At 34.4% G+C, this 72,089-nt stretch overlaps 1 protein-coding gene across 1 annotated transcript; it reads left to right on the forward strand.

Annotated features, from left to right (window-relative positions):
• Positions 1 to 3,745: 3,745 nt before the first annotated feature.
• On the forward strand, positions 3,746 to 26,390 carry crb2b (crumbs cell polarity complex component 2b). The gene is made up of 13 exons (XM_042763009.1): positions 3,746 to 3,788; positions 4,909 to 5,601; positions 6,740 to 6,935; positions 9,109 to 9,248; positions 10,419 to 10,601; positions 10,680 to 10,793; positions 16,279 to 17,208; positions 18,171 to 18,730; positions 19,769 to 19,934; positions 21,434 to 22,304; positions 23,996 to 24,112; positions 24,183 to 24,309; positions 25,837 to 26,390. The coding sequence occupies exons 1-13, from the start codon at positions 3,746 to 3,748 to the stop codon at positions 26,056 to 26,058; spliced, it is 4,362 nt and encodes a 1,453-aa protein (XP_042618943.1). The 3' UTR covers positions 26,059 to 26,390.
• Positions 26,391 to 72,089: the final 45,699 nt, after the last annotated feature.

A 72,089-nucleotide genomic window follows, 5' to 3' on the forward strand; every position in this document is an offset into this window, starting at 1 on the left:
AGATGCGCTCCCTTGGTGAATATAAAGACAAGCCGCCCTTTAGAGTTGGTCTGTATGGACTATCTTTCACTGGAGCCTGATGAAAAGGAACAAAGGACAATCCTAGTCATTACGGACCATTTCACTAAATATGCAGTAGCGGTACCAACAGTGGATCAAAAGTCAAAACAGTGGCGAAAGCTCTATGGAACAACTTTTTCATTCATTACGGATTCCCCGAGCGGTTGCACAGTGACCAAGGTCGCGACTTGAATCAGCCCTGATCAAAGACCTGTGTATGCTACTTGGTATTAAGAAGGACGAGGACCACACCTTACCCACCCACGTGGAAATCCCGTGGAGAGTTTTAACAGGACACTTCTTGAGATGCTGGGTACATTAGAAGAGGGAGACAAAGTGAGGTGGAGGGAATTTGTGCAGCCCCTTGTCCATGCGTATAATTGCACTAAAAAATGATACTACTGGCTATTCCCCATATCAGCTGATGTTTTGGTCGCCACCCAAGACTCCCAGTCGACATTGCTTTTGGGCTGAGCCCCCTGAGGGAAGCAGTAAACTATCCCACTCTGAATATGTCAAGAAGTTGACGGAGAGTCTAACTGAAAGCTATCGCTGGCCACTGAACACAGTTTGAAGAATGCTTTACAGAACAAGCAGAGATTTGACCGCGCAAAGTGAGAGAGGTCCACATTGTAGCGTCAGGGAGACAGAGTCCTTGTGTCGGAATGTCGGCATCAGAGGGAAACATAAGATCGCTGATCGATGTGAAACATTATACACTGTGGTTAGACAGATCCAAGACTCCCCTGTATGTCGTCTCGTCCCAGAACTACACAAGTGGAACCTGAAAGTAGTTTTACATAGAGACCTGCTTTTGCCATGCGGATTTCTTCCATCCACTGTCAAGGAAAGTATGTCCCAGAAACACGAGAGTCTAAGTCACGACACAGACGGGTGGGAGGTCAAACACGATCACTCACCATTTCTGTTGATGATGGAGCTGAAGAAGATGGGGGGAACTGTCTGAAGAGGAGGATGAGGCGCAGTAGTATTACTCCCTTTATGACCAACCCTTCGACTTCAACTATTGCTGGACAGGATAGAGGGATTCTACAAGAAGATAGATTGAGCAAAAGAAACCAGACTAAAGCAAAGGTCTCATGCTGTTGTTGTAGAATCACTGAAGAGGATACCCAGATGGAAAATGAGCCTGTCTCTGGAGCCAGGAAGCTAATGTGAGTTGTGATGTCTCCCACACTGAACCCTGCAGCCCCAGCATTGAACCGAGAGGATGTAAAGAGGTGATAAGAAATAGTGAGGCTAGTCAAGTGTCGATACTCACATGCACACTGAGATGGACAGCGAGCCGAAGTGCAATCCTCCTACGGTTCCTGAATTGGACCTGAGTGAGCATTGTAAGTCCTAGAGATGGTACTAGGAATTGGATATTGGTGTTGACCGAGGAAAGTAGGAAATGTAAAGGAACACAACGAGGTTTGCTCTTGAAGAAGAGGTGGTTGTTGAGAAGATCCTCTAGGGATGATTAAAAACAGCCCTCCCAAAAAGCTACCTACCCAACTTTAGGGAACCCATTAGTCACAGTTATGCCCTCCATTTTAACCTGGGTTAGATCAAGCTTTTCTCCCAAAACCCTTTCCATTGACACTGTAACCTTACATATGTCACTAACACCTTTAAACATCTGAATAGTGTAGCATGCAACATGCAAGGATGCATGTAGATTAAGGAGGGGGGGATGTAACCCACTCGAACAATAGCCTATTAAAGGATTAGTTATTCTAGTTTAATATCTGATCTACCTGATTGCTTTTAGTATGTTTTTTCCCTACACACCGTAATTGTTCCAATAGGTTGGGCAGCAGTGGCGCTGCAAGAAAAAACTGCTACACGATTACTAGAAGAAGAAGACAGAGGAAAATCGCGAACAGCAGAACGATAGTGATCTGAAGCCTTTTTAGACTTTCCACATTGAGTAAAAAAAAAAGTAAAATATACAATTAAGAGCTAGTTAAACGGGTTTTCTCACCAAACCTACTTTAAGGCTAGGACTAACAAGAGCAAAGGGTCGAAATGTACGACAATGAGGTTTACCTGCTACTTGTGAGATTGTTTCTCCTCCGTGATGTTTTTACACCACGGTTTTGTCATTTGTGTACTATGCAGACACAGTGTGATAGATTGTAATTGAGTTGAGCACGGTAAAAGTTATCTTTATTTTTTTCTATTTTGCTGTGTAAGTCTCAGTTGTTTAATGCATTGAGTGAAAAAGACTAATTGATTGGATTATGTACTGCATAAGCTAAAAAACCAATCGGAGTTTGAACATGAGTCTAAAACAGTTTAATGATTTGAAATGTATTTCAGGCTGTGGTTTAAAGCACGTTACTACGTGATATGCCTAGTGCTGACTTAGGTTCATGTATGCCTTGAAGGTGGTCGATTGAAATATAAGAAATTTAAGCTACTATAGTAGAATAAACTCCACTCGAATATGAGGTTATAGATTTCCATATCTGGTATAAATTTTACGAAGAGAGTAATTGAATGGTTGTCCTAGCGATGCAGGTTGGTTTTTTTTTTGGATGCAGGATTAGAAGAGAGAGTTCCCATGGACAAATGGAAATCATCGGACACTGACGCAGAAGAAGCAGAGGGTGTGAAGATCACTCATTGGCTTGCACCACGAACGGCTTCCTACTTACAAATTCTTCATTGCATCGTACAGATAATAGCGCGACGAGATCCACCACACTAAAAAACCTAGCTACCCGGGGGTAGATGACTTTGGTTTATTATTTTGAAGTTATTTCATCAAACTCTGAGGTCATTTTAATTTTATATTTTCCAATTGTGTGAACAAAATTGAAGAAAAAGAGGAAGATTGATTTCATACAAAGAAAAACGTCAACAAGGTCAGACTGGTTGATAGCCTGATGTTCAATAAATGCCGGCTATATGTCTTCTGAGGTAACTATACCTTGACTTTCTTTGTCTACTCCCTCTGTGAAAGTCCTTAGAAAGTCGCACTTCAATCTACATATAATAGTGCCCCATCCAAAACGATTTGACAAAAATCATGAAAAAATTTAGCAAAAAGATAATGTTTAAATGCTTAGTTTGACAGTCAAAGCTTAATGCAATGCAATGCAATACAATGATGATTGAGAGATGAACAAATAAACGCTCCTCAAAAGCTTGATCATGTTTCATACTCATGATTTTTCTTAAAAATTATGTCTGGAGTTGTTTTTAAATCCGGTAAGTGTTCATCTTGAAATATTGCTAACAATGTCCAAGTTATTCTTAGATCAAGATTTAAAATATTAAGTCTTGTTTTTCAGAGTTAAGTCCATTTTTTCCAAGTTTTTTGTCTTGTTTTAACCATCAGGTGACCAGTGTTTGGTGAAACCGGTTGCTGGTTAATCTATGTAAGTAGCTTGTCTGCATTAGCAGGGTAGATTAATCAGATTATCTCAATAAAAGTGTAACAGTTGTAGTTGATTTCTCAAATGTGCCGGAGTATTTAATTAACCTGAATCACCAGAAATCAGCACTAAATCACATCAAACAGGTCCTGATCGCACCGCAGGCTTTGTGAATGGCACATCTATATGGACAGGTATATTTCTGTGTCATGTGCGTGAGGATGGATTAGTCTCAGTGAGTGGTGGTCGTTCAAGCTGATAACCCATTGAAGGAGCATCTGGTGGAGGTTTAGTCAGAGATGGTAAGACGGTCGGACGGTCTGCCGGTTGTGGTGGTTGTGGGTACTAGTGAAGATTTATGCTGCTTTATTCTGGGTGTAAATCTGCAGTCAGCAGCCCTCAGATGTGTGTGTTTAGTAGTGCTGTCATATACTGGGCCTGTCCTGAATGCCACTGAAGGCCCTCGTGTCGCACATCTGAGATTTTGGTGACGTAAAGCAGCATAGACTTTCAGGTTAGAGCCTGCTGTGTGGACAGGATCCATCAAGTCTCGTGCTATTCACCGGCAGGGCAGAGTCTCACTCTTGGGAAGTTTCTTTAAGAGGCTTTAACTCTGTTAGGGTGAATCTTCCATACTGTCCTCACTTACTCTTACTTTGAGTAGACGGTGTGGTGCAGAGGTTAAATCTCCAGCAGGTGAGCGGAAACTTGTTGGTCTGATCAGACGAACAGGTTTTCCGAGCCGGATTCGCACAGTGTTTTGATTTCATGAGCGTGAATTTGAACTGATTTGGCCACAACACACAGGAAGTTGCACTGGGATTAGAATTAGAATGACAGGAAGAGGAATTCATTGAATCACGATTCAAAGACATTTAACACTAGTGATGCATCATGAATCTATCTATCTATCTATCTATCTATCTATCTATCTATCTATCTATCTATCTATCTATCTATCTATCTATCTATCTATCTATCTATCTATCTGCTGCTATCTATCTATCTATCTATCTATCTATCTATCTATTAGCTCATCTGTCTATCTATTCATGCTATATTATATATCTATCTAGTCTCATCATATACAGTATCTATCACTATATCTATTTTTCTATCGATCTATCTATCTATCTATCTATCGATCTGAATCCTATCTATCTATCTATCTATCTTTTGTTTTTTTTTTTTTTGTTTTGTTTTTTTTTTTAATTGGTTTTTTCTATGTTTTTTTCTATTTTTCTATCTATCTTTTTTTTTTTTTATATTTGTTTTTTTTTTGTTCTATTGGTTTATTCAATGCTCTAATCCCACATATAACCCTTCCCAAACTTCAGTCCTCTTTAAAAAAAAGCATTCACAATGATCACCAGAAGCATCCGGTTTTAGATGAAACTTTCTTTGTTCACACCTTCAAACTTCAGTCCTTTTTAAAAAAAAAACAATTTCACAACTCTCACAGAAGCATCCTGTGTTGAGTCTGACGTGTGTCTGTCCTCTCCCTGCCAAAACAACAGCACCTGCACACTGACTTTGAATGGCTACCTCTGCACCTGCTCTTTTACCCCGCCTATATACACAGGCGAACACTGTGAGAGTTTATACGACCCGTGTGAAAACGCAGGCTGTCCGTCCAGGTGCTTAAGCACTCCAGGAACTGAGAACTACACCTGTCTGTGTCCCAACGGCTTCGATGGTCCCAACTGCACCCGAAACATCAATGAATGTGAGAGCAACCCCTGTACGGGACTCAAGAGCTACTGTGTGGATGGAATCAACGGATATTCGTGCCACTGTCCCAGTGGATACAGCGGGGATGACTGCAGGACGAGTGTGCGAGACTGTGCTTATGACCCGTGCTATAATAACGCCACCTGTGTGTGGGCGCCGAGCGGCTACGAGTGCCAGTGCGCCGCGGGTTTCCGGGGTCAACACTGTGAAGAAGACATAGATGAGTGTCTGTCACAGCCCTGCAGGAACGGCGCCATCTGTCAGGATGGGATTGACCTGTATCAGTGCTACTGTGTGCCTGGTTTCCAAGGTTACCACTGTGACATCGACATAAATGAGTGTGCATCCCAACCCTGCGAGAACAACGGGACATGCATCAACGGGAAGGACCGTTACATCTGTGAATGTCTCATTGGGTTCACAGGTAAGGACTGTCTAATACGTACTGTGGATGTACTGTGGATGTACTGTGGTAAAGTCATGGTATTTTAATATATACACTACCAGTTCATTTTTATTAATTTTTTTTTGCAACAAAAAAGTCATTTACAAGCATAAATAAGATATTCTAAGATTGTTAGAATGCATGCCATTCTGAAATGAACTAAAGCATATTGTATTATCTAAGTATTACATCACAGAAAAGTCTGCTCATTCTTTGGTCACTATATAATTCAGAGAGTTATATACAGTTGTGATCAAAAAATAAAAATAAAAACAAAAACATTCTTATATGTGAGTTTCTTTGGACATTTTCTTAGCCAAATTTACTGCATATGTATGCATGCATGTATGTGTATATGTATATTTAAAAAATAGTAAAATAATAATAAAAATATATATATAAGATTAAAAATAAGTAATATCTAAAAAAAAAATGTTTATATCATTCTTTTTGAGTTTCCTTGGACATTTTGTCAGCAAGCTTCACTGCACATAAATGTTATTTATTTATTTAAAAATAATTATTTAATTAATTATTTAAACTTTGATTTATATAATTGTTTGAACCATTTTTAGTACAATTATTTCATTAAAATAATAATAAACTTTTATTAATGTTCGATAAACAAATCTATTCATAGACAAATTATATTTGTCCACAAAAATAATTTCAGACATTTATGCAAAAAGGTTTCTAAAAAGGTGTAAAGAAAAAAACGTATACATTTTTATTTATTTGCTAAATATTTATTTATGATAATTTAAAACACATTTATTAAAATATTTTATTAAAATTTCAGTTTTATAGAAATGTATTTGTCTTCAGAAATTATTTCAGGCATTTAAGCAGAAAAAATTCCATGAATGCCATCCAAAAAGATTTTAAAAAAATCATGAAAAAATTTAGCATAAGTTTAATCAAGTGTGTGCAAACTTTTAATTGTTAGTATATACCAAAGTAATGTTACCATATTCATATACCAATGTACTCTAAATATGGCAATGCCACAAAGATAATACAACAGTGTATTCAGCACAACCATGCAGCATCTGTTTTGAGAGGACTACATTGACTAGTTTCTTCTGTGAGTGAGTCTGTATGTTGATTTGTCCTGCAGGAGTTAACTGTGAAGTTGACGTTGATGAATGTGAGACAGATCCCTGTCAGAACGGCGCCACCTGCCATGATCACGTGGGATTGTACACCTGTGAGTGTGTGCCGGGATACGAGGGCATCAACTGTGAGCTGAACATCAACGAGTGTGACAGTTCACCCTGCCAACATGGAGGAACATGTCTGGATATGGTGAATGGGTGAGTGAGTTGAATTGGCTTCAGTCTGATCGTGAGGCTTACGAAAACGAATCAATAACCAGAGTGCCTGGTGGAAACTGGTGGAGTTTAGTTTCAACCCTCCCCCAACACACCTGGCTTTAAGATGGACCATTATTAGCTGTTTAATTAGGGTTAGAGGTAAACTCTCTAGGAGGGTGGCCTTAACTAATCACAACCAGTGCCTTTAATGATCAACCAGTGCCATAACTAATTATCCAGTGTCTTAACTAATCACTCAGTGCCTTAACTAATCAATCAGTGTTTTTATTGATTATGTGGCTGCTTATTCATTTTCATTTTTATTAATAATATGACTTAATTGTTCAGCAAGTGTCTTAACTAATCAGTCAGTGTCTTAACCAATCAACCAATGTCTAAAGTAATCAATCTCTAGCTAGTCAATCAGATCCTTAACTAATCAGCCAGTGCTTAAATTAATCAACCAGTGTCTTAACTAAACAACAAGTGCCTTAACTAATCAATCTGTGTCTAAACTAACTAATCTGTGTCTAATCAATCAGTGCCTTAACTAAACAACCAGTGACTTTACTAATAAATAAGTTTCAAAACTAATCAATCTGAGGCTACGCAGTCAATGCCTTTACTAAACAATCAGTATCTTAACTAAACATTCAGTGTCTTAACTAATCAACCAGTGCCTTAACTGGTCAGTCAGTGCCTTAACTAATCAATCAGTATTGTAACTAATCAACCAGTGTCTAATCTAATCAGTCTGTGGATAATCAATCAGTGTCTTAACTAATTAACCAGTGCCTTAACTGATCAATCAGTGCCTTAACTCAACCATTGGCTTTACTAATCGACCATTGTCTAAACTAGCCAGTCTGTAGCTAATCTATCAGTGCCTTATCTAATCAACCAGTGTCTAAACTAATCAGCCGGTGGCTAATCAGTCTGTGTCTTATCTAATCAACCAGTGCCTTGACTAATCAACCAGTGCTGATAAGTCAAGTCCAACTAATTAGTCCATAGCTAATCAATTAGTGTCGAACCAATCACTGTCTTAACCAATCAACCAATGTCTAAACTAATCTATATGTGGCTAATCAGTTAGGCCTTAACTAATAAACCAATGTCTTACATAGTCAACCAGTGCCTTTACTTTTCAGTCTTTTACTTTAAGTGCCTTAATTAACCAACCAACCAACCAACCAACCAACCAGTGTCTTAACTAATCAGTTAGTGCTGTAATAAGGAGGATTCAGTATATTTACTAATTATCCGGTGTTTTATCAAGTCAGTCAGCATCTTAACTAATTGAATCAGTCATTCAAGGAATAAACCAGTACTTAATCAAGTCAGTTATCATCTTAACTAATTAACCAGTGTTTCAACCAATGTATCAAGTAACGTTTCAATCTGACATTTACTCACATTACAGATTCCCTTTAAGAACAGTGTCGCCAAGTCCATGGTTTTACATTTACATTTAAATGTATTCATTTAGCGGACACTTTTAACCAAAGCGATTGAGGAATACAACAAGCAATTCATTATAAAGATGCAAATAAACACAGGAAGTGCTCAGAATACAAAGTTTAAGACATTGTTCAGATTAGTACAATTACTAGACAGAAGGATTGAGGAAAGAGAAAGCAAAGGTTTTTTTATGATGCAGCCAAATGTACTGTTAACTACTTAACTGAACAATCACTACTAATCGACCGATGTCTAAACTAATCTGTCTGTAGCTAATCACTAGTGCCTTAACTAATCAATTAAGTTTTACAGTGGAATTGGGCTACTTTTACATTGTTGCTGCGGGTTGTTTTTTCAGTGTTCTCTCTCCACCGCCCGGAATGCTATTTTGAGGGAGTGGGACCCCTGGCAGAGGGGAAAACCACAGAAAAGATGCGAATGGGATAGTTTTGAATAGCAATTGGGCTGGTTTTGTTTTGTAGACCTGGCAACCACTTAAGAACCATCACATTGGGTCAAGCTTAAAAAAAATGTATGTGTTAGGGGATATTAAAGTAAAAGTGGAATGGCACGTGAATGATCTGTGTGATAACATCATATAAATGCACTGACTTTGTGTAACTGGCTCGCTGTCCTTTAAAACTAGACAGCTAGTGTATAAAACGATGTGTTTTTCAGTCTGTGGTGAATTATTTGCTGTGTTGAATTACAGTTACAAGTGTGAATGCAGTGGCACTGGATTTGTGGGCTCTTTCTGTGAAGACGATATACCAGAGTGTGCATCGGACCCCTGTCAGCACGGGGCCACCTGCCAGGAAGGAGTTAACCAGTATACCTGCCTCTGCTGGCCAGGTAACCAGTCTTTAATTCAACCTGTTCATCATTTTCATGCTTAGTTATGCATTTAAAGGCTCATTTAATGGAAAATTAATTGCAGTTATAATGTCTCAGCATGTGCTTATCAAGTTATGTTATGTTACACTATACTGCCACCTAGAGAAACATGCAGGACATTGCAAAGAGAATTATAAACTCTTAATGAAATGCTGTTTCAGAATATGGATGTATGAAATGCATGTTTGTATTGGAGTAGATGTATCATATTTTCCATAAAATAATTCATTAAAAGTCACACCTGACAAAAAATTGCTTTGTTTTCATTAATACATTCAGAAATAGTATAAAATATAAATATAACTAAATGTTTACGAACATCAGAACAGAACAGGAATGTTTTTCGACATTAATTGAATTTTAGAAGTGTTTTTGTAGTTTACTTGTAATTGAAGCATTTGTTTTAGATTTTAATTAATTTTGTTGAAATAAAAAAAAAATGTTAATTGAAATTGAAAATAAAATAAACATTAGCAGGGTTATTATAGTTTTTTTTTTTTTTTTTTTTTTTTTTTGTTTTTTTTGAGTTGATTTTATTAATTTTTTAAATCTTAAACTGAAAAAAAAGAAACTATATAGACATAAAAAAACTACTAAAAATGGCAACAACTTAAACAAAATACTAAAACTTTAGCTCAAATTAAAATGTAAACTGAAAAATAAAGATTTAAAATATAAATAAAAATGTTTAAAATATCTCAATGATACTAAAATATCAATAAACGTTACTTATATTGATATATATAGATTATATAAAGCTGTAGGTTTTAACTATCCATTAACAGTGAGCGACAAAATTACTAAAACCTTAACTACAATTAAAATGAAAAAACTGGAAAAAAAAAACACTATTTATAAAAACTATAATAGTATCTAACTGAAATAAAATGTCTTGAAATAAATGTTAACTGAAATAAAAAAAACCTAAACTTGTATAATTTAGTTTAATTTGATGTACTACTAAAATAACTAAAAATAAAACTGAAAAAAGCACTACTAAAAATGACAAAAATTACTAAAACTTAAAATAAATATGGTAAATATGAAAATAAAACCTGATTCAGAATATTAATAGAATTGTAATAGTAGTTCTCCTCAGATTTCTTTAACTCATGTTATTTATTTCAGGCTATGAAGGTGTGAACTGTGAGCTTGACGTGGACGAGTGTGAAGCGCAGCCGTGTGAGAATGATGGTGTATGTTTCCAGCGATCCGACTCCAGACACTACAGAGTTCTGCCTGAACTGGACACGGACTTCAGCTACGAGAGCGCAGCCGGATACCTGTGCCAGTGCCGCGCTGGATTTACAGGTGAGATACAGCGCTGACGACGGTTCGTGACACTGAGACGCATCAGAGCTGCTAGTAACCGGAGCTTTTCTTTCACAGGTGACGACTGTTCAGTTAACGTGAACGAATGTGAGTCCACGCCGTGTGAAAACGGAGGCACCTGTGAAGATCTCATCAATGCGTTTCAGTGCTCGTGTCCTGCGGGGTTCACAGGTGTGTGAGTGCGCTGCATATACCACCTGACTTCACTTCAGATCATTCACAATAATGCAAATATATCAATGGCTGAATGTGCAACATATCGGAGGTTCACTGGAAAAACATGCCTCTATTTATAGTTTTGCAAAACTCCATTAAGTTGTTTTAGTATCAGTGAGACACTATTATAGTTTTTATTTTCATATTTAGCTTTTTCATTTGAATTTCAGTTATTTTGAGTTAGTATTTGAGTTTTAGTAATTTTGTTGAAACTAAAAATAAACCACAAATGAGCTTTTATTTTCATATTTTCCATTTTCATTTAAATTTTAATAATTGTTTTAAATTATATTTTACATTATATTTAAATTCTAGTTTTAATTCTGTTGAAATTAAAACTAAAACAAAGGAAAAAAAACATTTTCATTACTTGAAACTTTTAGTATCATTGAGATACAATGAAAATGTTTTTTTTATATATTTTGAATCAGTTTTTATTTTCATATTTTCCATTTTAATTTTAAAGTTTTTGCGTTTTTGTCATTTTTATTTTTTAATCTATCAATGTTGTCTTTAATTTTATTTTAGTACATCAAGTTAAAATAATTTTTTTTTTTAATATTTTATGTTATTTTGGTTAACGTTTCTTTTATTTCAAGTAACCAAATTTTTTTTAATGGTTTTAGTTTTAGTTTGATTTGTTTTCTTAAAGAATTACGGCATGTCTATGTATATTTCATGCACTGATTCAAACAGGTGGGATTTTATACAGAGCTGTTCAGTTTTAGTCCTAAATCCAGAAAGAAAATTAGCTTTATTAGTAAACTAAAAGGCCCGTGGGTAACATTATTATGTGAAGTTCTGATATACAGTCTGGATGAGCTTGCTGCCAAAAGTCAGAGCCAGTCAGATGTGAGTTCACAGAAATGCACACAAACTCCAATTTTTTAGCTTCAGACTATGATTCCATCCAATCAGAAGAGATCAAACATGTTTGGGCTGATTTTAGAACACGTTGTTTACATTTGTCATGCGTCTCCTAGCAACGAGTCACATATTTAGCAAGTTTGTTGCGTTCGGAACAACTTGAAAGTGTGATCCTCAGTCGTTTAGTGTACTTTATGCAGTGCTGGGTAGTAATCTGGATAATCTGGACATATAGAATTCTCATAATCTGATTACAGTCACTTTTTTATTGATTACGTGATTACTAAAATTTTGTTTAATTTGGTTTTTTATTGATTACGTGATTACTAAAAATTCACAAAATGGCAGTTTTAATTTATAATTTTTAAATTACCCATTTGCATATATTAGGAAAATCTTCCAGTTTTAATTGAATTGCATACCGGCCACTAGTCAGGTGACTGTAATTACATGGAAAATTGAGAGTTAAAATATTTCAAGTGTTTTATTTTGATTTGTTTTTAATTTAAAATTATTTATTTATTTTAATTTAACATTTTTAAAAGTTGATTAATTAACTTTTAATTAATTAAAAGTTGTTCCTCACAAACCCCAGTCTGGGAAACCATGATCTAATGTAATGTTTAATGCACTTGATGTTGTTGATAACAAAGAATAAAATACATTTTATTTCTCTTTGTATATTTTTACAAAGTTTTTATTTTTATTTTTTTATAAATTTCTCAGAAAACAAGACTTTTTATTTTAAGTAACTTTGCATCTCAAATGAATGTATCTTGTTTTAAGGAAGTAGTTTAGAAATGAGATATGTATCGGACAGTTTTATTTTAGTATCACTGATGGTTTTTGTTAATTATTTTTATTTTTACTTTTTTTTTTCTTGTTATGGTCAAAGTTTAGTGTTGTGTGTTTATTTAGTGTTTTTATTATACATTTCTGTATAATTTTTATTTTAAGTTTAAGTATTTGAATGAAAATGAAAATGTTGCCTCGGCAACTAGCTTAAATATATTTTATTTTATTTCAGCAAATGTGTATTTTATTTAAAGTAATGAAAATGCATTTTTTTCATGAATTTAGTTTTAGTTAACTGTAGTTATACTAAAGTCTATTCTATTCAAATCAGTGTGATAAACAAATTGGCTCAAAAGTAATGAAAAAGTAGTTAGATTACATTATGTAAAGCTGCACTCTGTAACTTCTTTTGGTTAGATTTAATCACAAATGGATAGCGCAATTTATTATAAAACATTTTTTTTTCAGTTGGTCAGAACAAAACTGGCAGACATGTTACTTGCATGTTCAGATGACTTTTTCTGGTGAAACATTAAAACATTAGATCCATCCACGCTGAGGAGCCGTGCCAGTGCACAACGCACATAAAGAAGATAATTCCGCAAATAATTCAATTGCAGGTTTCAAACAGAGATGCGACAAAGAGCTAAAACTTACGGACTGCAGCTTTAAAATGATTTATGTAGTAACTGATTATGTTACTAACTGCAATTTTCAGCATGTAATCCGTATTCAATAATCTACTAAATATGTAAATAATCTACCCAGCACTGACTGCATGATGCCCAGTTTTCTCTGTATCTATTTACAGAGTTGACAAATGCTCTGTATGATGCCTAGTGTGTTAAATCTGTTCAGATTTGGAAAGTCGTGTAGTTTATTCCAGCCCGTAGAAGGCTGAAACCTTCCCACACGGACACGACTCAAATCACATCTCCAGTAATGAGTCGGCTCTGGCTGGCATGGAAAGCAATCGCTCACGCCGGCCGGACAGACAGACATTCCTGATGTCAGCACTGACGGGAGCCAGCTGGGATGGGAGGAGAGGCTCAGAGGATTATTATCCCAGCAGAGGGGGAGTCCTGCTGGACGAGTCCGCCGTAATCACTCCTGGACGCTTGGTACTGAGAGGTGGAAGACGTAACAAACTAGGAAGCTAGAAAGAGAGAAGTAGATAGGGACTGAGAGGAAGAAATCACAGGATGGGAACTGTCACCTGTGTGTCAGTCTCCGGCTGGACGTCTGGCAGGATGAGAGGACTAATAGTGAGAGTGATTTGCAGCGGGCTGCTTCTCCTGACAGGTAAAGCGTCGGGGCTTTCTGGAGGATTTCTGCATTAATGTTAAATTAACCTGAGGAGAGCTCGCAACTGTCTTACAACTGCTGTCTTAAGAGCGACATTGGAAATGAAGTGCCTCTCCTGTGATTTATTATAAATATTATTTACTGTAGAATGTGTGCATGGTTTTTGTTCAGGGTTTTGTTAACCACAAAAGTACTACAATAAATGATTTTATGGCTCACTATTTTGTTTTGTACAAAACCTGATGTGAGAAAAGAAGTCTTGCTTTCTAAAAAAAAAAAATGTTTATGCATGAAACAAGAAAATATATCTGCCAGTGGGTATATAATCTTGTCTTCCCTTTAAATTAGGTTTATCTTTCTCGTTTTAAGCATACAATTTTGATACATTCTAATAAATCAGAAAACAAGATGTATTTAATGTCATTTTGCATCTCAAGTAAATATATCTTGATTTAAGAATTTAGATGTTTGTTCTGGACAGTGTTTTTTTTTTAGTATCACTAAAATAGTATTGTTTTTTTTTATTCATGTTTTGATAATTTTTATATTTTCTGTTACATTTTAATTTCAGTTAAAGTTTTAATTCTGTTGTGTTTTTGTCATTTTTATTAGTTTTTTAAATATGTCTATTTAATTTTTTTAATTAGTTTCACATTTTAGTTTTAGTTAATTCTGTTTATTTATTTTAGTACTTCAACGTAAACTAAATGAAAAGAAGAAATGATGCCTTAGCATCTAGCTGAAATAAAGGTTTTAGTTCTTCCTATTTTATTTTAGTTTTATTTAACAGTACATTTTATTTTAACATTTAAATTTAATTTAACATCATTTCAGTTTTAGTTGCTTCAGTACATCAAGTTAATCTAAGTGAAAATTAAAAATGTTGCAATATATATATATATATATATATACATACACACACACACACATGTCTGCTAGGTTTGGATTGCTCTGGTTTACTCTTGATTTCATTGTTGGTTTTAGTATAAACTTGTTTTTTCCTCATGAGCATTATAAACGCATCAGATAAAGGACTAATGTAATTTAACAGTAGCACAGCTTTTGCATTCTGCATAGCATGAGCTGGAATTGATTTATAGCACTTGAGCACTTTTCATGGTTTCAAAGCAGCCTATCGGTTATCTTAGTTTCATGTTTAATATTGCCAAAGAATGCAAAATATGTTGAAACTTTTGACTAGAAGCTTTTACAGTTTGCAGTGGCAAAAACTGACTATAATGGATAGGAACGGTTGCACAATAGCAGACTGTGTGTTTGACACCTGCTGTCATCCACAGTGATGGACTTGCTCAGCTGCATGTGCACATGTAGTGCATACATTTCTGCTTTGTTTAGTTTGGTCATATTTACTGGTGCAGTGGTATTATTCACTGCATTAGTTAACAGTCGTCTCACAGACTAAACAGCAGTTAAGTTGAAGTAACAGTTGCAGCCATATGCTGACATGCCAACCCCATTAGCAGGATTACATACTAACTGATTAAAGACAAAGGATTAAAGTAAATGCAATTAAAATTCAATTAATTTCCTTTAGTTCACTGTTCTGTAAGTCATTGGTTAAATTGGTTGTATGTGTGGTTAAAATTTGTTTTTCATTTTGTTAATATTTAAAAAAAACCTTTTATTGTTATATTTTCACTTTTAGTAATTTTTGATATATTTTTAAACGTTTTAGTACACTATATATATAGTCATTATTTTTTCTTTTCTTTTTTTACACATTTAATTTTGTCAATATTTTGAATTGGGATTTATTTTTATTAGGGCTGTCAAATGATTAATCACGATTAATCACATCCAAAATAAAAGTGTTGTTTACATAATATATGTGTGTATACTGTGTATATTTATTATGTATATATAAATACACACACATAAATTATATATTTAGAAAATATTTACATGTATATACATTTATATATTTATATTCTTATATTTTATATTATATATAAATATATTTAATATATAAACATAACATATTCTTCTTAAATATATACATGCATGTGTGTGTATTTATATATACATAATAAATATACACAGTATACACACATATATTATGTAAACAACTAATTTTTATATTTGATTGGAATTCAGTTGATGTTTATTTGATACTTTTTTATGGTTTTAGTTTTAGTTAACAATAATAACCTGGATTTAATTCTGTGACTTTTATTTGTAAGCATAAATTCATGATGATACTATAAAATATAAAATAAATAATTATAAAATAATTAAATATATATATATTTTAAAAAAAATATTACCTAATCATTAAATTAATCAAGTCTAGTCTAGTCACTCAAAGGAAATTTTGTTTTTTCCCCTTTATTGATAGGTTTGATATAATTAGTAGTTTTTTGCATTTAAGCGTACAGTATATGCACGTTTATTGGGGTTGAATATCTTTGCCAGATGCATCACATGACCATAGTCTCTGTAATTCCCTCTGCAGGTGTCATGTGTGAGATTAATCTGGACGAGTGCGAGAGCAAACCATGTCAGAACGGCGGCAGGTGTGAAGATGCCATTAATGACTACTTGTGTTACTGTCCACCTCCTGCACCGGACCAGCTGCCCTGGGGCGGCCACGACTGTGACATCCCGCTGACCGGCTGTGTGCCTGACCCCTGCCAAAACAACGCCACCTGTGTGCCTTCACTGCACGGAGACCAGCATCAGCACACCTGCAGATGCCCTTCCGGTTTCCATGGTGACACATGCGAAACATCCACCACCTTCTCCGTGACAACGGGAGGTTATCTGGTCATCGAGGTCCCGCATATCAACCGGACCCGCAGGCAGGTGGGATCGCAAGGGCCCAGTGTCCAGCTGAGGTTCAGGACGACCTTGCCGGATCTAATTCTCTTCTTCCGGGGAAGCCAAGAGCACTTTTTCATACTGGAGCTAATTGGTGGAAATCTGCACTCCAGAGCCGAATCAGGAGATTTACAGTTTGCTGTGCAGTTAAGCGGGGATTTCAGCGATGGACTCTGGCACGAAGTCTCGGTTAGTGTGGATGAGAGACTAACTCTGACCTCGTTATCGGACAACATAACCAAAGTTGAGGATGGAGGTCACAACCAGCTTCTGTCCTTCCAGCCGCACGGCTTGGAGAAAGTCTACATCGGCGGGGTGCCGCAGGAGTACCTCAACCGAACCACATCCAGGACGGGATTCGTGGGCTGTTTTGAGGATCTGCTGGTGGATTCTCAGCCGGTTCTTCCCCAAAGCTTTAGCCCGCAGCCGGACGTCGAGATGGTCTGTGAGAAGAGCGACTGGTGCGGTCCGGACCCCTGCTCTGAGCGCGGCCGCTGTGTGGATCTGTGGTCAGACTACAGGTGCGACTGCCGCAGCCCGTTTCATGGACACAACTGTTCAGAAGGTGAGGCTCCTGTTAAATAACAGCTTTCTGGAGTAAATGTGCCTATTATGTGACTTTTATTTGTGAACTTGAATGCTTATGTAATTGATGTGCCTCTACTTTGAAATGTAACGTGAATTTATAATTTCAATTCAAAATATTGTTTTGATTTTTTTTCTTTTGCAGAAAAAGATCAAAATAACATGTTTTCATTTGTTGTGATTGAAAATCAGGATTATTCCACCAAATAGGCATTTTGTAACTCTTCTGAAGTTAAAACATTGGTATTGGTGTTGTCTGAACATGAATATTAACATGTCTGAAAACATGGCATCTTTTTGACCAGTTATTTTGACCAATTGTCAAAATGGCTACATTTTTATTTAAAATTTGGAAGAAATGTAGTCAGAATCAGACAAAAATTGCATTTTACTCAAACACATAACTATAAATCGTAAATCCAGAGACCTGAGAATTTTCAAGTGGTCTCTCAATTTTTGTATAAGTGTGTGTGTGTGTGTATATATATATATATATATATATAGATAGATAGATAGATAGATAGATAAATACATTATTATATGTATATATGCTTAGGTAATTTATTTAAAAATATGTAATGTAGTTAATTTTATATATACTGCATATATACCAGTGGTACTTTAAATTAATTTTAATTTAATATAATTTTTGGTCAGAGGGGTTCTGACAAAATAAAGTTTGTGAATGATAATCATCACTGAGAATTGAGAGAGAATTAAAATTTATTTAGAAATACCAAAATGCTCAAATAAAATCTGTGAACAAATAGAAATGAGAACTTTTATTAGCTGTGAAAATTAAAAACAAAAGATCTGAACAGTCCTAAAGTATTTTATCAAATCTAAATTCTTATTTTTCTCTCATTATTGGGGTGAAATATGAACTGGGCTTGTGTGTCATGATGTTTCACACTCACACTGATGTACTGTCTTTCTCCACAGAGTTCACTTCATGGACGTTCAGTCCCGAGCGCAACAGGAGCTTCGCTGCGTTTCCCATCATGCAGCAGCACGCCGGTGACGTGAGCGTGTCCCTGTGGCTGAAATCACGTCAGTTAAACGGCCTGGTCTTTCAGCTCCAGCGTGAGGATCAAGCTTACCTCACTGTTTTTCTGAAAAACGGCTCACTGTACATTGCGTTATACAACTCCATCAGAAAAGCCTCCAGCTTCCTAACCGATGGGGAGAAGGTCTTTGTGGCCATTAAAAAAGAAAAAGACTTTATATTGTTTAATCAAACGCAGCAGGTTTTTACTCCCATAGAGATGTTTGGTGTCGAGGTGGAGGCTGGAGATGTGGCGTATCTCGGTGGACTTCCCGAAGGAGAAAACGCCAGACAGTGGGGTGGATATTTTAAGGGCTGCCTGCAGGACGTCCGTATAGACGACACACAGCTGTACATGTACTCCGGCAGCATCAGCCACAAACCACAGCATCCCAGCTACTTACCCAGAAACTCCTCTAATGTGCTGGAGGGCTGTGTCGGAGACCAGACGTGTAAGGTGAGACTTACTGAATTATAACCGTTCAAAAGTTTGGGGTGTGTTTAAAGAAATTAATACTTTTATTCAGAGAGGATGCTTTAAATTGATCAAAAGTGACAGTAAAGACATTTATAATGTTACAAAATATTTCTGTTTCAAATTAATGTTCTTTTTTATTCCTGAAAAAGAAAATGTATCAGTTTCCACAAAAATATTGGGCAGCACAACTGTTTTCAACATTGATAATGATCAGAAATGTTTCTTGAGCAGCAAATCAGCATATTAGAATGATTTCTGAAGGATCATGGTTATTATAGTTAGCTAAAATCACAGCAATAAAAAACTTTTTTCGTTATTTGAATAAAATTTGAAATAATATAAAAAATACTGTTTATTTTCATGTATTACGTATACTATATTTCAGCTAGTGGCCAAGACTAGGCAGTTTTGAGTTCTGAAACTTACGGGATGTTTTTATAGTACAATGAGCTCTTATATGTCAAAAGATCAAGGGAATTTTGATTTCTTAGTTCATGATCCTTTAAAAAATAAATAAATAAATAAATAAATACAAAAACACAGCAAATGTACTAAACCTTAACTAAAGTTTACTAAATATACTAAAACTTTACTAAAGTTAAAATATAAAAATATAAACTCATTCAAAAATATAAGCAAAACTATAATAATATCTCAATACTAAAACAGCACTGCTGAAAAATCATATAGACTGGAGTAATGATGCTGAAAATTCAGCTTTGCATCAGAGGAATAAATTACATTTACAATATATCCACATAGGAAACAGTGATTTTAAATTGTAATAATATTTCACAATATTACTGTTCTTACTGCATTTTTAATCAAATGAATGCAGCCTTGGTAAGCATAAAAGACGTCTTTCCAAAACATAAAACAGTTAAGCTATTTAACGGTAGTCTACTTTTTCTGCTGATCTTTACATCCATAAACTTGTTCTTATTCACTTCTCTAGTGCTTGTCTGGTCTTCTCAGATGTGGCACAATCACAAATGCTCTTTGACTCTGTTATTGCAGATGAAGCCGTGTCAGAACGGAGGGAAATGTCAGGTCATCTGGAATGACTTTGTGTGCTCGTGTCCGCTGAACTTCTCTGGGAAGACGTGTGACACTCGTGTGTGGTGCGTCAGCGATCCGTGTGACTCTGGGACTCGATGTGTGGACTTACCTGACGGTTATGAGTGTGAGTATCTGTTCTGTTGAGGCTTCATTGTCCACTGAATTTTTGTTTTTACCTTTAGTTTTTTCTCAGCATTCAAAAAAAAAACAGACAAGCAAGATCATAGACAAAACCAAACAGGTAAATTAGAAAAAAATAAACACTTATGATTTGTCACATTTTTGAGTTGTTGGAAATACTTGTTAAGCTAATATAGTAATGGTTATTATAGTAAATTAAAACTCACACTAAAACCCATAAAAAACACTTTTGTTGCTTAAACTAAATGTTAACTGAAATAAAATATAAAAACAAACTTTTTATTTCAACTAACTGCCAAAGAGACATTTCTCATTTGATGCACTAAAATAACTAGAAATAAAACTAAAAATAATATAAAAGTAAATTATATAGATATATTTAAAAAAAAACATACAAACAAATTACTAAAACTTTAAAGTTAAAAAAAAAATGGAAATATGGAAATAAAAACTGATTAAAAACTTTAATAAAAACAGTATCTTAGTGATACTAAAATATCTCATAAATTATGCTGAAGGCATAATTGTTATGCATATGAATTTTGCTTGTAATTAAACACATGATCTTTGGGAAAGCACACACACACACACACACACAAAATTCTTAATTTAAGATAGCACATTTTGATAATATAATATTAGGATTTTGTAAAAAATATTTACATTTTTTTTAAATAGTATTCAAAATCAAGCTTCAATTTTTTTTATGAGAAGTACTATTGTTGAAGGTTTACTGTTTTTTCTTTTTATTATTATTTTTTATAATTATTATTATTTTCATAGTGTCATTTTTGGTTAACTCTATTGAATCCAATTAGGCTCATTTGACCTAGAACCAGGGCTACTATAGTTTACTAAAGAAAAAAAGTTAACCAAACTGACCAGATTAACTCAAAGTAGAATAATAAAAAAGCTTATTTCAGTCAAAGCAACTTTTCGCATTTTAATTTAGTTTAACTTGATGTACTAAAATAAGCAAAACTAAAACTGAAATAATAATAAACAAATAAAAAAAAATAATGAAAAAACAACAAAGTTACTAAAATGTTGTAATTATTTTTATATAAGTATAGTAATAATTTATATATAAATATATTATATATAATATATATATATATATATATATATATATATATATATATAAAAACAACAAAACAAACTATAATAGTATCTCAAAGACACTAAAATAATACTGCCCAAAACATGACAATCAAACTCAGTATTTTAACACAAAAAATAAATGTGAACTATACATAAAATCAGAAGATCTGCTTTAAATGTCTGTAGTTTCTTCTGCACTGGAAGCTCCTTTCACCAAGACAAACTCCTTGTGTGTGTAAACATAAACACTAAAGCTCTTCTGAAAGACTTTATGACTTTCTAAAGCAGACCATCTTGATCAGATTCACGAGTGTTTACATGCAGAAAGTGCTTCACCTCAGTGTTACTCATACATATTTAATAATCTCCTGCTCACTCCAGGTTTAGCCAACGCCACGTTTGAGAGCGACGCTTTGAAGTTCAGCGCCAATGGCTCCTTGTTCCTCCCTGTGACGAGCATCTCGATGCAGCTCCGGACGCGTGAGGAGAACGGGACGCTGTTACGCGCCTCCAGCCGCCTGGAGTTCTTCTGCATGGGGCTTCTGAACTCCTCCCTGATCGTGAAGTTTCGTGACGGGAACAGTCTGGAGGTGCACGCCTTCACCAGCGACGTCCCTGTTTCTGATGGAGACTGGCACCAGGTGGAGCTCTACACGTCCAGCCCGAGGATCTCAGCGTCCCGCTGGCACCTCGCTGTGGACGGTCGATCGGCCGGATTCAGTTTGGCAGCCGCCGGCAACATGGACTTCTTCAACTCCTCCACCGTTTTGTTGGCGGAGAACTACACCGGCTGTTTGGGCGAGGTGCGGATCGGTGGCGTTTATTTACCGTTCTTTGGACACCTAGAGGAAGAAGCACCGCAAACGTCACAGTACATCCGAGTTGGTGGGATTTCGGAGCCCCGTCTGGGATGCACCAGCTCCTCCTCCTGTCTTTCTGATCCCTGCCTGAACAACGGCACCTGCACGGACCTCTTCAATCTCCTCTCCTGCGCATGTGGCCCGGGATGGACGGGTGAACGCTGCCAGGAGAACGTCGATGAGTGCGGCTGGCAGCCCTGTGTCCGCGGGACATGCCGGGACGTGCCGGGGGACTATGAGTGCCAGTGCATCCCCGGATATACTGGGAAGAACTGCCAGCTGGAGGTGCCTGAGTGCCAGGAGCATCGCTGTGAGAACGGAGGCTCATGTGTGGCTGCGGTTACAGGATACACCTGCGTCTGTCCACCTGATCACACCGGACCATTCTGCCAGTGAGTCTGACCACTAAGTATATATACTGTATATACAGTACATTTTACAGATTTTTGAAAGAAGTTCTGCTCACCAAGGCTGCATTTATTTGATCAAAAATAGAGTAAAAGCAGTAAAATTGTGAAATATAATTGCAATTAAAAATAACTATGTGAATGTATTGTAAAACCTAATTTATTCTTGTGATGCAAATCTGAATCATCAGCATCATTACACCAGTCTCCAGTGTTATCTATCTATCTATCTATCTATCTATCTATCTATCTATCTATCTATCTATCTATCTATCTATCTATCTATCTATCTATCTATCTATCTATCTATCTATCTATCTATCTATCTATCTATCTATCTATCTATCTATCTACTGTATATATACACAGTATGTGTTTTTTAATTAGCTGGAATAAACAATGTTATTTTAGTATCATTGAAATACTATTATAAATTTTATTAATATTTTGTGTAATAATTTTTATTTTATATTTTTCATTTTTATATTTTATAGCCTTTTAAAAACCATTTTTTTATTAATATGGCTATATTGTTTTTGGTCGTTTTTATTTAATTAATTTTTATTTTACCAAAGAAAACTTAAAAAAAATTATTTTTTAACATTTATTTTTGTTAATAAACTATTTATTTTTATGGATTTAATTTTAGTTACCTCTAATAACCATGTTAGCAAGGTTTGAAAAGTCAAATATATTGTTCTAATAACACTGAAGGAGGAATACATTGAAGTATGTGTGATTTTTAATTTATGCCATACTTATCTACTAAAAATAATAGAATCAAAAAAATGTGTTAATTGGAATAAAGCTGAAATAAAATAAAATATAAACATTAGATGAAAAAATTTAACTTAAAAAAACATATATATATATATATATATATATTAATAACATTTATAATAGTATTTCAATGATACTAAAATAACATTGTTTATCCCAGCTAATAAAAAAACACATACTGTATATATATATATATATAATTTATTGAAATATATATATATATATATATATATATATATATATATATATATATATATATATATATATATATATATATATATATTTCAATAAATTACCAAGTTTTTTTAAAGTAATTATTTTAACTTAATTTGAACTTAAATTATTTCTAATAGTTTTCTAAATCAGATTAAACATGTTCATTATATATGTTGAACTGAATACGCCATATTGATCCACATTCAAGGAAAAGGAGCATGGCTTGATTGAATTTAATATCTGTGCTAAGCCAGTCGATTTGGCCAATCACACTTTTTAAATACATTTTAGCTTTTCTACAGTAAACTTACAAATTCACACGCCGTGTACCATTAAAGTTATTTTTTATTGTGATAACAGAGCAGCAGCAAGTGTGTGAGGTTGTCATGGCAACCAGATACATTGCACACAAATTATTTGTAAAGGCTGCGCTGTCTATTTTTGCTGCGCTAGCAATAGACACGTAGAATAGAATGCACTACAAACATATTTGTCAACAGAATCGCAAAGCAGACCTTTATCAAGCAAATCACAGAGTGAATTACTCACCCACAGCTCTAAAACTGTTGAACATGATTCAAGCTAAACGCACAATAGCAGGCACACAAACACTTCAAATTAGTAAATCTTAGAGAAAATAAACATTTATCATTCATAGTTCTGTGTGTCTCATCCATCAGATGGCGTTTTCCTCCTCGGCAGTGTGATGTGGATTTACAGTGTGAACATGGAGGCGTTTGCACTGATGGATGGTGGGGAGCGAACTGTACCTGCAGACCGGGCTTCACCGGAGACAGGTGAGCTTCTGCAGACGTCAGCACAGGCTGATTAAATGTGCAGTTAGACTGATGACTGTCTGTGTTCCAGATGTGAAGTGGACGTAGACGAGTGTGAGTCGGACCCGTGTCGTAATGGAGGCACGTGTGTGAACAGACACAATCACTACCTTTGTGAGTGTGTGTCCGACTTCAGCGGAGAAAACTGTGAGGATACGGTAAGTTCTTGGGTCTTGTTTATTCGGCTGCTCAGTCCTTGTGTCCTTTTGTTTCATCCATGCTCTAAAGCCAAAATATTTTTTTTTCTGTTTAAAGTTTTCTGAATTCCATTTGGATTTTTTCTGTATTCTGTTTTAATAGTTTAGTTAAATTATAATAATCAAACGGTATGTCTAATTAATTCAAATTATGAAACATACAATTGAATACAATATGAAAGATTACATGTTTTCCATTGTAATTTTTTTTAGGATTTCCTTTTAATAGATCAATTCAATTTTAGTAATAATAATAATAAAACATGTCTGATTAATTGAAATCATGAAACTTGTTTAATTTAACAGCAGTTTATTAAACGTTAAACAAAAAATGCAGAAAGCAAAAAAATAAGGAAAGAAAGAAAGAAAGAAATCTGAATCCAGTAATATTACAATAAAAAGAAAAAAAAAAGGAATCCCAAAAAGTTTTTATGGAAAAAACAGAATTTGGGGTAAAATACAATAGATTTCATGGAGGCTTGAAAATCTATTGTATTTTACCCCAAATTCTGTTTTTTCCATAAAAACTTTTTGGGATTCCTTTTTTTTTTCTTTTTATTGTAATATTACTGGATTCAGATTTAATGGGTAAATTTTAGTAAATAAAAAGCATGTCTAATTATTTGAAATTATGAGACTTGTTTAATTTAACAACAGTTTATGAAAAGTAAAAAAATAAATAATAATAATAATAATAATAATTTAGGGAACTTTCAAATCCTTTTTTATTTTCCTAAATTCTGTGTTTTCCATTTTAATTTTTAATGAATTAATTTGAATATTTCTGGAATCAATTTTTTAAATCAATTCAATTTTTAGTAATTACAATTTATTAACAAAAAAAAAAAAAAAAAAAAAAAGAGAATTTTAGGGCCAGATGAAATCGGTTTTATTTTCCCCAAATTTAGTGTTTTCCTTTTTTTTTCTGTAGTCCATCTTCTTTCTTTCTTTCTTTCCTTTCTTTCTTTCTTTCTTTCTTTCTTTCTTTCTTTCTTTCTTTCTTTCTTTCTTTCTTTCTATCTATCTATCTATCTGAATTCTGTTTTAATGGTAAACTTTTAATAATTAAAAATTATTAATTGTTTATTAATCTTATTAATTTAAATAATGAAACTTACACAATTTAACAGCAATTAATTAAAAGTTAAACAAAAATATTTTTTTTCGGGCCCCTATGAAATCTGTTTTATTAGATTTTTTCCTCCAAATTTTGTTTTTCCCAAATTCTGTGAATTCCACTTTAATTTTCAGGGTTACATTTTTAACTTTTACCAATTTTTGGCTTTAATTATTATACATTAAATTTTAGTTTAATAAAATTTTGATGATCAAAATACAATAATTACTAGAAGAACACACACAAAACAATTATAAAAACAATATGATAATAGGACTATGAAATATTTAATTTTTCATAAATTCAATTTTACGTTAATTTCCATTGTAATGGCTGATTTCTGTGTTTTCCTCCTCGCTGTGGTCCTGCAGAAGCAGCAGCAGCAGGAGCGCGTGCCGTGGCTGATGGTGGCCGTCCCGCTGGCGTGTCTGGCTGTCCTGCTAGCAGCGGTCGGGCTGGTTTGTCTGGTTCTCACTGCCCGGAAGAAGCGCCAGACGGAGGGAACCTACAGCCCCAGTCACCAGGAAGTAGCTGGAGCCCGACTGGAGATGGGCAGCGTGCTGAAGGTGCCTCCCGAGGAGAGACTGATCTGACATCGGTCGTCCTGTGGATGGTTTGGGCCGAACACACATGTAACCGTTACACTTTAAAGCAGCAAAGCTGATACATGTGGCTTTATGTTGAGCACAGCTGCGTGTGCCTTCTGTAGAAGGATAATGGAGAAAACACTGGTGATTCTCCATCATGATCACTCACTTTCACCACTCTGAGTAAGAGAGCAGAAGGTCAGATGAAGCCAATGTGAGAAATATACACTGTGACCACTTTCCATCCCATATGGCAAAAAAATAATGGCCCAAAAAATCTATTCACTAAAAAATGCTTTAAAATATATTTGTAAAAATATTTTTTTTTTACCGATATTTTTTGTTGTTGTTGTATATTTTAGAAAATATAATTTTAAAATGCTTTTAAAAATATATATATTTATATATGTAAAATATATGTTGCCCTCCACATAGTTCCGTCCAGGATTTTTTAAAATAATATATATAGTACTTTTTTGGACATTTATATACATATATACATAATTTGCATTTATATATATATATATATATATATATATATATATATATATATATATATATATATATATAAAAATATATATATATATAGTTTAATATATATGATGGTTGACACTAAGTATCATTGAAATATTTTTTAAATATTTCAATGATACTTAATTGCAATTCACTGTTTACAACATATATATAGCATATATTCAAAACATATTTTGGGCAGAAAAATTATATATGATATATATTTTCTGCCATATGGGGTCTAATTATTGTGTTTTATACAACTGTGACAGTAATTCCAGTGGCAGGAAAGCACAAAATTTGGGGTTACTGGTAACAATGAAGGCTTTTTGTCCAAGTAGAGGCTATAAGTGTTCAGTTTGTGATGTGTTTTGGCTTTTTTCATGTGAAACGTTTTCCTTATTCTCTGTTCCAATGAGAACAATGGATTATTAAATCATTAATCAGAGATATCAGGCCATGATTCACAGCATCAGGCTTTAAGTAATGGTACTTTAGCATGTGGATAAAGGTGTAAATATACTGATAAGATACAAAATTGTGACCATTATGAACATTTCCCCCCTCATGTGTAATGAAAAGGATCTATTTATGCCAACATTTATAAGAGTGTGATATCCTTGAAAATTTGATATTTTATTACTGAGTGTACAGAAAAAGAGAGAGATATTTCAAACACAAAGTCGGCATACTGTCCATAGTGTTTTGTGTCAAAAAGGCCTTTTAAAATAGAGGCATGTTTTGGAATATATGTGTGCCTTGCTAATATACCCAAAAAGTCAAGAGTTTTATGTTTTCAGAATCCATTTCCTTTAGCAAGGTTTTTATAAAATGTTCTGTTCTACACTGGATTGATTTCACAGATGAGGTATGCTTAAGTTGATTAAATGAAGCAACAGATACATAACAAAAATCGCTGCAAAAATGCAAAGAATGTTCCTAAATGTTTTTCTGTATAAACACGGTCAGTATTTGATGTTTAACACTGGACTCTGGTTAAAATCTCCCACTGGACTGATTCTGTGTTTCTGCTGTTACAGTATTACTGTGAGATATGATGACTGTATTTGTATATTGTTCTGCCATTTCTTTCTATTTGATGTACATATTTAAATCTTATTATGAGACAAAAGCATACTTTTATATTGCTGTATGTGACATTACTGAAAGTGGTTAAGTAAATACAGCCATACTTTTTTTTCTATATATAAAATATATATGTATATATATTTTCCCAGTCAAGCTGTGATTTTAATACATGAAGGGAATGTATGACTAGTTGCTTTGGATAAAAACTCTGTCAAATGCATAATTGTAATCCATCATCGATCATTTTGAGTGTTTTTTTTTTTGGTCATTTAATTTCTCCGTCACTAGTTACAGTATTAAATGCAATTGGAAAATGATTTTTGAACAATAAACTCAAATGGCAAGATGCCATTCATCAGATGGTCCCAGTATGCTCAAAAATACAGAATTGTTTTTATTGTGCCACAGTGTTTCCAGCAACCACAGACAAAAAAAAAAAAAAAAAAAAAAAAATATATATATATATATATATATATATAAATTAAAAATACAAATAAAACATCTTTAAAAAAAAATATGATGAAGTAACAACAACAAAAATCTAGTGAACCTTGTTTGCCATAATTCAGGCAAAAGTCTCAGTTCATGCCAGCTAATTAGATTGAGGTAACCAATCCAGCTTTTTGTTTATATGCCAGGATCTGCACACATTGCTCTTCTGTTACTGATGATCATCTGAAGGGAGTCACAGAACATTCCAGAGAGAAAAACTCCCAAAGAAAACAACACTTAACATTATTCAACATCATTATATGTTGAATCTCACAAAACCTCACAAGAACACATCTAAGTCACAGTCAACAAATTATATATAGTGCATGTAATATTTATTTATTATTTGCTTAGTTTAACTAAAACAATTAAAACCAAAACTGATATAAAAATTCCAAAAACAGACATATTTAAAAAAAATAAAAATAAAAAGATAGAAACACAACAAAATTAATAAATGCCAGAAACACAACAAAATTAATAAAACTTTTTGTTGGTTTATAATTGTAAATTATAATGGAAATTTATATGATTATGATATAGTTTTTGGTAATAAACATTGTAAAACAACCACATTCACATGAAACTTAAAATAACATTAGCTTAATATATGCGTGAATCTTATGAAACCTCACAGGAACACATCTAGGTCATAGTCACCTGAAAATTAAAATAAAAAAATAAAATAACATAAAATTCAAATGACATATAAATTTAAAAATACAATTAAAATATAATAATAAAATATTCTCATGACAGTCGATATTCTCATCCCATTTCTTGATCAGGGATATTTTCGTTAACTGAACCTAAACCCACAAAAAACAAACAAAATAATAATAATAATAATAATAATAACTTTAATTAATAACTGAAATAAAATATTAAATTAAATAATATTATTTCAGCTATATTTGCCAAGGCAACAGTTCTCATTTTTGGCTTATGAAGTACTAAAATAATTAACACTAAAACTGAAATAAAAACTATAAATCAGACATATTTAAATAGAACAAGAACTAATAAAAATGACAAAAACACAGCAAAATTACTAAAACTTTAACTAAAAATAAATTAAAATGAAAAAATATAAAAACAAAAACTAATTCAAAATATTACTATATTTTATCCATTAATGGTATATCACAATAAAATAAAATGGAAATGCATACAAATATTGAATAAAAAAGTTTAAAATAAAAAAATATTTTCTCAAGTAATCAACCAGAATATTTTACAAAACATGGGACCTCTTAATAAACCATATTGAGAAGAATGCTTTTTTTTTTTTTTTTTTTTTCTGGCATATGGGAGGTTCATGTTGAGACGGGAATTTGTGGGAAGAAAAAGTGAAAAATTAATGCCTTTGAAAGTTTTTTTTAATTTTTTTTTTCACTAAATATTTTCAGTGTACCTTGTTCTGATAAATATCATAATAAAAAATCAGCATAAAGACAGTACAGCACAAACTATGCTATGATAATACAAATTAAAAACATTTATTTTTTACAGGTAAAGCTGTATTATGATCAATATTTTAAAAAGAAAAACTATTTTATTTCTGCTAGTTGCCAAGATGACAGTTTTCATTTTTGATTGGTTTAACCTAAAGTATAAACTAAACCTGAAATAAAAACTATAGATATATTTCGAAAGAACAAAAATTAATACATAATAACAAAATTAACTAAATAAAATGAATAAGAAAAGAAAATATAAATGTTTCTAATTTAAAATATGACTAATAACAGTAAATCAGTGATACTCACATTGCATCAGTTCTTAACTGCAATAGAAATAATTGTACAAAAAAAAAAAAAATAAATAAAAAAAAAAAAATCCTAGTACTAAAAGGCTTTAAAAAAAAAAAAATAAATAAAAAAAAAAAAATCCTAGTACTAAAAGGGTTTTGTTTTTTTGAGTCTCGGGCCGGCAGGAATTGTGGGTGGGGGGAGTGCATGTACAGTTCTCTCTCCACCTTCAATACCACGACTTAGGTGCCCTTGAGCAACCGGCATCGAACCCCCAACTGGCTCCCCGGGCGCCGCAGCATAAAATGGCTGCCCACGGCGCCGGGTGTGTGTTCACAGTGTGTGTGTGTGTTCACTGCTCGGTGTGTGTGCACTTCGGATGGGTTGTAAATGCAGAGCACGAATTCTGAGTATGGGTCACCATACTTGGCTGAATGTCACGTCACTTTTTCATTTTAATTTACCGGTGACATGTTGACAGGTTTTGTGAGACTCATCTGTATGAGATCCTTGCATCAGCAAACTTGGCATTGCAGGTCCACCACATAGCACCAAATCTTTCACTTTGTGAGTAAATGGGTGCCTGTATGAAATGCCTGTTCTCTCACTCTTTGCAGAAGCCATGCACGCTTTTCCCTGAGAGAGAACGAGACGGTGGTGGGGGCCTTGATGTGACAGGCCTGACAGACGCGTGGCTGAGGGTGGGGGGGTTCAGCTGGTAAGTATCATGTCAGATATGATGGCTCTCGCTCTGTCTCTAATGAGGGAGATCACCGTCTCCCACACCGTGTCAGGAAGCACCGACAAATCATCCGCGCGTCACGCCGGGGCCCGGAGATGATATGTTGACAAATGCAGAGAGTTCACTCTTTTAATTGACACTAAGAGAGGGAAACGCTCTCGCTGCCGGGAGACAAGCGTGGGGGGGGGAAAACATGCACGGGAGCAAAAAGGAGGGATCTGGAGGGAGAGAGAAGTGTCGGATGTGCATTATTGGCACGGGATGTCATTCTCGGTGTTTGCGTTCAGACACCCTGCCATGATTAGAGGTGTGTTTCTCTGGGGCTGTCAGCTCCGCTCAAACAGAGCTCGGCATTGATTCTGAGACCAATGTGAGGATGAGTGAGGGATTTTATAAACACACAGGCAATGCCCATTCATTTGCGAACATGTTTGAGGTAAACAGAGGGATGTCGTTGTGATGACACGCATAGAACTCGAAAATTCCTTCAGAAGAAACGTATAGCTATAGGCCTAAAGTATAAACTTTATACGCAGTTCTTGATTTTGGGAATGAATGCAATGACTTTTCGTAAAAGATTAAGACTATATTTATTTACATTAGAATAATTGTTATTATTTATATTTGTTGCTTTTTTTTGATATGAATGGTTGAAGAGAGGGAAAACATTGTGAAAATTATGAACCCTATAGTAGTATAGTTGTAACTGTTACTGTGATAATGAATAATGCAGAGCTGTTGTTTTATTGTTTTATTTTTAGTACGTTGTTGTATTGTTATGTATGAATGTGTGCACTCCATTTTTGTCTGTATAATGTATTGTTTTATGTTATAAGAATATTTTTTTGTTGAAGTCTATAGACCCCATGAAGAATAGCTACTGCTTTTGCAGCAGCTAATGGGGATCTTAATAAACTAAACTAAAGCCTATATATTCTCAGACAGGGTTGTGGAAGATAAAAGCGACCCTATAGATATCAGGCACAGCACTTTTTACTTGTAATTATTTGCCTGATGTAAACTGCATATTGAAGCACATTTAGCACTGTGGCTTTTTCACCAGAAGAGGGCAGAACAAACACACGCACTCACTGTAGGCTGAATGCCTTTAAAGTAACTCAATGGGGGAAAAGCTTTCAAGATGCTCTTAGCCCTTGTGCTGTGCTGAAAACTGACCTAAATTGGTGTTCCCAAACAAAAATGACTGGTCTTTTAAAAAGTGCTTGTACAGCTGTCATTATGCTATATATTATCACCAAATCTTGGATTGACAGCTTGTTTTCTTTTGATAAGCACTTGTATTTCTGTTCTGAAAGGACTGGTCATAGGCCTCATTGATCTGAGCGTATGAACCTTATGTTTTTTAGTGAAAAAATCATTATTATATTCTCTCTATAATTTTTTCAATGTTCACTCAAAAGCTGAGCTCAGATAAGCTCAGATCAAAAAAAGCACAAAACCTGTTCTAACTGTAAGAAAACAAGCTGATATAAAGATTGAAACCAATATTTGGTAATTATATAGTATATTTGTAGCACGGTCATTTTTGAGTGGGAACACCACAAGTGTAAAAGGAGAAAAAAAGTATTACAGTTATCCAAATTTCCAGTTGTTACACTGTGTGAGCTAAGTCAGTAAGTTTAATCCAATGCAATAACATTAACCAGCATTTTTGAGAAAAAGAAAATCCTCTCCAGGACAAAGTGGCCTGAAAATGAGGGTTAAATGCTCTTACAGAAAACCAGTATAAAAATTAAGAATCAAACCAGTAACAAAACAGTAAAAACAGACCCCCCCCCCACTTTCTAGTTCAGCATTTGATGGAAACTCAGCGTTTCCACAATGAAACCCGTCTTTTACAACACTTAATATTTTCACATCTAAGCTGAATTGTTTTTTTTCCCTAACCTTTCTTCTCCTCATTACCAGTCTCTCCATCAATAAAAATAAAAATATTCCATTTTCAACTCTCAAACGTGGCCTCACCAAACAAAACGCTCAATCCAGTCTCTTTCCCGCCATTCACAGGATCCTCTCGTGCCTCATTTTGCCCACATATGGAGATATCTCGCGTCTTATTTGAATACATAGATAAGACACGATTTCAGTCTAATGGTTTCGGGTCAGTCCAGCACATAATTGTATATCTTGTTATTATGCTGCTCCCCGGATGCTAAATTGGCTCGGTGGGTGTGAACGTGGTGCCAAAGAAGCAGTTCTGCCGCTTGATATGAGCTAACCTTAAACATCTCCTGTCACCAACCAGACACACACAGAGTGCCTTTTAAACACGGAAACTGACAATTAATCTTTAAACTGTATTGTTTGACACAAACCTGATGTGAAATACCAGTCCAATTTAAGTATTGTTTGTTATTTCTTGTAATAGCCCATGATTCCTCCAAAGCTGATGACGGTATAGAAGCAACTATTATATATAAACTATTATATATAAACGAATATGCATTTTTCTTTTTTTTTTTTTGTTTGTTATTTCTTGTATATATTATATATATATATTTATACATATATTATTTATTATATATACATTACTATTATATATATTATACAGATATATTTATCTACATATATATATTTATATATATATGTATAATATATATAGATATATATATATATATTATATATTCTATATATATATAATATATATATATATCTATATATATATATATATGAATTACTATTACTAGAAACAAACAATACTTAGATTGGACTGGCATTTCACATCAGGTTTGTGTCAGCTATATATATATATATATATATGAAAACAATAGCTCAGTTTCATTGTTTTTTTTATCCTAATTAGATTAGATTAGATTCAACTTTATTGTCATTGCACATGTAAGGTACAATGCAACGAAATGCAGTTAGCATCTAACCAGAAGTGCAATAAACAGTAAGTACAGGATATGATATGATATATATGATTCAGTTCAGTTATCAATACTGATTAAAGAAAAAATACATAGCAGAAAGCACAATTCACTCCCTTCCAAACTTTTTACACTTATTTGTCATATTAAATACGCTGTTTACTCAGTTCAAAAACGATCAGAGAGTTTATAAGTGTAGATGACATGGATGCACACACAGTAATACAGACACTTTGGCCGTTCTTTTACATGAAGATATATCTCTCCATGCTGTAGCATGATGTTGTTAATGTAAGGACTGCGGGCAGTTGGATTGTTATGCCTGATCCACCCTCTTTGCATTTCCCTCCTCAACTTGAAACAAGGAGGAAATCTCAGGGAGGCAAAAGAACAACAGAGCTAATTAGCCGCGCGGAGCTGACAGAGCGAAGCCAAATGGCTGCCAGCCAAACCCAGCAGAGGAAGGAGACCCAATGTTCAGCAGGATCGATGGAGGAGACCACTTCATTAAAGACCCCCTGGAACAGACTGAGAGAGAGAGGGTCTGTTTAATTAAGTCTGTGCTTCAGGGTCTAACATCAGTCGTACAGTCACTGCTGTCTCTGATTCGGCCCTTCTCTAGTGTGGCTCTCTTCTCTACACCAGGGGCCCCCTGAAAGTGTAAACGTGTGTTAATAATAATACACGTTTACACTTAATAATAATAATAATTTTAATATTTTATATTAATTATAATAATTATATTAATTATAATAATAATATTAATAATAATAATAATAATAATTAAATCAAATCCAAAAAAAAAAACTTTTTCTTTGTAAAGTACTGAAGACAACATGGTCTGACTGTGAAGTGCACATGAAGACTCTGTAAACTTGTGTCCTGAACCAGTGCAAAGCAACAGGTGGATGTTCATTTAGGTTTCAAATAAATAATGTTCTTTTGAACATAGGAATACTGCAAAATATAATGTATCATGGTTTGCACAAAAATATGAAGCGGCATGGTTTTCAAAATGGATAATAATCAGAAATGTTTCTTGAGCTGCAAATCAGCATGAATGATTTCTGAAGAATCATGTGACACTGAAGACTGGAGTTATGATGCTGGAAATTCAGCTTTGATCACAGGACTAAAAGACTTCTTAAAATATATTTAAATAGAAAATGGTTCTTTTAAAGTGTAATAATATTTTACAATATTTTACTGTATTTTTGATCAAATAAATGCATAAGCACAAGAGATGTCTTTCAAAAACTTAATTCAAGAACATTACAAATCATACTGACTTATATGTTACAAGGCAATGCAAACAAATTGGCAGAATCTGGAATAATGTTTTTCCATACATAAACATAAACGTGCATAAATGACACTCTCAACCCATCCAGTGTTTCTTAGTGAGATTAGTAGTCAGGCAGATCATCCAAACTTAAGCCCAGTTTGAATATCATCGACCTGTCTCCAGCAACATAACAATAGGCCTATTTCAGGTTTTGTTTCGACTCCTTAAACATGTGAACACTATGTACTCGAACCAGCCTGAGTGTCTTCTGACCACCTCATGCCACCTACAGGGCCAGACAAAGAGAGGGAATGGCCAACATGAAAAGGGCTTCATGCATATTGAAACCACAGCAGGTTTTCTCAGTCAGGAACAAGCAAAATGAAGAAAAAAAGGCAACGTCTCGAAGCTATTTAAAACACCTAATGTATTGCCCCCTGTCTAATCCATATTTCTCTAAGAGCTTTATGGAACAAATTGCTGCTAGACTTTGCATTTCAATGGAATTCAATAATGCATATTCAGTTTGCTTATGGCAGAGAGCAGAACGCACCCGCCGGGCCTCGCCTCTCTCTCAGCGCTCCGCCAATGAGAACTACTAGATCGTGTTTCCTTTTTGGTTTAATGCGAGCTAACGCTAATGCATTTGAACGGCAGGGTTCCGCCTTGCTTTGAATCTTTGCATCGGTGCAATTAGGATTTCTTGTGTCTGTCAGTGTGCGATCAAACACCGTGCCGTGACCTGTGCAGCGTCGTTTTTTTCATATGAAAAACGCAACTCTTTTACAAGGTGGCGATCTCAAGGTGGATGAATTCATACGATCTTTGGAAGAAGCTCCACACATAAAGACAACTATCACGAAGCGTGAGCAGATCTTACGAATTCATGCATAGCCACTAAAACATTGTGTTGCTTGATAGAGCAAAGTAGTGTTTCGAAATTATTTTAATGTACTGTAATTATAAACAAACTGGTTGTAGCGCAAATAGTTTTACTGTTTAGTGGACTTCGTTACTCTAGTTCTTTATAGTGGATAAAGAATTAGAAGTCTTGCACATTCACAGTTTTGGAAAATTGGAAATTGTGAAAATTTTTACTTGAAAATCTTGTTGTAGTGCATGCATATAGACTAGGCTACTTATATGATTGCGTTGCATTACATGAAAGTGGATAAATGATGACAGAATTACAAAATTTCATTTTTGAGTGAAATATCCATTTAATATTAAATGTAGGTCTAAGTAACCTAAAGAAACATGTCTGCAGCTCACCTTCACATGGCACATTTAAGACAAAGTAACATGTCAAATTTCAAAAATGTTCACCTGCCACTTCTTTGTAATTATTTGTGAGTAATTTCTGAGTGAAAATCATTTCAAATTTATTTCAACGCCATGTTTTCCAGGCTAAATTCACACATGCTGTACAAAGACAAACCTCAGGTGTGTACAAAATGAAGAGGCAAAAAATAAATCAGAAGACCTTAGCATGCTTCCTCAGATGACGAACACACTGTTGTAGACTTCAGTTGAGCGTGTGCTGAACATAAGTGGATGAGAAGAGCAAACAGGACTGAGAGAAAGAGAAGAGAGGAATATGAAAGCATGGTTTCCCCTCCTCTCCGAGCTGTCACTGTCGAGAGACGAGCCTCTTTTCTGTCGTTCATGTTGATGGAGAGCTGATTAACAGCCGAGTTCTTCTCTAACCCCCTCCATCCATAGAAACCCCCACAACACACTCACCATGCAAATGTGTTTGTCACTATGACAGTACGTCTCAATTAAAGCAGACAGCGAGGATTCTCCGCACGGGGGACTCCTGTCTCCTCCACCGCACGCCTGACTGACCCCCTACCACATACAACACAGTCAAGCGTCCCACGACAGATTGTGACGAACACAAAAGACAAAAGAGCAAGGAAGCAAAAGTACAGAAACACCTGAGTGTGTAGAGACAGAAGCAGAAAGAGCTGACAAGAGCCTGTTGCTACAGTAAAGACGACACATCATTATGATAGCAGCGACATGAGCAGCCATGATCAACCTGAACGGACATTAATGAAGTCTGACTGAACCAACCACTGCAACTAGTGGATCATAATATAGTTACACTGGTTAGGGATTGATATCATTAAAAGGATTGAACAGTTTTGGTTCTGCACTGCAAACATGATTTTCTTACTCAGTATTTGTGTCTTGTTTTCCAGTACAAATATCTAAAAATTCCTAAATCAAGATACATTTACATTATGCTTTCAACAAGAAAAATATATTTGACTGGTCTAAGAAAAATTATAAAATTAAATGAATTCAAAGAGAAAACAATATTTAAAACAATATATTGTTTTAAACGTAAACGGTTCGATCAGTTTTTCAGTAAACACTTAATATCGTAAGTCATTTTGCTTCTTAAGTAAATGTGGCTTGCAAACAATTATATAAAATTTATGTGGAAGTTTAAAAGTTTTGGAGTAAGATTTTAAAATGTTTTTGAAAGAAGTCTTCTGCTCACCAAGGCTGCATTTATTTGATCAAAAACACAGTAAAAACAGTAAAATTGTGAAATAATATTACAATTTAAAATAGCTGTTTTCCATGTGAATATCTGTTAAAATGTAATTTATTCCTGTGATTAAAGCTGTATTTTCAGTATCATTACTCCAGTCTTTAGTGTCACATGATCTTCAGAAATCATTCTAATATGCTGATTTGCTGCTCTTTCTGATTATCATCAATGTTAAAAACAGTTGTGCTGCTGAATATTTTTTGTGGAAACAGTGATACATTTTATTTTTTAGGATTCTTTGATGAATAGAAAGTTAAAAAGATCAGTATTTATTTGAAATAGAAATCTTTTGTAACATTATAAAGGTCTTTACTTTCACTTTTGATAAATTGAATGCATCCTTGATGAATAACTAAAAAAAAATCTTATATACCATAGTGTTTAAATGTTACTATAAGGTTTTTTAGAGAATAATATGGTACAACCATATGACAGATGACCCATTGTATATGGTTGTGAGATTAAAGAAGAGAGAGAGAGAGAGAGAGAGAGAGAGAGAGAGAGATGGTGGCACTTACTCAGGGGGCCAGACACTGAGCTGGCAGAAAGAGACGAGCTGACAGGTGAGATAACTGAGATTGTGTTTAATTAAACTCCACACATCATTAAGGGAGGAGAGCTGAGACATGGGACTGACAACAGAGAGAGAGAGAGAGGAAATGAATTGCGGGTGGGCGGCACGGCGGATGGAATCGAGTTATGGCAAGCAGTCATTTCAAATGAACAACGCCACGTTTAGCATCTTTCTTTTGTCATGTTTATGTGATAGTGAAAGACTGTACCACAATACTATCCCATTTACATACCATGATATAATTTGACAAAAATATTTTAAAAATGTTACCAAAAACAAACAAACAAAACCCACAGAATATTACATTTTAAACAACAACAATAAAAACACAAGTAATACCATATCCATCATTTTTGGATGTTACCCTGATGGTGAATGTGTGTATGGTTTATAATTGTATGGTCTATATATACATTTTTATATATTTTTAAAACAATATTTGTATGATTTTATTTTTATTAACAATTATTTTTTTTTAAATGATACATTTTCTTATGTATTTATTTTTACATGTCATATTTCTTTAAATATTTTCTCAATGTCATTCATTCATTCATTCATTCTTACAGCCACTATGAAAATGTCACATTCAGTCATAGTTTTTGTTTCATTATAAATTATTTTTTGTTTGCTTTTTGCCCCTGTTTTCTTTGTTCTCTTTTCCAGTTTGTCATTAGTTACCATGGATTTAGATTTTCTATGTTTAATAAACCTGGCTACTAGTTTGATCTTCTTTGCTTATCTTTAAACTTTAAATGTGACAGATAAGGTGTTCTGGATGGTTGCTTATGGGTTAATTATGTATACTGTAAATATATATATTTGAGGAAAAACTAAAAGAAAAAAAACTATATATATATATATATATAAATAATAAAGCTGGCAAATGCACACCACAAGCTCATCTGGTGCTGGTTGTCGTGGTGACGGTGGAGCGACTGGTGTTCAGGCCCACAACACGCACGCACACACACACACACACACACACACACACACACACACACACACACACACACACACACACACACACACACACACAGTTTTGTCTTTACATATAATGCTTCAGTTTGTTGTTTATTTTATATGTATTTTATGCATCTCTGAGTTATGGCTAATGTGTTTGTTTTCAGCATTTATCTCTCACACAAAAAAAGTACCAGTATATTATATATAATTGCATAATTATATAACAACAACAGCAGTATCAATAATAAAATAATATTTTAATACCATTATACCATTCACATATCATGGTATGTAAATAGTATTTCATTGTATGTGTACCACAGAAGTTTATTTGTTACACAGTAGCATTATTTTTATATTATTATAATATTTATTAGTATTTTTAGTTTTAGTTATTTTATGTACTTTTGTCATTTTTATTTTTTGTTTTTATATATATTTTTAATTTATTTTTATTTCAGTTTTTGTTTTAGTACTTCTTGAGCCTAAACTATTCTAATTTTTGTAATTTTTTTTAAAGATTTTCATGTAATATTTTATTTATTTTTATTTTAATAGTTTATAACAATGTTTATACACTTTTTTCAAAATGTGAGTTTCTTTGTTTTTATTTATTTGTTTATTGTTGTTATATTGTTATATTTTATATTGTTGTTACAATTTATTTGTATTTAATTTCAGGTTTAGTTTTAGTAATTTAAGTACTTGTGCCATGGCAACAATTCTAATTTTTATAAAAAAAATAATAAAAAGAAATCATTTATATTTTATTTTAAGCGTTATTTAAATTGGTAAAAACTAATTTTAATTGTAATAGTTTCAGTTTTAGTTAACAATAATGAAATAAAATAAATAAACAAAATAAATAATATTTATTTTTTATTTTATTTCATATTTATTTCAATTACCAAAGAGCATTTTTAATGGTTTTGGTTAACAATAAACAACACTGCCTGGTAGATGCATGGTACAGGCATGGTACGAGTCAAAAAATCATGGTAATATCAAGTTATTTTTTGTAAGAGCTGCATGTGCCCTTGCCCTTGTAGTGTGTTAAATGTGCACATATGTGTCTGTGTTTTGTGTGTGTGTGTGAAAGAAAAAGGTGAGTTGATGTGTGTGACAGTGCAGCTGGTGTAATAATAGAGGAGGGTGGTACCTGTGTGAGGTATTTTTACCTGCCGGTGGCTCCCAGGTGGCCGTGCTGCACGCTGAGCTCAGGTGAGGCTGTTAATGAGGCTAATTAGGTGTAAAGGAGGTTGGTACAAGGATCAGCTGTTCCTGGATCTGTTCTAATGATAAAGCTGCATAATCTCCACCACCACACAACAGATGACCAGCCGCTCAGACCCCCAACAGCTCAGCACAGTACATCTGAGCTAGCAGTCACCAGCGCCGCTCCCATGGGCTCCTCATGAGTCTGGAAACATATGCTCAAACCACAAAATACTGAGAACGTCCAACAACATCCATATAATCTAATGCACTTCACAAAGAGACTGCTGACGGATCTTTAGTTAAAACGATTGTCCACACAAAAATTTCATTTGTGTAATTTACTCACTCGCATGTCATTCCATTTCTCAAAGCAGAAGTTTAGAAAAATGTTCACACTGCTCTTCTTTAATGCATTGAAAGTCAATGGGGACAGATGGTGTTAAGCTCCAAGAAAGAGCATAAAAGCATCATAACATTAGTCCATCTATCTTCTGCATTGTATTTCAGACCTTATGAAGTCATATGATTGATCTGAGAGATGAAAAGACCCAGATTTAAGACTTAAAAGTTTCACTGAAAATTCGTCCCTCTTCTGCAGCTCTCAAATTCATTTCTGCATATTTTGAAACATCAAGAAATGCCATTGGTTATCAAGATTTACGTAACTTAGGTGTTATTTAAGTTGTAAATAAAACAGGTTATTGAAGTACGTTTTGCAAGAAAATAGCTCAGTTTTTCTACTTTAAAATTTCATGTTTAATTCAGTGCGATGTGGTTTCTTTGAGATTATTTGTAAATTTTATAAGCAATTAATTAATATATTGAGTTGGACTTTATTTTTTTATTTTCCATTTTCTTTTCTGAAAGTTCTTTTTTAGTTTAAGTTTTAGTAATTTTGTTGTGTTAGTTTTATTAGTTTCTGATTTTTAAAATGTTTCGACTTTTAATTATTTATTTATTCAAATATGACTTTTTTATAATAATTTATGGTGCATTTATAGTTTGTATGTACGAGTTTACAAGTCATAATTACAACATCTGATACATTCGAGTCACTTTGGACAGAGTAAGATGGCGATGTACCTTTTCTTTTTTCTTAAAAAAAATTCACCAAGATTTTTGAACTCTTAATGATGAATAAAGAATGTGCATGATGTATTTTTGCGTGTTTTTATTCAATTTATAAAGGTGCTGCAGATGGAATCATTATATATTCTAGCATAATTGCACAGTACTATTGTATTTTATTCATGCAACAATGTAAAAAATGATATCATGCATCAAGTCAACATATGTCTTTAACTCAATTAATTTAACCCATTTCAACTTCATTTTTTTTAAAGTTATACAAGATTTGTCTCTTTATATAATTTAAGTTGAAATGACTTGTGCAGCCAATGTAATTATATTTAAAAAATTTTAGGCAGCAACTGAACTTAAATTGAAGTAGGTTGAAATTTTTACAGTGTAGTTTTGTTATAATTTCAACAAATTTTGTATCAATGCAGACATTGCATCCACTGTATTTTCCATATTTTCTCACTGACACAACCCGAAACTCAGAATCTCAGTCCAATTTCCAAATCGTAATTACAACTTTGTGTTGCCGCTCACGTGCGTTCATCTCGTAAATACAATCTTTATTACAAAACTTGAACGCGCCTTTAGTGATTTTCAGTTTCTGTAATTTTGTACTTTAAACAAAAAATGGAAATGCGACTAAAATATGTATGCTGGAAGTACAACTGAATTTAAAAAAAATATTTTACTATAGTTAACCCTTATTTTATTAACATAATGTGAATACACCTTTAGTTATTTTCAGTTGTTGTAAATTTGGTACTTAAACTAAACAAAAATTAGAAATGAAACTGAAATATTTATACTGGAAGTACAACTGATTTTTAAAAATATTTTATTTTATTATAGTTAACATTTATTTCATTCACATGAATATTTTTGTTAGTTTTGTTAGTTAACAATAATAACACTACTGCAAATCCAAATATGTAAATGAGTGCAAATGAAATTCTAGAGCAAAAAAATTAAAAATATTACATTTACAACAAATTCCTTTGAAACTAAGACATACTTTTGGCAGCTGTTCCAAAGATTCATGAGCACAAGTGCTTGAACACACGCTCGAACATGCACAGAAATGTATCATTGGGTTTCATTAACTACTCAGCAACACATAAACAAACACACACTATTCGATATCAGTGTACTGCAGGCGGTAGGTTGGGCTGATTGATTCGTTTTGGGGCCAGAGAGGCCACAGGCCATGCAAAGATCAGGACGAAAGACCTATCGGAAATCACTATAACTTCTTCCCTGCCTCCTGCTCTTCTCTTTCTCTCTCATCTGTGCATCATACACACAGCCATAAACGCCCACCACGGGAGCAATCTGTCAATCTTGAGATCCTCCATTACTGTGACGGCCACACACTCCCACACTCGGAGAGGACCAGCGGTTACGACACTGTTTAGACACTTTGCAGATGGTGTTTAAAGCAAAACAGTTCATTTGCTCTGACTTGAGGTCAATTATGTCCATTTTTATGTTGTTTTAATTTTAATTAGTGCTGCTTGCAAGGGAAGCTTCACTAACTGCAGTGCATAACATCCACTGCATAATTTGGTGCTTTTACGTCAAAGTGTTGAGAAAAGTTGTGCCATTACTTTTCTAAGCATTTGCATTTACATCAAGTGGATGAAAAAATCCCACAGATATACACTGAAGGAAGTAGACTTGAGGCCCGTTCACACCAAGGACAATAACGATAAAGATTTCATTATCGTTCTATATGATACAGAAGAATGATTTTGTTGAAATCCCTGATGAAGTACAAAAGCATTGACAGCCAGAATCCAAGAATTTCAAGAATTTTTAAAGCTGCAGACGACAGAAAGCTGCAGCGCATGTTACCTTGCGTTAGTGACGCAAATACAGTTATTGTTATAGTTATTTTTATATTTAATGTTCTTGGTGTGAACAGGCCAATAAGCAACCACTCAAAACACCCTAGCAGCCGCATAGCAACACACTAACAGCCACCTGGACACCATACCCCTATAAAAATGAACCTTTGTTTATTTTTGTAAATGAGAAAAGGAAGTCCACACTATAGATATGATGATGATGCTTGTATATTCTTCAGAAAATGTAAAAAAATGATTCGTTAATGATTGTTTTTAACACACTGTGCAGTGTGCACATTTTACTATTCATACTAATCTTCCTCGTAAACAAAGCAAGTTCCTTTAATCAAAATGTTGTTTGATAAAAATACATGAGATTATTAAAATAAGTGGGTCATTCCCTGTAATTGTGCTTTATGTTACTAGCATTGAACTGCACTTTTTACATTTCTGGGCTCTCAGAAGTATAAACTTCTATTTATTTTAACTGTAAGACCAAGCGCGGACATTTTTTAAGTCGTGCAAGACTTCCGGTGTCATTAGCTTCCAGTTAAGGTGCGTTCATGCCAAATCGTAATTATGAGATACCAACTTGTATAAAGCGTTCAGTACTACAACCAGAGCTGTGTAGTTACTGATTACATGTAATCTGGATTACGTAATCAGATTCAAACAATGAATCAGATTAAATTACATTTTAAAATACTTGTAATCAGACTATAGTTACTTTTTTATTGATTACATGATTACATATCATTCACACAATAGCAATAAATTATTAAGAATTTACTGATTCTCCCTAATTCCTCTTTTTCATCTTTTACATTTTCCTTTCTAAAACTTAATTTATTAAGGTATTTTTTTTTTTTTGTGGTTATTAAAAAGAAGATAAGTTAGTCAGCATTTGACTACTGGATTTACAAAAATGATTTCATGTTTAAGAAGTGTTCCAAAGTCGCATCATCTACTGCTGAACACTTTAATTTTTATTTGTATTATCACTCAAGTAGGTTATTTAACCATGTCTTTGGAAGGCTCTTGTCTCTCAAACACATTAAAATGCAAAAATTCACATTATTTCTTATTTACATGCAATGCAGGGATTCCCAGACATTTTATTTTTTGTCATCGGAATCTCTTTCACCTAATATATTTGCACCTGAGATTTTAAAATAAATATTTTAATAATTAAGTATCACATTTGCATGCTCACGGTTATCTGACATTGGTTAATGGATACATGACAAATATTTAATTTTTTTAAACAAGTGTTTTATTATGGTTGATGTCATTTTAAAATGATTTATTACAATTTCACATTTTTATGATTCAATTATCAGCTTTTCAGTAAACTCACAAACCCCCTGCAGTTCCTTCACAAACCCCAGTTTGGGAAACCAGTAATGTAATGTTTAATGCACTTCATGAATGGAATACATTTTCTTACTCTTTGTATTTTTATTTCAATACGATACAAGATTATCTTATGTAAATCAATGTGATAAATGAGGTAAGTCAAAAGTAACCTGATTATATTACCTGAAATGTGTAATGTAATGGATTACATTACTAAAATTTTTGTTATGTAATTTGGAATCAACAGACTACAATTTGCAAGTAATATACCCAGCCCTAACTACAACAAATATATGACGTTTCAACAAATATGAGCCACTGAATTGGAAACACTCACCAGTTTTCTGTAATTTAATGCCAAGGTAATTAAACACAGTTTCAAAAATAAGATGTACATAAAATTGCTACTAACTGTGTATATGCGTTATCGCAGTCTGTGCAAATGGTCCATGGCTATAGAGTGAATCAGAAGGCAAATATGCTTTGACTAGGCCTCATATTATTTTATGTAAAGCATATGCAAATTTTTAAAATACTCACCAAATCACATACAATACTTGTTAGCCTGTGCTGCCGCCTGTGGCCGCTGGATGGCAGTGTGGTGTCACTATCGCCGATCTGAATGCGTGTGAAGTTTGAGCTGTTTTGAAAAACCGGCCGTGTTTAAAAGCGCATGGTGCTTCTTCCTCTCTGTCCCGCGCGTTCTTCCAGCTCCGGTGTTCCCCTCAAATTTCCGAGGTGGCGCACGTGCCATTTCCCTCGGAGAGCGACTGAGTGTGTCTGTTTTGCGAGATGAGTAAATGTGAGAGCGCGAGGGGAGCCGCTGTGTGTTTCCAGGCTGCCTAATTAAAGCGCTCGAGCGCAGCGTGTGCGAGCGTCGCAGAGCAACGTGCGCTGAATACGGGCCTACATGCGCGGCGAACTTGGATCTGTGCGCGTGTGGCTTCGTGATCTCCCACGAGTCTCCGAGACCGCTGTAGAAACAGAGCGGAGATCACTGCAGGCTTCTGCCCCCAGGATCCAGCACCAGCCCCGCACAGCTGCCACCGAGAAGCGCCAGGAAATAGTACCCCGTGTAACACACATGCACACTCACCAGGATATTTGCCTCTAAACTGGCTTGACAGCATTCAGAATTATTTGTAGTTATTAAGTAAATTAGGCAATGCATTTTCAGTGGTTATGTAAGCAAATAAAGATTCTAAAAGGGACTGTAATATAAAGACAAATATTTCATAAATGCCATATCTTGATAGTTTCAAAGCTCATCACATGAAATATGCTTACTGTCAATTTTTATTTTTATTTTTTTATTTTTTTTGCATTTTAAAGCACTAAACCATTACTTGTGCAAAAGACAAATAAAGTTCCTTTCACTCTGTTGTCTTCTGCTTTAGATAAAAGAAGTATAATTTCTTTGCTTCCCCAGAAACATACATATTCATATGACATTCATTTACATGCAAAAACACACTGGGGAATTCATTAATAGTATCTTTTGACAAATATGTCTCTTGAACAGTAACACGTAAATCTACCTGGTCTCATGTTTTACATCTGAAACAGACACAACATCACTGCTTCTTTTTATTAATTCACTTTGTATAAGTCTAATGTATTAAACTCATGCATTGTGTATACATTAAATAACTGTGTGTTTATATTCTGTTCAGCCTTATAAGGCAAATGTGTCGAATAGGGGTTATGCGCAACAGACTTCCGTATTCTGTTAACCTGGTCTCGCCCTTTTCCGGTTCAAGCGTTTTGCATATGCTTTATTAAATATGAAGCAGTTTTAGTCAAGATGCCTTCAAAGTAGATACCAAAGATTATCATAACCCAAATCCATCACATGTGTGGAATGATATCTAAAAGTTTTTTTTTTATTCTTTTCACTAACATTTATATAAAAAAATGGAATAAAGCCTCAACAATAAAAATAGCTAGCTAGTTTAACTGATTATCTTAAAAGTCCATAGATATTACTATTATTTATTTCGGTTATTAGCACGTACTCCGACAAGCGGAAGTGATGAGACCTGCTTTCCGGGTTTGGTCACGTGACGTTCGACATATACCCTATTTATGCGTGCATGCCATGCAGAAAGCAGTCAAAGTGCATACTTCCATGCATGCACATGCACGTTTTTGCACATACACATTTTCCATACATATAAATTAAATTAACTTTGTATAACAAACTCATGCATTGTGTACAGATATACATTAAACAGTTTGAATATATGCATGCATGCCAACAAAAAGCTGCCAAAGTACACATTTCCATACATGCATGTGCAAGTTTTTACACACATGCTTTCCATGCATGCAAATTAAATGCACTTTGTATAAGTATAGTGTACTAAACTCAAAAGATACACATTAAACAGTTTGCTGCTTTTATATTACATTCAGCCTCATACTCATAAGGCAAAAATCACGAATTTATGTATGCATAACCAACAGAAGCTGCCAAAGTATCCAATATTTCCAAGCATGCACAAGCACATTTTTGCACATGCACATTTTCCATGCATGCAAATTAAATTAACTTTGTATAAGTTTAGTGTACTGAACTCATGCATTGTGTACAGATATACATTAAACAGTTTTTTTTATATTCCATTCAGCATCATATAAGGCAAAAATCTCGAATTTATGTATGCATTACCAACAGAAGCTGCCAAAGTATGTAATATTTCCAAGCATGCACAAGCACATTTTTGCACATGCACATTTTCCATGCATGCAGATTAAATTAACTTTGTATAAGTTTAGTGTACTGAACTCATGCATTGTGTACAGATATTCATTGAACAGTTGGCTGTTTTTATATTCCATTCAGGCCCATTTGCATAAGGAAAGTGTGTCTAATAGATTCATGGATGCCAACAGAAAGATGCTAACATACACATTTTCATGCATGAATGTTCATCGTTTTTGCAAATGCACGTGTTCCATGCATGCAAATAAAATGCACTTTGTATAAGTTGAGTGTACTAAACTCATATATTCCTTTCAGCTTCACACTCATAAGTCAAATTGGTGTTAAATATACACATGCATGCATGCCAACACAGAAAGCTACCGAAGTGCACAACATTTACATGCATTTTCATGCGTCCGAGTCCTTGTTTACCCTTCAAATTCACCTGCCAGGTTTGTGTCTGGTCCTCATGTCATATTATCATTGCATGTCCAGACTTGGCTCCAGGGAGGTGCAACAGTCACCTTACCGATCCATGGCACAGGGTAGGGCAGCTGGGCATGAATCGGCCTCCGCCACCCTATTGCTCCACAGGATGGAGGACCAAGGGCTGCAATTAGAAGGCCAAGGAGCCACTGCACAGCTCACCTGTCAGCCAGTGTCCCAACGAAGGCGCCGCAGGGCCGGCTGACACTGGCAGCGCTATGCCGCCCATGACAGGGCATCTCCATGCAGGAAAATCTCACTAACAATCCCCCACACGAGCTGTCACTCAAACGCATCGCTGTGGCATGGCTGACCCCGTGGCCGACAGACTAGCAGACCCTTTGCTCAGACCAAACGGGTCACCACGGTTTGCACGGCGTAGTCACCCTGACACAGAGTGACATTAACGACGGCCGCGATGCGAGAGGGGGCCGAGTGGCTTCTCAATCACGAGGAGTTGATGATGAAACCATAAAAAAGGCAGGAGACGATGAGGAGGAGGAGTGACCTGAGCTTTTGGCCGCATGCAAAGAAATGTTGAAATGTCTCCATCTCAAGGAGTTTTTTTCCGCCATTCACTGACAGCATGTCAGGATATTCAGATGGCAGCTCAGACATGTGCTACCTGGAAACCGGAGACAAAAATTTGGCAAAAGTGTGTCAAAAACGTAGGAGTTTGGGACAGCTTGTAGAATTAACATTGTTGCATGCCATGTGACAGCGCAGCGCTGTGGTGCAATCGGCAAGCAAATATTTCACAGAGCAAGTTTAGTTTGAAATGTCGTGAGCTTTAAAAAAAGAAGAGGAACGAAAAATGGAAAACATAAAAGAATATGTCAGAAACGGAATTGCAGCTAATTGGATTGTTTTGACATGCGCGCGCTGGCCGCTTCAAATGTAGCGAGCGTAATGTGTCGTTTGATTTACTGACGTTTGTGCTAATCTATTTAATTTTCTTTTAAGGGGGAAAGCATCCACATGAGTGGAGCGGCATGTTTTAATGTTGATTATCTGAAGACGAGGACAGGGACGGACCAGGATGCTGAAGGGGAATATCTTCAGGTTATAAGCACGAGATCTGTGTGCTTGACAGGGCTGAACTCCTTGCTAACCCTCGCCAGCTCGTTGCGCCGTTCACAGATGCGGCCTGCTTCTTTTTTCGTTTGTTTATGCGCTTGAGTTAGATCATTAATTAATTTATTTCTTACTGCTTGCTTAGTTAGTATATTGTGGATTATTTTTTCTGCAGAATAAAAAAAACAACAACAAACAAACAGATAATGCAACTTTTATCTCACAATCTGGAGTTTTATTCATTTATTTGAGAAAAATATAAAGAGTCAGAGTCCACCTTGTCAGATATAGGCCCTAAACTAAAAATTGCGAGATATATCTCACAAGCCTGACTTTCTCAGAATTGAGAGTTTAGCTATATCCAACAATTCTGTTTATATCTCGCAAATCTATCTTTACATTTAGAAAAAGTATGAATTGTGAGTAGAAATACACACAAGGTCGGAACTGTGAGAAAAAGGGTTGCATTTATTTATTAACACAAAACCATTCTGACTTTTTTCTCACAATTGCAAGTTTTTATTCCACAATTCAGATTTTTCCTACTTGAATTAAAAGTTTATATCTGACAATTCTGATTTTAAAAGTCTGAATTTTGAGCTATAAACCTTTTGCTTTTTTAAACAGTTTTTTATTCCATGGCGGACATAAGCTTCCATAGTGCCCTGTTCATAGAATTAGCATTAAAATGACCAGAGATGTTGCTGGTGGTGGAAGTTTACTGTAAGTCTGTCATTTGTTAAACATAAAGAGAGCTGCATAATTGACGTGTTATCATGGATAAAAGTGAGCTCACTTAACCGCCCATTTTTCTTCACAAACAGGTCTGTTACCGTATGCACACGGTGCATTCTACTATTTTTCACATATTCAGATGTAGATTAAATGTATAAAGATCCATGCAGTCATTCCCCCGGCGAAGGAGGCTCATCTCAGCCCATTGTTCTCTATCAGTAGACAAGGCAGATTCCTGTAATTAGCTGTCAGCGCAGAGCCCCACAGCAGCTTAGCGCTGTCCGCTCAAATCAAACTAATGAAACACAATCCCCTCAAATGTCCTGGATACAGATTTGTGGCAATACCGCACGAGGAAGCAAAGGAGGGGTGAGTGTTGTGGGCTGGCACGGGCGGGGGTCTACCTCATCTCCTTCCAGAACTTCAAGATTCACAAACTGGGGTCGTTAATCCGTTAATTCGGCACATTTTTGACAGCCAATTAATAGGGGTATGGAAAGAGTGATCCGTGAGCTGGGGGTTGGAGGAGGTTGTTTGGGGTGACGGGGTAAAGGCCACTCTGGTGTCTGGGCTCATGTACCTCATGTACACATTCACTGATGTGCTATATGCTATTTTATGTCTCTCTCTTTCCACCTTATTTTTAACGTAAGAGCTGAATGTTAATTTTAATTTAGATGCGTGAGGCTTCTGGTTACATTCGCTTCGTTATTTTTATCTGTACAAAACAGCTCGTTATGCTGCTTGATACTGCAAACTAATGTTCCTAATTGTACATTTTTATAGTATAACACACTGATTTGTAGTGCAAAAAGATTTATTGATTACTGCACATTGTTCTTATTTACCGATAGTGATAATGAATTAGAAATCTCGCACATTTACAGAAAATGTCTTACTTCCTGCAAAATAAGGTGGATAAACATTTGCAATCATGATTTTGCATGAAATTCATCTTAATTCGTACATTTATCATTCATAATTAAACTAGGCTATGTTTTTATAGAACACTGTAAATGCACATTTGTGATAAAAAAAAATTCTACAACAATGCATAAAATCCCTAAAGGTCATCAGGTCACAAAATGAGATATACTGTAAAACAACAACAACAAAGCTACTGTAATTTAACATCACGATCATCTCAAACTCCAGTAGTAATTATCTGTCATAACATTTGCAACCAGATAAACCAAAATCCAAATAAATGAAGAATTTAAGAAGTATTTTATCTTGTTACCGGTTCCAGGCAGATGTACTTCTTTACTATGAAAAAAGATGGTATACAGTATGTAAACATTGTGAAGGTGTATGCATATAGAGAACATTGCCATTATCCAGTACAGACATAAAAGTGGTGACAAATGTATCTATTCTTAGCTGCAAAAGAAAGACATGACGCAATTCTAAAATAAAAATCAAATTCTCAGTTGCTGAACATGAGGTGCAAAAAAAGAAAAGAATGCATCAATTAAGATTCCTTAATATTTATTTTGAGATACTGAATCAATCAGTAACCGACTGAAAATTTTAAGATTTTGATTTTCTATTTGAAAACATTAGCTTCATCAGCATTTTAGACACATTTTAGTAAATTCTAATAGATGGCTAGATGGTTATTGGAGGGCTGCACAACTGGCCATAATTTCAAAATCTGATCATGAATTAGATACACAACCATTGAAAATAAGACGTCTTTTATTTGGACCAAATTCAAATTGCCAACGGGGAAAGTCTTGCGGAATGCATCACGTCATGTGCAAGATGAACTATTATAAATACATGAATCAGAATTTGTGAACAAGAATTTCTGGCACAGTTTCCAATACATGTATTATTAAATATATTGCTGTATGTGGGCAAAGAGAATCATATAGAACGGTGAAATGCAGTGAACAACTGCTATAATTGTATCAATTGTATCTCACAGACAGATCATGAGAAATAGTCAACTATATTACTTGTTAGAAAAATACTGATTCTTATTAATTTAACATTGATGTACTGTATTTGCTGCTGCTGCCTCACATCATGCATAAAAACACTTTTAAAGCATGCAAAAGGACTTGATTTTCTCCTGTCCTCTTAGTTTATATTGTCTCACTGCTATGGCGCCCCGAGGGCATCAAAAACAACCGGCAACCAGAAAGTGCAGAAGAGCGGGCAGCTCACTCATCCGTGACCAAACAGGCCGATCAGATACAGGACAGCAGGACACGGCCTACGGGCACAAACACACAGAGATGAGTTTACACATAACATGTCACTTTATACACTTATATGATGCCGTATATGAATATATGCTCTCTTTATTTACCAAAAACATCCGATCACATCTGATCTGTTAATGAAAGATATGCTTCACAGCCATACATTCATGAAATTCAAATGAGGCTATTATATTATTTGACAGACCCTGAGCTGGAGGTATAGAAATACGCAATAGGAACGACGGCAAGGACGTTTTAATTTGATCTATTTAAAATGCATGTGTCATGTTATGTTAATATATGCTGTTTATCTCCCATGTCAGGATTTGCATGTCCACCGATTGTTCCTTAGGTCAGACACATACAGTTCGCTACAGGGAAAAAAGAATTTGTTATTTCAACAGGAAAAACACTCCAAACAAAGATAACAGTGTTGTTTTCACACTAACTGAACAAACAACTAATGCAATACTCTAAGGATTCAGAATGAAACGTTTAAATCGGATGTGAGGCGCTGAACTGAATTTTCCGCTACAGACACGATGGGGCATGATGGGACACGGCAACGCATCATTTCTCATGCGTCACTGTCAGGCATCATTCTAGTGCATGACCTCTAAACACAGATATCCGCCTCACATTACTGTGATTGTTTGTGTCAATCTAACCTGTACATATTTTATTTTAAGCATTAGAACAGACATTAAGAATCAATTGGCTAAATCATATTTTATTATTATTATTATATTTTTATTTTTTAGCCAGAAAACAGCTTACATAATACAGCATGGGAAAATGTCATAATAGCACATTACATTTTTAAAATCATTATTATTTTATAGTAATAATAATATTTAATTCAATAAGTTGATGTAAATATCCAATAATTGAGAATTCATTTTAATAGTTTTTTTTCCATTTAAATTTTGTGTGTTTGAAGCTTTGTATTTAGTTTTATTTGTAACATAACCGTGTTTCATTCATTTTTGTTGATCTCAAAAAGTCAAATTCTAAAACCTTTACACACACACACACACACACACACACACACACACACACACACACACACACACACACACACACACACACACACACACATATATAATTTGAATGCATAATAAGTTCAAATGTAAGCTGAATAAAAAAAGCCTACTTGATTTTGTTTTTCAGTTGCTGATTCCAGCTTGCGTTCCCGCGGTAAACAGGTTCGCTGCCACCTGGGCGCTGCAGGTAAATGGCTTTTTAGCTTCCTCATTACTGCATTCTCTCTCTCACTCTGTCTCTCGCATCGTCTCGCTATCGCTCTAATCCCTCTCCTTGATGCTTCTGGACCCGGGCTGGCTGTGATATGTCCTACCATGTATGGTTGCTTAGCTGGGGGTGGGTGTGATGTGGGGCCGGGGCCTTTGTCTCGGCCCTTTTTAACTGGGATCGCGTCTCGGCGGATTCAGGCAATTGACTATGATGTATTGGCTGTTTTAACCCGCATGATGTGGCTGTTTAACCGCGGCCGCAGTCTGTCCGTCCACCTGCTCTGGCCGGCCCTGCTGCTCTCTAATGGCTGCAGATTAGAGTGTTAGGGATTGCTGGGCTCGGGACTGGGCTGACTGTGAGTCAGTCAAGGGCCCCTAAATAATTTACCATACAGGGACTTCAGCACATGACTGCTGCAGTTATAATATGTTTACCATGTGCAACGTGGGTAGAATTTAAGTTAAAGCACACCTGTTCATTCATGCATTTAAAAATAAAAGTCCATGTGCAACGTGGGTAGATATATATATATATATATATATAAACACACACACACACACACACACACACACACACACACACACACACACACACACACAGACATAAACACATTAGGGTTATTATAGTTAACTAAAACTAAACCTGAAACTAAAAACATTTTTGTTACTAAATAAAACAGACGTTAACTTACGTTAAGATATTCAGCTGCCAAGGCAGTATCTGTCATTTTATTGTCATTTAATTTGATGTACTAAAATAACAAAACAAATTAGCTACAATAAAAACAAATAAAAACTAGATAGGAATATTTGAAAAAAAAGAAATGACAAAAAAACAAAACAAAAGTAATAAAACTTTAACTAAAATGAAAAAAATGGAAAATTTGAAAATAAAAACTAATTCAAAATATTTATACACCATAATAGCTACTTAATATTACCAAATTAATACACATATATATGTGTAAAATAAAATAAAACTGAATACAATGCATCAAAAGCACAAGTCAAAGATTATTGTTGTTGTTATTATTATTGTTATTATTTTATTTAATATTAATAACAAAAACAATAATAATAAAAAATAAATAAAATCTTATTGGTTTTTTAAGTTATAGTTAAACAGCCCTAAATTAATTGGATTAATTAAAAAAAATTATATATTATGATAATTTATTATTTTTGTTAATATTATTATTTTAATCCCCATGCTGTCTCATGTAAATTTATCAAAATCTGCTGCAAAAGGTATAAGCACAAAGTCTGCTGCTTGCTAAGATTTTAAACATTTATTTCATTCAACACTAGAACTAAATCTGAAGATAAAAAATCTAAAATCTAATTTTAAAAAGTCCAGCAAATGTGTGTGGGGTATCTTCAAATGTCAGACTCTGTTGAGCAGTCTCATATGCATTTCATGACGGAAACACTAAAGTGATCCAAATCACTTAAGAGCTTTGAATCAGGATGCTGTCTTAGAAGACAGCAAGGTTTTAAAACTGAGCTCAAGTTTGTTTCAAAATGTGTTAAATGCTGTTAAAAATGGGTCTAGTTTTAGTCTTGCACTCCAAAATAATTCTGAAAAGCAGTCAGGCTTGCACACACATGCATGAGCATCCTCTCAATGAGCTGTATGGAAGCATGCCTGTCTCTGTCTCCCTGTCTCCTGAAATTCCTTCTGGGTCAAAACTAATTGGTGCAGCTGCAGGAGAGGCTGGGGTCAGATAATGACCACGAGCTGCTCGGAGCGTTCAGGCGTGAACGGGACGGCACCACCGACCCACTCCGCTGCACCGTCACATGGACCGCAGAGACAAAGACAACAAGAATGAGGAAAAAGAGGACAGATGGAAAGCAGGAAAAGAGCTTAGAAGGTCATTCTTTTACAAAATAATCCATCTACATGTCGTAAACAAGTACAAAGTCCTGAGAGATGCCGTCCGTTCTTAATGTAAATGCAATTCATTGTCCCTCCTGAACTCCTTGCTTTGACTTCCCTACAGTTGGGGCCCTAAAGCTTAAGAGGCCCACAGCAGCGGCTCTCCAAAAACATGTAAATCTCTGAAGCACCGCGGGAAGCATATGGATGAATATATGAATAAGAAAAAGCCCCACCCTGACATTTGCAGTGCAAGTCCTGAACTGGATGCTTTTATGATAGTAATAGAAACGTGAGAGCTTATCATAATGTTTCCTCAGGGTCTGTCGTGGAGCTGAAGGGACAATACAACGGCTTTTTTAGAAAGCATCTGACACTTGAAGTGCTGACGCTTCTCAAGTCATCGTCTAGCAGAAGTAGCGAGGCCTCTGACTTACAGTATGATGTTTTTTTTTTGGTATAAGTAAAAACAAAAACAAAAAAACAAGCAAAAAATAAAACATAATAAAATAAAAATGACTAATGATATTAATTATTATTGGACATTTAAGTCATAGTGAAATAACCACAAATTAAGGGAATTAATAATAATAATAATAATAATAATAATAATAATAATATAAAGGTTTTTGTAATGTAGCATGATGACATTTTTTGGAATGCCTTATGCTGTATTATACAAGCACATTTCATGTCATAAAATAAAATCAGCAGTATGACGTCATACTTCTCAGAAAATCAAAACGGCTTGAAAACTGATTGTTTAGGTTTTTTGGGAATTAAAAAAAAAGATGTGAATGTATTTTTATCATTGTAGGCTGGTTGTGTCCACACTGCTAAGACACATTTATCTGCAAACAAAAGTGAATTTTCCATTCGATGTCCCTTTTAAATTAAATAATAGAATAAATAGAAATTCTAACTGCAAAATAAAGTTGCATGCTGGTCTACTGTTGTGGTGTGATTGATTTTAGATTCACCCGCCCCCAAATGTCTGGCTGTGATTGGTCATTTTACATGTCAATCAGATGTCCTTTTCCTGGCTAAGTGGTGGTTCTTGGCTAGAATTTTTATGCTGACGGTCTCCTATTTAAACATCTTTGCTGGATATGTGTTATTTCAAAGATAAAGCATGCATTCATATTTCAGGTAAGACTAGAGCAGCTTCAGCGCTGATCAGCATTCCTCAAACATCCAGGCCTCCCTTCTCTGAGAAGCATGCATGATCATTCTGCGGTTGAAAGTAAATAAAAGCCCATGTGCATGTTGGGAAAGGTCAGAAGAGAGGCCTGGAAACAGCTGAGCTCCGCATACCTGCGAGGCCTACAGGAAGAGCAGGAGGAGGAGGAGGAGGGTCGGGTCTGGAGAAGAGCATGAAGATCTGCTGTTCAGCAGCAACTTTACACCAGCAGACATCAGAGGTGTCAACATCAGCACACACCACAAGAAACCCCCTCTTTATCCGTCCCATATGTGTGCGCTTCTGGGGTCCTGCAAGCTGTTAGGCGACGAGCCAGACCTCTGATCAGAACTGGACTATGAGACTGTTTTCAGATGGAAAAGAAGTGTAGATATGCTTATACAGTATGTTTGACAGGTTACTACACACAGCAGCCGCACTGGGACGATGTTTGTGGAATTTTCCTTCTGTTGTCACCATGGATATAGAACAAGACAAACTGGAGTCATGTGATCCACAACAAGTCAACAAGTAAACAACTAATAGATCAAACACACAGAGAGTTTTAGTGCCATCCACATGTTAATGCTTCTTTAGAAAGAGAAAGAGTTTTATGGCAAAAGTAATAAAATAAAAATAAATTAACAAATTAAAAATAGAATAGAATAGAACACAACATTTACACACACACACACACACACACACACACACACACACACACACACACACACACACACACACACACACACACACACACACACACACACACACACACACACACACACACACCAAAACAAAAAAACAGCATATATTAAAAATAAAATATTTTTAATAAAAATTAAATATAAATTTTGAGTTCAAACCTTATAAAAAATTATAATTATAATACTAAAGTTAAAAAAGCTCCAAAATCACAGCACAATCTAAAATGAAAAGAAATAAAAACAACCAAAAAAGAACAAAAAAAAAAACAAACAAACAAAAAACAAACAAACAAACAAACAAAAACAAATCCTGCATAAGCTAAAATAAAACCAAATAAGTTGATAAATCCAGTTAAGGAACACACTCAAAAACATAAAAAACATAGAAATTACAGCATTTAAGTTGAAAAGCACCAAAACCAGCACACGCTAAAATGAAATGAAATAATAATAAAACAAAAAAAGAAAACATTTACAATTTGATAAATCTACTTAAGGAATACAAAAATACTAATTGTTTTTTTTAGAATATTAAAGTTGAAAACAAGGCCCCAATACCACAGCACAAGCTAAAATAAAATTTAAATAAAAGCAAATGAAACACAGAAGTTAGTTGAAAACAAAGCATCAACACAAAGCAAGCAGAAGGTAAAACCAGTATATAAAAACATTAAATATTTAGAAGCATTTTACAAATTCTTGAATGACAGATTTGAAAGTGCCCAAAGTCGCTTGACTTTATAACTTTAAGGGTACTTGATGAAGTTAAACATCCATGAAGTGTCCAGTGTAAGTCTGCACTGCATGCGTATTGTGAGGGGCTGATGGGAAACAGTCTCTGTGAGTGCATTTCAGATAATAACACACCAAACCTCCATATCCAGCGCTCGCTACAGGCTTTCAGTGTAATAACAAAGAGGAAGACGTGAACCCAGTGAGCTCACTTCAGCATCTCGGGCATAAACCACATCCTACAGCGCCTGACCCTGCTCCACTTCACATAATCAGCTCAAATTCGTTTTCTTTCAGGTAAGATTAGGAACCTCTTTCCTCCGGCCTCGGGTGAGCGAGAAAGCCTTTTATGAGGAGGCTATTGCAGCAGGAAGTCGACAGAAATGACATACATATTTTGCTTGCTTCAAACAGCTCCGTTCTTGAGCATTTACCCAGGTAAACGAAAGGCACAATGCGTTTATTTCTACAAAAATGAACTCAAAAGGCAGCTCGGTGTCAGTCACAATTTAGCGAAAGGTCTAGCATCTGATTGATCAAAGAGCAACGCTGGCTAGCCAGGCTTCCCGACACTTAACGCCTTCTCCCAACCTTTGATCCTGATAATTAAGAAGCTTTTTGAGGGGCAAAAGCTAAAAATATTCAACTGCGGCCAAAGACTCTCAACCTACACTGATGTCTTTCAGTAGGCCATAGGCTAGGCTGCATTTAATGGACAGAGACGTCGAGTATCCAACCCTGGTTGGTATAAAACACACTCGCCGAGGCTAAATAAGGTGGATATTTGAGGAAAAAAAATGGGTTTTGAAGATGAAAGTCCAAATGGAGTCTTGAGAGAGAGCTGATGGAGTGTGTTGACCGCCTAAAAGTAGTCATGGGGAAACAAGCACGGCTATTAGTGTCACTGCTGGCCTTGAAATGGCCAAACAAAATTACGGTTTGGGCGAGGGGAGGTTGGATTCGGATGCACTCGCTCCATTATTTGTTGAAGAGCTAGAGCTGTGCTTTATGGGAGTGTTTGTAGTGTGACTGTGAGCTCGGGAAGGTTTTAAGATAATGAAAGTTAAAAAGAAAGAAAAAGAGGCTCGTTTTGGGGAGTGTAATGTTGATGAATCAGTGTGAGAACTTAAAACATGCGTTCATGTGCACCAGAGGACGATGGAGCATCATACCTGCAGGAATCTGTCAGCGTTCACATTCATCGCAGTGCCAAGCTCTTCACTAGTGACTATCCCAAGCTGTGGAAAAAGTGGCAAACATATACTATATGATTAAACATATATGATTAAAAAACATTGTGAATAATTATTTAATTGTATATAATTAGAGAAACTTAAGTCACGTGATCCACAACTAACCAACATAATTACAGATACAACTGAAAACAAAACACAAGTTAAATATATTACAAGTCGGTTCATCCAGTTATGGAAAAAAATTAAATAGTAAATTGAAAACAAAGCACCCAAAACAGCACAAGCAAAAATAGATAAATATTAAAATAAAATAAATGAAACGTTACAAAAATAAAGTACCAAAAAACACATCAAAATACCATTATGTAAAAAATAATATATATATATAGTTGATTAATCCAGACACAAAAAGAAAAAGTTTTAAATCTATAAAAAGAAAAGAAACTGAAGTCATGTGAGAGTCATGTAATACAACTAGACAACATGAACACAAATATAACTGAAAACAAATCAACAAAGACTATAAATAAAATAAAAAATAAAAATAAATAAACATTTTAAAACACCTAAAAAATGGAATACCCGAGTTGAAAAAGCAACAAAACCCCCAGAACAAAACAAAACTAAATTATAAAATAAAATAAAATAAAATAAAAAATATATTCATTTCATCCAGTTAATGAAAAAAAATGCAATATTACATTTGAAAAAAAGCATCAAAAACACAGCAAAATACAATAATGCAAAAAATAAAATTAAATAAATGAATCCAAAAATTAAATTCAGTTGATCAATCCAGTTAAGAAGCACATACACATCTACTATAATGAGATTAAACACTTGCAGTTTGTATGTTTTTGCAAAAAATTATTGTATAAGAAAACAGTTTTTTATTGGCCATCATCTTCCTTCAGAAGACCTAGACCACGACATCCAGCCAGTCCTCGAGCTCATATGTAGGATCAGCTGAATTCTGAGATTGATGACTGGGCAGAAAGACACTGAAGGCCTTTGACCTTTGCCCTCATGACCGTCTTCCCTCAAGGCCTGACTTGACTCTGACCCATAAGCAGACGAGCTCAGCAGAATCATCTCCTCTAGGGTTTGTGCTCTCAGCATATCCTGAAACAAACAGATAAACAAACAATTAATAAGTTATGATTCTTAGTGTTTTCACTAGTTAGCTCAATTGAACATGTTCGTAGATTTGTAGAGTTGAATTGATTCTATTGATTTGATTGATTGATCATTACGGTTTCAGCGTAAATGACTCACTCATTTCGGGTTATTGATTCTTTTGATTCAGATCAGAACTTTGAAGCGGGATTGCGAATGATTTGATTCAGATCGTAAACAGTACAAAACATCAAACCATTAAGGCAGTATATAAAAACATCACAGACAGACAAGAAAGAAAGAAAGAAATCTATACACAGATATGTTGTCAGGTTTAATAAAACAACAACAAAGTAATAAAATTAGGCTACACCTTAAGGACACATAGGGCAAATATAGAGATGCAGTTTGACTGCTTTAGGATTCACCGAACTTTAGATAGTTTCCATATACTTGTCTAGATAAACTTTGAAAGAAGAAAAGACAGATTTAGAGCCAGTAAATGTTTATTTATGTGAAATTTAGCTAGCAGAAAACACAAATTAAGTTATATTTTCCAGACACCCCCCAAAATAGAATAACTAATAAATAAATAAAAAACTGAAAAAATGAATGATGAAATAATGAATAAATAAAATTAAACACATAAATACTTACATATATATATAAACAAATAGATACTCTATTAATAAATAAATAAAATCTATAAAAAATAAGTCATTAAGAAATTACTAATAATTATAAAGAAAAAATTAATAGATAGGCTAGATAGATAAAATCTGTTCAATAAAAAATAAATCTAATAGACAGATGAAAATCTAATGAAAAAATACATAGATAAAAATAAATAAATAAATAGCTAAAACTCTGATAGATATCATGGCAAGGTTTGTGTGCAACCTGTTATCAGATGAATCAAGACTGTTGATCATCATCAAACTCACTGGATCCAGTCATGGATTATTCCAGCAGCTGGGTTTCCTAAAGCCTCCCAGAAGCTCCCAGTGCATGTTCAGGTTTACAATCACACACATGCGAAGCTCCTGCCTGAAGATCAATGGAGCGGTGTGTCTCAGATTAAGGCCTTCTCTCAAGACATTTCTCCGGCCGCGGACGCACACGGATCAGCGATGCCTTTGAAGTGGCTCTTTCGGACGGGGTGAAGCGGTGTGCTTGAGGAGGTGATGAACGAGCTGATGAGAGGTAAAGAGTGAACACCAGTGTCAGCGACAGCTACTGGACGTCCGGCCAGGAGGAAACATTCATAAATCAAGTCACTGGAGCAGCTGACCTCCGGCCCGCACCAGAGGTGTGAGAGACATGCTCATCTTCTGCTCTTACACTCCATCTGTACTCTGGAAACATAAGGGATTTCTCCTCATCATTTGTTAATTATTTACAAAACGCAACCATATGACTTCAGAAGGTCTTGGGCCAACAGACTGATGGATATTACACGTGATTGTAGTTGAAATACAAGTTATTATGATGAAGGACATCAGAATACAGACTAATAATTTAGGGTTTTTGTTTGGGGATTTATTTTTATCAGGCAATAAAGATTTCATTCACAAAGTACAGCTTACTGTTTTTATTTTTAAGTTAAAAAAATAAAGGAAAAATACAAAATAGGGTAGTGTTTGTTATTTCTTACTCACCCTAAAGTCATGTCAAAAACGTATTCTGTATTTTTTTCTGTGAAAATCTAAGGATATTTTTTTAATGTACAGTAGCTTTTACATACGGTAGCTCATACTGACCATTTCAAGGTACAAAAATAAATGAATAAATAAATAAATAAATAAATGAATGGATAGAAAAACTAATATTTACATGGAAAATAAGTAAGTAAGCAAGTAAGTTAATGATTAAATGATGAATTAAAAACATAAATGGATTAATAAATAGTTTAAAAAGTGAAAACAAAATACAGCTCATCTGATAATACACATTGCACTCACTTTACTGTGAAAGTGAGAGACCAACTATTTATATACATATATTACATGTTACAGTATATTCAAATAGAAAAATAGTTATTTGAAATTATAATAATATTTCACATTTTTATTGATATATTTTTTTTTTTAACAAATAAATGCAGCCTTGGTGAGCAGAAGAGACTTTTTGAAAATCTCTAATGTGCTAATTAGGTAAACTGATGAAGCTGTGACATGATTTATACTGTGTGACTGAACTGACACAACAAACAAAACTGCTAAGGCCTGAAACAGGATGTAATGAATTCATTTCTCTAAAGGTGCGTTTCTCTAAATGTTGTTTTCTTGTTCCTAAGAAAACAACAAAACAAACACCTGACGAAAGCTGCAGCCTTCTGTAACTGAACATCTTCATTATTCTGATTCATTCTGATTCGGTGTCCTTGTCCACATCTCTGCAGCTCATCCACCTTTTCTCCCTCTGCCCGTAAGACACGGGTGGAGAAAAAAAAAACGTTTGGGGCCAAAAAAGAGAGAAATAATTGGATTCCCAGCTTCCACCTCCTCCTTCCCCCACGTGTCGGACACCCCTAATTAACAACAGGGAGAGTCCGAGAAAGCCTGGAGAAAAAATCTGTTTGGATTGAAAAAAAAAAAAAAATGACCAGCAACATATTGTCTCCTTCACGTCCATGCAGGCTAATAACAGCTAGTGGCTGCTGCACGAGAACGAGAAGGCGTCAAAACCTGGCAAAGTCACTCATTCATAAAATCTCAATGTGTGACTATAGCTCTAATTACAGCACACGTCGGCCTCAATTAGACCACAGCTTTTCTCTCCGCGTTAACTCTTAATTAATGTATCGGCGGTTAATTACAGGTTTTGCGAGAGGGGCTCTGTCAGACGGTCACTGGTTTTCTCAGCAGGAGGTTCTTTACATGAGCTCCGTTCCAAAACCCGGCGTGCGGCCTACATAGACAGCTGCCTTCTAAGATGGAATTCTAGCCCACATGGAACCTCGCAAATGAGTGATTTGAAATGCTCTAAAAGTTACAAGTGAAACAGACAGTAGATACGAGTCACGATTGATTGGCATCAGCATGTCTTTAAGATAACAATACACTTAAGTGCATAAAAAACACACAGTGAGTAAAATGTTGTCAATATGTCAGTAGGTTACTGAAAGGGAAGTACAATAAATGAAAAATAAACTTTCAACGTTTTTTTTTTTTTACTAAACACTTTAAAATGAAGCCTAAATGTGGCTGGTTTCAGAAGGTTGACTTTAAGTCACTATATCTTTAATTGTGATTTGCATATTGAAATAAACCTTTTTCTGTTTTGTTTTATATGGGTTTTTCTTCAACCATGCTCAATTTAGGTCTCGAAATAATAATAATAATAATAATAATGATAATTTTTTTAATGTATTTTCTTTTCTTTTTTAAATAAAACAACTATTTTATCTTGCTAAGACTATCTTCTAAGCCTTTTGCATGCACATTTACATTTATAGCGCTTCTCACCATACAAATCATCGCAAAGCAGAGAGACAGAGAGAGTGTGTCTGAACCCCGAACGTTATCAGGAAGGCTATTCCAGAGTTTTTCTAATCATATTACCAAGGTGCAACATGTATATTGAAAATAGCAGAGGGCCTAAGGCAGATCCTTGTGGCACTCTATACTTTGATGCCGTTAGCTAAGATGATTCCCTGTTTAAATAAAGAAAGTGGTAATGGCCAGACAGGTAGGATCTAAACCATCCGAAATCCTGCCCTTGAATACCCATATAGTTTTGTAATCGATCTCTGGGTATGTCATGATCTATAGTGTCGAATGCAGCACTAAGATGAAGTAAAACTAGTAATGAGATACAACCTTGGTCTAACGCAAGAAGCAAGCCATTTGTAATTTTAACAAGTGCAGTTTCTGTATGATGGTGGGCCCTGAAACCCGACTGAAATTCTTCATAGATATCATCATCAGGAGCACAATTGAGCAGACACAACTTTTTCTAAAATCTAAGACATGAGCAGAAGACTTGAAATGGGTCTGAAATTTGTCAGTTCACTAGGATCTAGTTGTGGTTTCTTAATAAGAGGCTTAATAACCGCCAGCTTGAAGGGTTTTAGGATGTGACCTAGAGATAACGATGAGTTAATAATATTGAGAAGCGGTTCTTCTGCTAAAGGTAACAACTTTTTCAGTAATATAGTGGGTACAGGATTTAACATGCTGTTGGTTTAGATGATATGTTTATAAAATATTTTTCATGAAATATGAAATCTTTAAGTTTTATTTTTATGAAATATTTCCTTTTTGCACAATAAAGGGGAAATATTTATTTTACTTTATTCAGCTGTTCGGCTTATCATATATTTAAACACCAAATTATGATTTATTATTTTCATATTTAAAAATGTTAAAAAAAATTTTTAATTTGGGGCCTTTGAACAAGGGTAAAACAATAAAAAATATTTTTATATATAAAAAGGTGTTTGAAAATTAAAAAGGAGGATGTTATGGGAAAAAAAGAGTTACAAATGAGCTTTTGGTTTCCTAGACCAAAAATAAATCTAACAGAAATTCAACTCAAAAAAATGCTGAAAGGAACAACCATGGATTAATATCTTTGTTTGTATTCAGATTTAAATAATATTTAAATAATATTTTATTAATCTGATTAAACATCTAGTATTTTATGAATATTTCTCAGTATAGAATAAAATAAAAGTATATTAAAAATAAGTACTAGTCTAATAAAAAAAGCTTTAAATTCACTTTTGAAACACAAAAATACTTGACAATGCATGGAATAAAATGTTTATTTTCATCCAGATTTTACAAATATTTAAATAATATTTAAAATAAAATCTGATTAAACACTGTTTTGTTCAGATTTAATATTTAAATAATATATAAATAATATTTAAATTTAATTAAAAATCTGATATTTGACTAATCTGATTACATATCTAATAATATTTTATCAGTATTTCTCAGTATAGAATTAAATAAAATTATTCTATAATACTAGTCTGACGGTCTAAAAAAATCTTAAATTAAATCTTTAATTCACTTCTGAAAAACAAAAACATGAAACATGTATGGAGTACATTTTTTTTAAACTCAGATTTGAATAATGTTAAATCTGACTAAAGTTCTGATAACATTTGAAAATCACACAATATTTTATCAATATTTTCCAGTATAGAATTAAAATGTTACTATAAATAAACATTTCTCACTACTCCATACTGGAGACATTTTTTCCAGGCTCTTGCCACAATGCATTCATACATGCCTCATAATCAAGACATCTGAACACATCTTCACACGTGCATTTTAGACGGCCAGCTCACTAGATTCAACACAGTCATTATTTCCCTAATGCAACCAGGGCTTTCCTGATTACACATTTCAGGTCTCCGTGTTTTCTTAGGCTGTCTCACCATTGTCTTTCCAAGTTCTTGGAAGCGTCGACGAGGACCAGTCACCATTTTGCAGCTCCTGAAAAAGAGAGAGTGGTCGAGAACAAGAGATCAAGAGAAACGCAAAAGACATCAATAAGAGAAGGAGCGAGCGCAAGAGAAAGAGGTGGGAGATGGAAACGGGCGAAAGAGGAGAACAAAGCACGTGTGAAAGAGAGCAAGAGTGAGAGAGGAGGTGCGAGGGAGACGTTTGTAAATGTGTTCGCATTGAGGAAAGGAGAGCGAGAGAGAGTGACATCCAGAAAACCGATGAGAAGCTCAAGCGAAGAATGAGTGCGCTTTCTCCTGCTGTCCCCGTGCGACAGGTCCTGCACGCCTTTCCATGTGTTAATTACACATGTAAGGCCTATTATAACCCTGCAAGGACACCTGCTGACTGGGAAAATGAAGGCAGCGGCCTGGAGCGGCTCTCGAGCGCCAGACTCTCACACCGACTAAAGATGATAGTTTCCCTCCTGCATTTTCACAGGCCTCGGTAACGAACTCTGGAGACACGAGTCGCTCGCAGAACACGGTTAGCATGGAAATGTGTGTCTAGCAGAGTCTGGTGTTTCATTTAAGGCGTCGGACTGTTGCTAAAAGTGCGATCGGACTCGAAACGAGATGAGAGTGAGTGAAAGGCAGGCGGCTGTGAAGTCTGTGAGTGACATTAGGAGTTTAAACGAGCGATGAACAGCAAGCTGCTTTACTGGAAATTACACATATGCACTCTATAGGATGATTTATTAAATCCTAATAGTGTTATTTCATTATTTAGACTTACGATTTGCACATGCTGATGACAAAACAGGTGAAAAAAACTCCACAGATTTGCATTGAAAAAGGCACTGAAGCCATAGAAATCAATGAGAACCAAGGATGGACATGCTAGACTCTAAGAAACCACATACAGTAGCAACCACATTTACAACACCTTAGCAACAACATAGCAACATCATAACAATCCTTCAGAACACCTTAGCATCTGCATAGCAACACCCTAGCAACATGAGTTCTGCAAAGACAAGCAAAACTCAAAGACTTTTTCATCAGAAACTCTAAAAACCTTTAAAAATATATTTTTAATATTTATAAAATTGTAAAAAAGTAAAATCATTGTAGTTTTTCATAACTTTATAATGCTATATTATGATATAAATAAAATGATAAAAATAAATATTTAAAATAGAATAAAAAGAAATAAAATATATTAATATTAAATCTATAAAATCTATATATTTTACATTTCTTTTATATTTATAAAAGTAGTCTAATAAAATTACAAAAACAGTACAACATACTGACATAGTCGTGGTAATACTGTGGTATTTACAATAACTTAATAGTATTGATGTAAGTAAAAAAAACTAAGACTTTAAATAATAAAATAAAAAAAGAATATTTACAATTGTTAATATTGCAACATTCATAATATTTATGAAAAAGTAAAATGTCATAATACTGTGGGTATATTTATGATTAACTTAAATATAATGCTGCAGGTTAATAAAAAAGATTTTAACTGATGACATGCTTCTGAATGTGGTGATCACATGTGGTCTATATACCAAAGTACCATAGTATCACCATTTGACATCCTCACTTTAAGGATTTACAGAATAAGTCATAAACAGGCAAATGAAATGCTGTGCTATCAGTAAAGTGTACTTACAGAATAAAGATGTTCTGATCAGCTTCTCTCACAGCAGGGCATGCTGGGATAGCACTCGCCCCACATCCTGCCCCGGGTCACGTCTTCATAAATATTCATGATGGGATTTCACAGCTCTCTCTGTATCTATAGCAATCACAGGTTTTAATTCATTAATTCATTTTTGAATCAATCTTGATCATGTGACTTTTTTTAAGAGATGCATTGTTAAGGAAGAACAATAAGAGCGATGAGCTTGTTTATCATACACATCAAACGCAACTCTTAATAGTGAATCTTCAAGGACAAACAAAGCCTGAAATAAGAGCGTGAGGGTTTAACTCAGTGTCTTTGTTTTTAAACAGCACAAGGCCATCTGAAAGCTCAGCATGATCACGGGGTGATCTTGTATTCTCCTGAGCTTCTCCAGTCTTTGCAATTGACCTCCTTTTCTGTTTGACGGCAGAAAACGCTGCTTATTCCATCATTTGCTAAAGCTTTGATGAATATGAGTAGTTACATCCGAATACACAAGAAGGGCCGATGCTAACATCCGATCCGCTGCATGTAACAATAATTTTGAGGAGAATAATTTAGCCAGTGAAGAACGTGGCTGACCATCGAATGCTGATGCAAACCTGTATTATTATTATACATTTTTTCTTGTGAATGTGGCAGTTAGTTCCTAAAATGGACATAAACAGCACCATAATGCTAATAAAATGTTAAAATAAAAGCAAATAAAATAAAATAAAATAAATTAAATGAAATGAAAAAGAAATAAAACAAAAAAACAAAAAAGCTCTTCTTTTTCTATAGACATTCACAAATGTGCAAATGCACCAGTTAAAAATATATTAAAGTGATATAAAAGACAAAAAGCACGATAAAACTTATAGAAGTTAAAATAAAATAAAATAAAATAGTAAAATAAAAAATTAAATGTTAAAATAAAAATAACTTTTAAAAAAGTCTTAATAAAATAGTCTAAAAAAATGAAGTACAGAAAAGGGCCATGATATTGAGGGTCATACTGTGGTAGTATTTTTGTATTAAGTTAATATTGCTGTAAATTAATAAAATAAAAAAAATAATAATGAACGTGCATATATATTGATATGATTTAAAGGAAACTTAATAAAAATCTTAATAAAATAGTCTAATAAAAGTAATTACAGAAAAATAGAATGATATTGACATACTCATGCAATACTGTTGTAGTCTTTATGATAATACTGCTGTAAGCTGATAAAATCAAGAAAATAATAATAAATATTTTAAATAATTGAAAAAATTAAATCTTCATATATATTTTAGTTTTAAGATTTATAACTTTTAATACTTATAAAATAGTAACAACAATAAAATTGTAAAAAAAAAATAATAAATAGAATAAAATAATACAAATAATAAAATAAAAAATAAACATAAGTACAGAAAAGTCAATACTGTGTTCATAAAGTCATAAAACAATGTTCTAAACAAAATAATATTGTAAATAAATAAATAATTGTATACGTTTCTAAACATGCATATGAATAATTTTTTCTAAACATGTGCATAATGCATCATTTAAAACATTAGCTAGTGATTTTTAGACATGAAAATACCATGGTATACTTTAAATTAGCTACACTGTAAAAAAAATAATAAATAAATAAATAAATAAATAAATAAAATCTTTAAAAAATGGTAAATGACTGGCAGCTAAACCGTAAAATTAAAGTAAGATATCTTAATTCAAATAAAGTGCAAAAACAATAATTTAACAGAAATTTTCATTAAAAGTTTTAGTAGAAAAAAAAAAAAAAAAAAAAAAAATATATATATATATATATATATATATATATATTACAGATTTCTCCTTGTTTAAATTAAGAAATTTTACTTTAATTTTATGGCTTTTGTTCAGCAGCCGTAGCTCCCAGTCATTTGACCTTTTTTTACGGGACTTATTTTTTTACAGTGTTAGAGTACTATGTGAATAGCATGGTACATGAAAGTAGTAATCATTGATAAAACTACTGTAATGGTGGCTTTTTTTGTTATGTCGCTTGATGTTGTTGTTGCATGAAGATTCTTCAAAACCCTTTATTTTTATTCTGAAGAAAAGCATAGAGGTTCGGTCCTCACGAGGGTGAATAAATAATGACCCAGTGTTGATTTTTGCCCGAATCCTTACAATCAAATTTCCCTTTCAGCCTCCACTGATGCATTCAGATTGCAAACAATCGCATTAAACTGCACTTAGTTTGTGAACAGAGGTTTTTCTCCTGTGGCCAGCGGTTCGGGAGGTTCACGAGTAGGGCAGATCTCGGCCAGGAGAGAGACAGTCTGTGAGATTGGCCGGTTCCTGTCGCGCTCGCTCGATTAGTGCTGTCAGCCCCACAGCCAAGCTGTTTCTAATGAGACATGCAGACAGAGAGATGTCGCGTCCACGGGTGGCCCTCTCACTTGAAAATGAGACTGGTCGACACGTACGGGTGACAGGGAAGGTGGGAAAGGTGACAGTGGAAGGGGGTGGATGTCACGGGGGGCGGAGGGGCGAGACGGGTCAGCCAAGGGCTGCCAGAAACATGAGTTGAGTGACAGGTGAAGGCGGGTGAGGAGATGTCAGGGAGCCGTTGAGCCTGCCATCGGAGGGACATGAGTGGATAATTACATGGTCAGTGATGTTGCTCGGCCTCTCCATTTTCTGTCTCCTTCTCTGGACCTGTGTGAAAGAGAACAACATTGATTACTGACCATAATAATGCAACTTAGTCTGTAAATACAAACCCGGGCTCACTGGGGAAAACACATGGCTGTGGCTGATGCAGCAGAGTCACAGGTTCGATTCCCAAGAACGCATGAACTGATAAAACGTAGACCTTGAATTTAATTTAAGTGTAAAAATTTAAATGAATTGTGCCTGTGGAGACATTTCTGCAGAATTATATTAAGTTGCTTCTTGCATGTTAGGCCACAATTTCTAAAATTAAATGTCCATTAATTGACACTACACTGAAGAAAAAAAGGATTTACATTCAATTTACTACACTCAGAAATGGCTGATAAAATTCACAATTAATTACAAAGAAATGGAAAGTAATGGGATTTAACTGAATTAAACATGATTTTTCTTAAATTGTAAAACGTACTCCAATAATCTGTTTTATTTACATTTATTCATTTAGCAGACACTTTAAGCCAAAACAACTTATCATTACAACTTAGAAAAATATTTTTCAGAGTGTAGGATTTACAATTTTCAGTCAGGAATTGCAAATAATTACAAAGAAACAAGTAACACATTGAATAAAACATGACATTTTGAAGTAGAAAAGTCTGTAGTAGTATTTTCTTGTTAAACATATTGCAATAATCTATTTTATTTACAACTTAGATTTTTTTTATAACAAAATATTTACTTTATAATGACTTTCACTCAGGAATTGCTAGTGAATTTCACAAATTATTACAAAGAAATGGCAAGTAACGAACTGAACTAAACATGAAATTTTGAAGTCGAGATGTGAGATGAAAACACATTTGCCATTTTAACTTGTTTCTACAAGTCTTTGAGCTTTGAGTTGTGTCATGTTTCACAGGACTCATACTCAAACACTTGTATGGCAAGAACAATTAGTGTAACAGTTCTGCTACCAAACAAGTTTACTACCTTAGAAAAGCCATACATAAGGAGCATCAAAATGCACAAAATGTTCTGAGCTCATAACATAGTATTGCGTAAGGAACTGTGCAAAAACAATTCTTTACTAATTGGTAATCTGCCCAGTAATCATAATTTGTGTGAATAGAAACACAGAAACAGGGGTAAATCAGACGCATTCTTCAACCTACACCTCACACTTTAGTGCGAGTGATGGATTGAAATATTAGCGAGGCTGATTTTCACCTGGCAGGCAATACGAGTGATAAAACTTCTACAGAAAGCCATATCTACAGAGCAGAATATCACACAGACTTGTCTTGATCAAAAGAGACAGTAAAAACATTTATGATGTTGCAAAAGATTTTTATTCTAATGTAATGCTGTTTTTAAAAATGTTCCATTATTCTATCAAAGAATCCTAAAAAAATACATAGTGGCACATTAGAATGAGATCAGCATACTAGGATGAGATCAGAATGATTTGGAGTAACCAACAATTTTTTTTTTCCTGGCCAAAATATACTTTAAATATTTGCTAAATATGTAAACAGTTAAGCTCAATGAAATATATATTTGGAACTGAAAATATATTGAGTTTCAACCTTCAGATATTCCAAAATGTGTGTGTGTGTGTGTGTGTGTGTGTTTGTGTGTGTGTGTGTGTATATATATATATATATATATTAGTTACATATATTAATAGAAAATATAAAATATATTTAAAAATATATATAAAATATTATATCATTTATAAAATCTTTATAAAAATAATATTTTCTATAAATAATATAATATATAATTTTTATACATTTTACATTGCAAAATTTTTATTTAAACATGCTACATGCTACATGGTCACACGTTACAGACAGCAAATAAAAGTTTTTCATCAAATGTGATATGCCAATGTATTATCTTGGATTGAAATATATGAAGGGCAGAATACATTTTTAAATGCTTTCAAAACAGATTTCAAAATATATTTTTTGCTGTATGGAAATGGCTGCTGAAAATTCAGCTTGGCATCAAAGGAATAAATCACATTTTAAAATATATATGTAGAAAACAGCTGTTTTAAATTTGTAATTATTTCACAATATTACTGTTTTTACTGTATTTTTGATCTTGCATAAGAGACTTCTTTCAAAAATATTTAAAAATATTACCGACCCCAAACTTTTCAGTGGTATCTGCTCTATAAATTTCAGCATTGGTCAAAAAAAAAACAAAAAAAAACTTAGTTGCACTTAGTTGCTAAATCATATGCTAAAATACAGCCACCATCATTTTACGATCTTCACCACAAACATTTTGGAATCATTACTGGACATGTTAGTTTGAGCCTGTCGCACGTGTCCAGATCACAAAGGTCTCTCTCATCCTCACACGTTCGTTTTATCTGGAGAGAATGATCTCTTTCTTGCTGGCGACATTCCCGTCCTTCAAGGAGCTCCCATTCCATCTGCCCACAAGACTCATGGGATTCCTCTCGGAGCTCGGCGGTCCTATCCCTCTGCCTTTCATGTCAAATAGGATATAAGACAGGAATCTCAGATAGTGCTGCTATGGATGAGAGGAGCACACGCTACAAGAAGCCCACTGCAGAGAAAAGTGTGTGTTCCTCCTTTAGCACCATGTCAGACGGTAAACGATGAGCGTATGCTGGAGTTCAGATTCAT

Source organism: Cyprinus carpio, chromosome A8, assembly GCF_018340385.1.
Source record: "Cyprinus carpio isolate SPL01 chromosome A8, ASM1834038v1, whole genome shotgun sequence".
Lineage (NCBI taxonomy): Eukaryota > Metazoa > Chordata > Actinopteri > Cypriniformes > Cyprinidae > Cyprinus > Cyprinus carpio.

Excerpts from the sequence above, each read along its gene's own strand:
- crb2b (XM_042763009.1), top strand. The coding sequence starts at position 3,746 with ATGGTAAGACGGTCGGACGGTCTGCCGGTTGTGGTGGTTGTGG. Across the intron at positions 10,602-10,679 it reads GTGCCGCGCTGGATTTACAG|GTGACGACTGTTCAGTTAAC; the intron begins GTGAGATACAGC and ends TTTCTTTCACAG. Across the intron at positions 19,935-21,433 it reads CTTACCTGACGGTTATGAGT|GTTTAGCCAACGCCACGTTT; the intron begins GTGAGTATCTGT and ends TGCTCACTCCAG.